Source organism: Brienomyrus brachyistius, unplaced genomic scaffold, assembly GCF_023856365.1.
Source record: "Brienomyrus brachyistius isolate T26 unplaced genomic scaffold, BBRACH_0.4 scaffold32, whole genome shotgun sequence".
NCBI classification, from domain to species: Eukaryota; Metazoa; Chordata; class Actinopteri; order Osteoglossiformes; family Mormyridae; genus Brienomyrus; species Brienomyrus brachyistius.
Window position 1 is genome coordinate 773,409 of NW_026042307.1, and position 72,089 is coordinate 845,497.

General features: G+C 41.3%; 1 protein-coding gene across 3 annotated transcripts; it reads left to right on the forward strand.

Annotated features, from left to right (window-relative positions):
- The first annotated feature begins 620 nt into the window (after positions 1 to 620).
- On the forward strand, positions 621 to 29,054 carry LOC125721108 (rab11 family-interacting protein 5-like). Of its 3 annotated transcripts, XM_048997042.1 has the most exons (6): positions 621 to 881; positions 1,009 to 1,313; positions 9,556 to 10,064; positions 14,269 to 14,845; positions 22,966 to 23,122; positions 27,926 to 29,054. In XM_048997042.1, exons 2-6 carry the CDS (start codon positions 1,183 to 1,185, stop codon positions 28,184 to 28,186), a joined length of 1,635 nt encoding a protein of 544 aa, XP_048852999.1. In that variant the 5' UTR covers positions 621 to 881; positions 1,009 to 1,182; the 3' UTR covers positions 28,187 to 29,054. The 3 variants fall into 3 exon arrangements, with proteins under 3 accessions (XP_048852999.1, XP_048852996.1, XP_048852997.1); XM_048997039.1 differs by having other exon boundaries at positions 621 to 1,313; XM_048997040.1 differs by having other exon boundaries at positions 621 to 1,313; positions 27,929 to 29,054.
- The last annotated feature ends 43,035 nt before the right edge of the window (positions 29,055 to 72,089 follow it).

Sequence of the window (72,089 nt, forward strand, 5' to 3'; positions counted from 1 at the left end):
GCACAGTCCATCTTTTGGGCTTTTCCAACAAACTTCAGGTTAAATGTCACTCCCTTTTCATTTTCACTCTAGATGTTTTCACTGTACAATTAAGACTTTTGTTATTTTGTTATAATAAATGGTGACAGGTATTTCTTTCAATAGTTATATTAAGTTTTATTTACTTTCCTATAATTACGTGACAATGCAGTATAGTAAAGAGGCTTTCTAAATTAGTTTACATACAATGATACATATAGCGATGAAACAACTTAAAAATGACATAAATCAAAGAAAATCTGGTGGGATTCCACCTATTGAGTTAAATATATCGCAGAATTCTATAAATATGTGATGTAATACCAATCGGTCGTACTTATTAAAATTTCCGGCAAGTTCCGCATGAAAAGATGCCTTTGAGTGCCTTATATCGTGAATTACACTATAATGTTTCTGGTCATGATGCAATACTTTTGAAACAGCTATGGAAATAAGCACAATAAAATGACTAAGGTTACTACGATTCGTTTGTGCTGTTATCATATCAGTCCTAATTTGTAATGATGAAACATCAGTAAACATCTTCAATATATATATATATATAGCGCCTAGAAAAAGCATGCGCACAAGTTTGAAGCTAACCGGGGAAATGGGTTCAGACGGCACTTCCTCGTCCCGTCAGGGGGATGAAAGTGACGTCGACGGCCGCTTCGGCTTCCCCAGCCATTCAGATGATCTTGGAGAAAATTCTGCAGAGGGACGGTCACCCAAGTAGTAGCGAAAACGCCCAGAGCAAACAAATTTAGGTGTCCAAGGGCTTCGTGATTAACAGGCAGGGTCTTCAGCATAGCATCGCGTGAAGAATAGCGGAGTGATGAATACACCATAATGCTGTGCTAGTGGTAAGCCGCAGGCAGAGCCACATTGCTGTTTCTCTTGTGCTTTTCCGGCTGATTTTCTGCACTTGCTGCAACGTTTCATGACATGTCGATTAATGAAGAGCTGAGATGGCTGCCAACTCATGTGCAGGTGACAGTCCTCCGAGCCAGGTGCTTGCGGGCCAAAGGCAAACACGGAACCAGCGACTCGTATAGTATCATTCAGCTGGGGAAAGAGAAGTTCTCCACTTGCGTGGTGGAGAAGAGCACCAGCCCAGAGTGGAAGGAAGAATGCACTTTCGAGCTGCTACCAGGGGTGCTAGATATGGATGGACGGAGCGGCGACCTGATCGTCACGGTGATGCACCGTGCACTAATGGGACTCGATGTGTTTCTCGGGCAAGCAGTCATCGCTTTAAATAAAGTCTTCCAAGATGGAATATGCATGCGAAACCAGTAGGTATTATTTTCTTTGTTCAATCTATTGCAGCGTTTGATGCAAGGGTACCATGGGGCTATGCAAATTGCCAGTATAGTGGCAGTCATTTCATACGTGCACACGCAGGCGCGCGCGCACAGTGCTTTCAGAATCGTGTGATCAGCTGCTTTTACCTAGTAAATTAATCGCAGAGAATGCAATTTCTTGTCAGAGGCCTGTCTAAATTATAAGTTAAGATAATATTATACTGCGTTCTCTCAACTCGACCGACCTAGTCGTGCAGCGGGTGAGAGTATGAGGAAACTTAATATCTGACATCTTTAAAGGAGAAAGTCGTCGCGTCATTCAGAGCAGCCCTTATCACGAATGTGTGCATATTATTATTAAACAATTATTATTACTTTTTGCTTGACATACGCATTCTGCGATCAGGTGATGTCCTTTAGAATTTGCTGACGTAGCTTAATAGGCAGGTTGCCATTTTATTTTTAAATGGCGCATCTCTAGTTTCAATTTAAGTTTGAATATTCTAAGTGTGGTTACTGTACTTAAAAGCGAGCTACACTTAAACGCCATATGGAATCAAATACTGTGTTGCGTGTCACTGAAGTCTATGAAACATACTGTACAGCTTATTATTACTTTTATTTGTGAGAAATACTGTATGCCATGCAGATTTGTAATAGAACTTAATGACATAGCATAGCAGCCAGGCATGCTGCCGAATGATTTTCCCACAAATAGAGGAACATTCTGCTGATACCAAAGTAACAGACCTATTGTAGTCTGCCTACTGTGACCAAAGCATATGTAAAGAGCTGAATACCTGTATTCAGTATTGAGGTCCAAGCAGGTTGAGGAACCTGTCTCCATTTTCCATTTTGAAGAAGAACAGGCATAGTTCACGCTGTGTGGTGATTCAATTTACAAACCAGATGTGATGTGACAAGAATCTGCTGTCTATTCATCAGATAATGTTTGATTGATAAGTGAAGTGATTATTTATCATTGGTGGCACACCACAACAAAATGTGTCCTCTGCATTTAACCCATATGTGACATAGCAGTGGACATCTAGTTCAGCACCCAGGGAGCAGCACCTCAGTGGTACCTTGCTGGTCGGGGATTTGAACCCACAACTGTACAATCACAACTGCACCTCCCTGACCATTAGGCCACTACTGCTTGCAATGGGTCCCACAATAAAACATCAAAGGCAGGAAAGTATCACAGATATTTTATTATTATTTTTTTTTGTCCAGCCATGTTTACTGCTGGAATACTAATACGATATGAGTTCTAATATCAATCATTAATCTTGGTCACTGTTTTGGTTTATTTAGTGTTAGAGTTACAGCCCAAGCAGGAACTGGGGGTAGCGAGGGTGTCACTGAAAAATATAGTTTTTTTGGCCTTTTTAGTAATTATTGCTATTCAAGGTCAAGTTTTAACTTGCACTTAGTGACATTTTGTAGCAGTACACTAATTCTGTATGACTTCAACATTATATAAAAGGTGTTAAAGTGATGTGCAATGGTAGGATAATTTTATTGGATTCAGACATGTTTTGCCTTTTCTAACCCAATATATACACTTATTCGCCACTTTATTAGGTACAACTTGCTCGTACTGGGTTGGGCCAACTATCGTCTTCAGAATTGCATGAATCCTTCATGGCATAGATTCAGCAGTGTGCTTGAAGCATTCCTCAGTGACTTTGGTCCATGTTGACATAGGGTCATAAAGGGATAGACATAGTCAGCAGCAGTACTCAAGTAGGCTGTGGCATTGGTATTAAGGGACCCAAAGTGTGTGAAGAAAATACCCCCATATCATTACAGCACCACAACTAGCCTGAAATGTTGATACAAGGCAGGATGGATCCATACAGGTTTACGCCAAATTCTGACCCGACCATCTGAATGCAGAAATCGAGACTCATTGGACCAGGCAATGTTTTTCCAGTCTTGCATCGTTGCATTTTGGTGAGCAAGTGCCCACTGTAGCCTCAGTTTCCTGTTCTTAGCTGACAGGAGTTGCACCTAGTGTGGTCTTCTGCTGTATCCCAAGGTTTGACGTGTTGACAAGAGATGCGCTTGTGCAAATCTTAATTGTAATTGTGGTTATTTGAGTTACTGGCATCAACAGCCACACCAGTCGCTTATATCACCTTTATCCCCAGTTCTGGTGTTTGATGTGAACATTAACTGAAGCGCCTGGCCTGTATTTGCAAAATTGTATACATTGTGCTGCTGCTATATAACTGGCTGCTTAGATATTTGCTTTATCGATCCAGAAAGCAGTTGAAAAGGTGTCCCTAACAGTGACCAGTGAGAGTACAGTATGATCCTGATGGAGTGTTAGTATATTATAGCCAGGGTTGGGGAAGGTCCTTTTAAATGGCAGCTTTTTAAGCTACAAGCTACTTATGATTAAAAGTAGCTAAGCTACAGCCAACCTACTATTTTAATATCGTAATTAGCTACACTGCAAGCTAAAGAGAAAAAGTAGCTAAGTACATCTATTTCATCCGGTAATACTTAATATTTATGCTGTAGGATACTCTCAAAGCGGGGCGGCATGGTGGTGCAGTGGTTAACACTGTTGCCTCACACCTCTAGGACCCGAGTTCGAGTCTCCGCCTGGGTCACACGTGTGCGGAGTTTGCATGTTCTCCCCATGTCGTCGTGGGGTTTCCTCCAGGTACTCCGGTTTCCCCCCACAGTCCAATGACATGCTGAGGCTAATTGGAGTTACAAAATTACACAAAGGAGTGCATGTGTGAGTGTGCCCTGCAACAGGCTGGGTTGTTTCCTGCCTCATGCCCATTGCTTCTGGGTTAGGCTCCAGACCCCCCACGACCCATGAGCAGTTTGGAAAATGGATGGATGGATGGATACTCTCAAAGCAAATTAATAAAAAAATATGAAACATGATGTTAAAAGTTGAAACTAAAATCCATTTTTTAACAATGTAATGTCAAATCATAATTAACCCTCATAAAAGTTTCTGTATTCGGTGTAAACCAAGAATATTTTACAATTTCTGTGTGAAAATTAAAAGGGTTACAACAAAAAAATAGATTGTAATAATCTGTCCAAGAACTGAAGCGCTCCTATGCATTGTAATGAAAGTGTCTAAAGTATTATCTAAAGTATTGTTTGCCATGAAGTATTTTTCAACCCTTAACATCTATCCCCAGAGTATTCAAGCAAAAACACCAATCAGAAACACCTGGTAGCTGAAATTTTTTTTCTGGCTTTATTATTGCTTGACAAATGACAAATAAATATATACATAACATAAGTTTCATAAAGTCTGACTGAGCTTATAAAAAACAGAAAGAAAACTAACTGCTCATCGTGGACATAAAACCGCAATCTGTTCTAACTGACTGGTTCTAAGTCAGCCCTTTATTTTATATGGAAAATTGATCATATGTAGGCATATAGTATATTGTATAATAAAACAATATCACCTTTAAGTCATATCGTTTGGAATTTTTAACCTCTATCACCATTTTCTTAGTTCATTATTGTTATAAACTTTTTATCACCAGTTTTGGACTGGAACAGTCGTAAAGCCAATCGATCATGAATCGCCATGGTCACAAGCTGAGAATGACCTGTATTTTTTCTTTTACTTAGCAGTGTTACCACACTACATCACTATTTATATGTTAAGAAAAAAGTTACCGGAAAAGCTACAGCGTTTTAAAAGTAGCTGCACTACTGGTATGCTACTGAAAAATGTAGTTAAGTTAGTAGCATTGCTAATTGTAGTTAGCTACTCCCCAACACTGACTATAGCATCCTATGAAAGACAGAAGTCCAACCTCATTCTCTTCATAAGTGCCAGATTAGACTTCCTGCATTTTGTTATACTATATTGTTGACAATAATTTCTTAAATACAGACTTCCCTTTTTTCCAGTTTTTGTTCATTTATCTTCAGGAATGACAAAGTATATTATACATTATATCCTATGTTAGTATATATTATATTTATTTAATAGACACCCCACCTTTGGCAAACTGATTAAACAGAAGCAGATAAGCATTGCTGGTCCTAGCCTTTTTCAGCCACTGTCAGCAGCAGTATTTACTAATCATGTGTAAAGTCACATTAGAAATACTACAGAAAACTGTTGACTTAACTAGAAGCTCGCGAAATGTGTAGTACTGAAAACGATAATAATCCACATACTGTACTGTATGGCTCAATACAATATTTATTCAGTGCAAAATTAGATGAGAAGTTAACACAGAATAAGTTGAACAATTTAGCGAATAAACGATGAGTGAACAAACGATTGAGCATTACAAAAAATGAAGTGCGAATAAAACTATTAATATTTCAAGATGAGCAGATAAATCAAAAGAAATCCTTTGTATAAAAGTGTACATTTAATTGGAACTAGCTTACATACACAAAATATTTAGATAATGTTAGAATAGATCAAAGCTTCAACAAGTTTCTCTTGAGACCTGCCTGCTCTGCCCGAGTTTCCCTTCTGACCTGCCCCAGGTCCTTCACAGGTCCTCTTCATTTTTACTCTAAAACTTTGGATGCAAAGTCTTGTGTAACTTCATTGTTAATACTGATGATAGCCAATCCATGTAGTCATTCCTACGCCATTATGGACCATAAATAAGTTTTAATTAGCTTGAGCTTTGGAAAGCTCTGTTCATGTGATGCCGCGATCACAGTGAGAGTACTGGAAATGTGTTGAGCTACCCTCAGATTCAGATAAAGGTCATTTTGATAAATTCAAGAGCTCTAATGAGCTCATCTCTGGGTGTGGGAGTTTTGGATGACTTTGGATTTCAATTACTAAGTCACCCTAGTCCACATGTGACACTCCTCCACAAGTTAAAGTTTTCACCCAAAGCTCACACTGATCTTTCAAATTTCAAAACAACTCCAAATTTCTCTCTTATATCTCTAAAGGGCCAGAATCTGTCCTCTACAGACTGGATGGCACAGTCCACAAGACTGCCAAAAAGTTAAATAATGTGTATAAATGGTTTTCTGCACCAGTGGTCCTAATTAGCATTTTTCTCTGTGAAAGTCTGCATTATCAGTCTTTATCCAAAACATGAAACCTGCATAGGTCATGTTTCTTAGAGGAAAACACCTTTTCATTTTAAATAAAACCAAAACCTGAAATAAAGTACTTGATTACACTTGAAAAATATGTCAGTCAATCAAAACAAACAAATAATTGATATTCATACTCCATATGTGCCAATTAAAAACAAAAGTCAACCTTACTCAGTCCAGATAGAGTCCGTGATGTAATGTGTCTATTTTGACGATCTAACATAAAGCGCATCTAACATTCATGGGTGTGTCTAAATCTATTTCACTATCTTGACGGTGGAAAAACCACATTTTGAATCCCTCTATCTATCACTCTTAGGTATTTCTTCATGTACTGATTGTCTGCATGTATTCCAATGACTCCTGCCTTGTGCTTTATGCTGCCTGGGATAGGCTTTAGGCTCCTGGAATAGGTGGATGAATGGATGGATTAGTGGATGTATGACAGGCAGCATACCAAAGGAAATAGACATATTGCTAAGTCCCTTCTGTTTGTAAATATGCTTCGGCGTATGGCTCAGTGGGCTAAGCCTCTGTGCCTGTGACTGGAAGGTCGCTGCTTCAAGCCTGGCCTTAGCAGGTCTGTGGGTCCTTGAGCGAGGCCCTTAACCCCCAGCTCCCTGAGTGCCTCAACGGGGGGCTGCCCCTTGTAGCCAGCTTGCTTTCACCTACAGAGAGTAAGATGGGGGAGGTGAAGGAGAATTTTACCACAGGGATCAATAAAGTAACAGTTATTATTAATAAATTGCTGCTAAATATGTGCTTCAACCACATAATATTTTGGATGTTTTTATAACAGTTGTTCTTATAAATTGCAATATTTTTGTGAATATTATTTAAAATCCTAATTAATAGGATTCACAATGTTTTTCTTACTAGTATGATTTTTCTTCTTTCATGTATTCTAATGTAATAGGAAATTTATTACGCTGAGCTGAACAACAGCAGGCACGTAAAACAAAAAAAATACATACATACGACTTATCAAACTATACCAGCTTATGCATTTTTCCCAGTGGGGATTTTTTGTGCATCTGTGGAACTGATAAGTATGTTCTCCATTAAGCCATGAAAGACTAGTTTCAACTTTACCCTGAGAGAGTGGCTGCCATCTGTTCTAAGCTACAGTCTTTCAGTAAAGATATTTTACTTATATTATCATCTAAACCTCATTATCATAGTACAGCTGATATCTACTGAAGTAAATTAATTAGAAGAGAAGCTACAATAAAACAGTTGAAAGAACTCTGACATTTTACACTACCAGATTTTTACACCACTAACTTTTGTGGAACATTATGAATTCTTCCATTTTTAAAAATGAGATGAGTAACTTAACATTTTGTAAATTTTGGAGAGGTAGCATAATTTTTTGTTACAAACATTACATCTTTTCAAATTCTATGTGTATCCATTCAGCTTATAAGTCAAAGATGGAAAAAATGCCAGGTCTCATTATAATAAAGGCTGAAACCTCTTTTTACAGGGTCAAAAGGTTTACTGTGTTAGGTGAGCTAAACACCATGTGATTGTTACATTTAGGCTTGGTGGCTCCAGCACCACGGTAACAGCTAACCTCCTCAGAATACCATTCTTCATTTTATTGCACTACAGTAAATGGTAAACAAAAAACATTCAGTCAAGTGGAGTTCTGTAGCTGAAAGTACTTAATGAGTGAGGTCGGGGGGAATGGCTGACTTGTTAACGCTAACAGGAAGACCACAAGTGCAAAAATAGCAGCTCAGCACTACTGTTGCTGCAAAAAATATTGTCTGAATGCACAATTGGTCTGCCTTTGAAACAGCTCTGAAGGCAAATGTGGGTCTATTTCCCATCTACTTTTTAATGTAATCTGGCAGGCTTTCTCTTTGATGTGCTGATAAGGAATTACTTATAATACTTGTACTGAACTCGCGTATGTTGTTGGAAACACGTCATGATGTTTCCTCCAGCATACTTTACTGTAGGGATGATTGTTGTTGATATGCAGTGACCTAAAATCACGCCAAATGAAGTTCTGCTTGTTCCTCCCAAATAGTTCAATTTCAGTTTCATCACTCCACAAAACATTTTCCCAGTATCGCTGTGGAGTGTCCAAGTGCTCCTTCACAAACTTCAGGCATGCAGCAATGTTCCTTTTTGACAGCAGTGGCTTCCTCCTTGGTGTCCTGCCATGGACTCCTTTCTTGTTCAGTGTTTTGCATATTGTTGAATCATGAGTACAGATGTTACACAGTTCTGATGACTTCAAGTCATTCGCTGTCACTCTACTCTTCTTCTTTACCTCAAAGATGACTTTGCGTTGTGCTCATCTTGGCAGGGCGCCCACTTCTAGGCAGAGTAGCCACAGTACCAAATTGTCTCCATTTATAGGCAACTTGCCTAACAGTAGACTGATGAATATGCAGAACCTTTGAGATGACTTTATAACCCTTTCCAGTCTTATGTAACATAACAATTTTTGATCGTAGGTCTTCAACTCTTTTGTGCCAGGCATGATTCCCATCTGGATATGCTTCTTGTCAAAACCCAAACTCAACCTTTTCAGTGGTTTTTATCAACCAAAGTCATTCTAGGCCACACCCCTGAACTCGTTTCATTAAATGAACTCCAGGTGCGCTAAATTCTGACTGCAATGAGCTTTTAAAAAAGTCATTAGCTTGGGGTTCACTTACTTTTTCGAACCTTCAGTTTCACAATTTGAATGATTTATACAATATGGTCAAATATTCTCTGAAAATCTATAGTATAGTAATAATATAGAAAATTCCAAGGGGTTCACATACTTTTTACTTTATATTATTCACAGACGCAAACCCATAAATGAGCGAAACAAAATATCGTGCTGTGGTCTCTTATTTTTCTTCCAGAGCTGTATAACATATTTCAACAAACATGACCAAAATAAAATGTGAACTGTTTTGCTTTTTGAAATGTTTTTCCTCGGCTTATGTACCTGATGTGTACAGCACTACTTCAAAAGCCTTTCAACCATTTTTTTGTAGTGCCGATTATTAGATGGTTATCTATGTACCTTCCGTGCTACTTGTCCAGTACAGGGTCCATGCAAGCACTGCGCATAAGGCACGGGGCACCCAGGAAGTTTGTTTAAACTACGTAACTAATGCTCTGTTATTCTTCTAATCTGTCACTCCAGGTGGTACAAGCTTCATTCTAAATCTGGAAAAAAGGAGAAGGATCGAGGCGAAGTGCAGGTCACTGTACAGTTCACACGCAATAACTTGACTGCTAGCATGTATGACCTCTCTGCGAAAGATAAACCACGCTCTCCTTTTGATAAGCTGAAGGATCGCATGAAAGGCAAAAAAAGAGGGGATATGGACTCATCTTCTGCCATCGTGCCAGGAGGTCTTCAGGTCCTGCCCCATATACGGAAGAGACTGCCAAGTGACGGTGGCGGGGAGGAAGACTATGAAGACGATGAGGGAGGTGAAGGACGACGGAGCAAGATGAGAAACTTTTTCCTCAGTGGAAAACTCCGCAAATCATCTGACACTCGGTCTAGCACATCCCTTGGTTCGGAGACCAGTGAGTCATCTTCACGGGGTGGCAGTTTGAGCCCCACTGCAGGCATAAGCGTTGTGGTGTCAGACATCTCAAACTCCCCCAGCAGTAGCAGCAACTTGACTGCTGACTACAGTCCTGGTAAGATTCACTCAGGAAATAAAAGTAAAAATTATTTAAGGTTGGAGAAATATTAAATTGGTGTGTGTGTGTGTCTGTTTAATGCTAGTTTTGCTGACTCAATTGTCAACTAATTCTGCTAATTTTACAAGATTTTCTGGCAATTATCTTGTAATAATATATAATACAATTTATTATAATATAAATGATATACTTATTCATATATTTAACACTTCTACTGTGGTGAGGTTAATTCAGTGAACACGCTTGAATGGCCATTATGCACAATAATTTATTAATATTGGCTTCGACTGCACAGGAGATTTCATGTTTCCTTCACATGATCTTACTGATATTGTGGGAGTACTGAGGGGGTGTGAGGTTCAGGGCTTACTTGGTTTCTTCACAATATTATTTATCACTTTTTCCCTTTTAAATATGATCATTGTGATTGAGGTTATTTTGACATAAGATGCAGAGAAAGTAATTATTTTATTCTCAGTATAATAAGAGATGAACCAGTCCACATTTTTCAATTTCTATCTGATTCTGATAACTGCCAATACGATACAAATTCCGATAACAGAGAGCTCTTTTTCCTTTTATTTTATTTTATTTTATTCTATTTTACATTTTAGAAAAAAATACAATATTTTATTATATTTTAATATAAGTATATTGTGTATAAATACTTATATTTAATATATATATTCATATTAATATGTTAAACTGGTAAATACAAATTAACAAATATACCTAAAAAAATCTTTAATTAGGCCATTAGAAACATACATAACGTACTGTTCCATCTTGTTTTACGCATTTTTGAGATATTTGTAGTTCAATTTTAATATGTTCCAGTAGAGTATACGCAAGTGGCGAATGCTTAAAATGCCCCACAGTTTTTCTCGTACTAGCAACAGCAACTTTGTTGCGATTGCAGTCCTTTGTGTATCATTAGCTGTATCGAGTGCGCAAAAGAGATCGAGTTAGTGACTCCCAAATCAGCCATTGCTTTTTTTCATATTATTCGCGTTGTCTTGCATAATCCTGTGCAATTTGTTTAGTGGGATTTTCCATTGAACGTTACTTCCACCTCTTAAATTTTTTTTTTTTTTACAAAGATTGCAAATCACTGTGCCACTAATCGTTAAAAGCATAAAGTATTTCCAAGTCATCATCCTCTTAACTGATATTCTTATGCCCCTTGTACTGCAAAGGGTATGTGCATGACATCACAGCAGGCAGAATTGAGTACCAAAAAACTGAGTGGCAGCGTTAATGTTCGGCTTGAACGCCGAAGAAAAAAAGCCATATATAACGAGAAAGAGCTGTCGTGTGGTTGATTGTACAAATCGATTTACCAAGAAATATTAGCTATATTTTTTACAGACTGATGAAAACTAAATAAGTAAGTATCGAGTGTGGATTAGTCACATATGACTGATAGCCGATCCATATAAAAGGTATGGATTGGCGGCGATCACGAATATTGGATTGGCACCTCTAATTATAACAGCTATTACATAAAAATTGTTGGAGTGTAATAGCTTCCAAATATGAAACTGAAAACACTTTAAACCTTAACTAATATGTTGTAAGGATGAAGATCTGGATCTGTTTAAATTTTGAGACAAACTGCACCACTATTGAAGCAACAGCAGTTAGTGACAGCAAAGAGAAGGCTGAGTTTATTAACACGCTTAACATTGTGAAAAGGATAACTCTAACGCTCATAATCTGAAGCACACGGTGCAAGTTATTTCAGGGCATTGCCAACCCACTTCTGCTAGTTTAATGGCAGAATAATAGTTGCAGTGTCAGGTGCATGGTCCAAAAAGGTTGTGTTTAGTCATGAGTGTGTTAAGTGTGTAACATGCTATAAACCAATAAAAATGTTATCTTCCGATCCCTTTAAATGACAGGTTTGCTTCCACCTTGACAGATTGCGATTACAATTGTGGATTTCCCAGGTACTAGAAAAGAATGCACACAAACAAACCATCTTTTTTCATCATTCTATACACACCAGTGTTGTTGGGTCATCCTGCCCAGAAGAACCCTACACATATATTTCTTCAAATATTTTGATGTACAGATTAATTATCTTTCATATTGTAGTCTTCTGCATGTTTTTGCACTGCCATGCCTTCTTGTGCGTGTAAACAGTGTATGTGAGGTGTTCACATGCCATTCTAGGGGCATGGAACTATTTTGATAACGCACCTTAAACCAATGAAGTACTGCAGCATTGACGTTTAACCATGTTTTGGTTGGTCAGAATCACAATCACTGCCTCAAAAAAGCAATGTGCCAACAATGTACCTTATTCCATATCATTTTAAGGCCGACACTCCCATAGGAGCTCAGATGGGACAATGACGTCTGACTAATACTTGCATCACACCTGGTGCCACTATGCACTGGGTATAATATAGGGCCCTAAAAATAACAATGTAATAAATTCCATAAATAAGGAAAGCTACAGTATACTGAAACAAATAGTGATGTGCAATAGATGTGCAATACAGATCAAATAAAGTGTGAGGTTCATAAAGGTGAGAATGTCAACTAAACATATTCTGTGGATCTTTTTGCAAACTTCCCAGGAACATTGGACAGGTCAGTGGCTCTTCTCAAACTGTGGGACACAGCATTGTACGATATTATAAAGTTTTCATAGTTTTTCTTTTTGGGTCGTTAGCCTCCCTGCTAGGCACATTTTATTAGCAGTAGTAAGGTAGTCGGTCAGGGAAACGTATTATGGGGAACCCGGACACTTGTATTGTAGGGAATTTTACTGTGTCGTGTTTTTTTGAATTGTGGGGAGAGTTTGTAAGGTAGGCTTGTAAAAATATTTTCATTGTACTATTGTAGTTTAGTTTGGAGAAATGTATTGTGATGGAATTTAATCATATCACTTAGCAAAATGTTAGGAAACACTGAAGCTAATATAAGAAATCGGGCGGCTCTAAAGCTGCAGAGGGACTGTAGACTTTTGCTGTGAACTTGGAGAGACTCAACAAGATTTTTTGAGTCAGAAGTGTCCGAGTGAAAAATTCGGCCAAATGCAAGGCAAGACCTGCAAGCTGACTTGCCTATATTCTGTTTCATTTAAGTCTAAGCTTAGCTTACTAACAATGTAGGTATTTGCTGACTATTTACAATCATCAGCATAAGAGAAAAATGAATGGATTTTATATGCAGGATGTGCTTTGTGCTTATGAATATATTTTTTCATGAATTATATCTGTTTATCTCACTATAAACAGTAATTCAATGGATTTTTTTGCATATTAACAATTATTTTATTCAAATTTTTTTATCAAAAAAGTTTTCTGTTCATCCAGATACAAAATACACATCGATATAACTTGTTTGACGGCTCAGGAATTGTATCTGATCCGAGATTAGTAAACGGATGTACAGGGCAACAGTGCAGCAGTGTGAAAGGGATTACATGTTGGCTGTCTTGATGAACAGACACAGTCTCGATGAATGCTTGTAGGATTGCAGTAATCCATGAATTAATCTGAAGTCATCTGTGAGTCAATGAGAAATAACTATTTTATGCAATGATTTTACTGAAGGATTTTTGCAGTTTCAGTTAATCCTGGGACTGAAATAACTTGTAATAATAAACACAAACAAAAAGTAAGAATCAGACTTTATCATTCATCAGTTATTACCATTACTCTTTCATTAATGATTATTTCAGAACATGAGTAACATACCAAAAGTATTTTTTGTATATTGGTCTACAAATTTTCTGCTATATGGTGCATGTTATTAACTCTGTTAGTAATGAAATGTTTTGTCTGTGTGATTATATCAGAATTGTTGTTTTTATGTAATATAAATGGATAACACTTAGCAGAGGTCATTTAATGACTTATTTGCTAGTTATTAGGGTTTTTTTTAATCAGTATGATTTATCAGGGGAATAGTGTTTCAACTTTCATGACTTATTTGAGAAGTATTTCACTCAGTATTTGCTGCTTCTTTGACATTTTTATATTTATTTGCTTATTTTAAGGTTGATTTTCTTTTTTTGGACTCCATTGTCTACTGTAAAAGGTTTTTAAGAGACCAAATGGAGAAATAGTCTGTAATTAAGTATAAAGTACACCGTTTTGTAAGTTATTTAAGTCATTCTGAGTTAAGAAAAAGTACATTGTTTCAAATTCCAGGTTCTGCACCTAAGGATTCTTCCTTTTCTCCTCAGAACACGCCGTCAGTCCTTTGCCAGAGCTCATGGGCCACAAGCGGGCCTTCAGTGATGAGGCCAGTCAGATTACTATCATCATGCCTCAGCCTATCACCAAGTGCCAGAGTGGCTTGCGGTCACAGTCCTCACTGTGCATCAATGGCAGCCACGTCTATGCTGCTGACTCCCTACTTTCTGGAGGCTCAGATACCCAGGCCACCTCTTTGGAGTTGCTGCAGAAATGCATGCCACTCTCCCGCTCCTTGCAAAACATCACTCGCCGGAGTGAAGATCCCCAAAATATCTGCACCAGTGAAGTCCGGCACCGGTCCTTTGATAACTCAGCGACAGAGGAAAAAGTACCTATGTTTGGGAAGGCTGACAAGGACCAATCGGAAAGCCGACCTGTGCAGGTGGCCATACCCATGATTTCTGCAGTAGGAGAATCAGCTGGAAATGACACAAAGCATAAGAATAACCTCCCTCGTGGAGGGGAAGACTCAGACCGTACCAAGGCTTGCAAGGGTCAAGGTGCACCACCGGAGCAGAAACACAAAGGCTGGTTTGGCTTCAAGGACCCTCAGAGCAGACCAAGGTGAGTGTGTGCTGTTCGGGAACAGACCAAGGTTGAGTGTGTGCTGTTCAGGAGCAGACCAAGGTGAGTGTGTGCTGTTCGGGAGCAGACCAAGGTTGAGTGTGTGCTGTTCAGGAGCAGACCAAGGTGAGTGTGTGCTGTTCAGGAGCAGACCAAGGTTGAGTGTGTGCTGTTCGGGAGCAGACCAAGGTGAGTGTGTGCTGTTCAGGAGCAGACCAAGGTTGAGTGTGTGCTGTTCAGGAGCAGACGAAGGTTGAGTGTGTGCTGTTCAGGAGCAGACGAAGGTTGAGTGTGTGCTGTTCAGGAGCAGACCAAGGTGAGTGTGTGCTGTTCAGGAGCAGACCAAGGTTGAGTGTGTGCTGTTCAGGAGCAGACCAAGGTTGAGTGTGTGCTGTTCAGGAGCAGACCAAGGTTGAGTGTGTGCTGTTCGGGAGCAGACCAAGGTGAGTGTGTGCTGTTCAGGAGCAGACCAAGGTTGAGTGTGTGCTGTTCAGGAGCAGACCAAGGTTGAGTGTGTGCTGTTCAGGAGCAGACGAAGGTTGAGTGTGTGCTGTTCAGGAGCAGACCAAGGTTGAGTGTGTGCTGTTCAGGAGCAGACCAAGGTGAGTGTGTGCTGTTCAGGAGCAGACCAAGGTTGAGTGTGTGCTGTTCAGGAGCAGACCAAGGTTGAGTGTGTGCTGTTCAGGAGCAGACGAAGGTTGAGTGTGTGCTGTTCAGGAGCAGACCAAGGTGAGTGTGTGCTGTTCAGGAGCAGACCAAGGTGAGTGTGTGCTGTTCAGGAGCAGACCAAGGTTGAGTGTGTGCTGTTCAGAAGCAGACCAAGGTTGAGTGTGTGCTGTTCAGGAGCAGACCAAGGTTGAGTGTGTGCTGTTCGGGAGCAGACCAAGGTGAGTGTGTGCTGTTCAGGAGCAGACCAAGGTTGAGTGTGTGCTATTCAGGAGCAGACCAAGGTTGAGTGTGTGCTGTTCAGAAGCAGACCAAGTTTGAGTGTGTGCTGTTCAGGAGCAGACCAAGGTTGAGTGTGTGCTGTTCGGGAGCAGACCAAGGTTGAGTGTGTGCTGTTCAGGAGCAGACCAAGGTTGAGTGTGTACTGTTCGGGAGCAGACCAAGGTGAGTGTGTGCTGTTCAGGAGCACTTGTGGCACACACCCACCTTTCAGGAGCAGGATTTGGTCTCCATTTTGTAGTGCTATCATGATTACAAACAGGAAGAAGTCCTTAGAACTGCATTTAAATCTATTTAATCTAGCAAAAACAGGTTTTTATCCTAGTATTTCTGTAATACATATTCTGCACATAATACAACACAGGGGTTTTTGAAGATTCTGTGGCAAATTGGACCGAGGGATCACTTACCATCTTAGTTTCAGATCCTCTTATTTGCAGACTCACTTTGTTCTTATTGTTCGTCTGGTTTGAAAATAGTGTTATATATAATATTACATCCATCCATCCATCCATCCATCCATCCATCCATCCATCCATCCATCCATCCATCCATTTATCTCTGAACCTCAATACAGGGTAGTAGGCACAGTACAAGGCTTCACAAGGCAGCATAGGAAACAATAAAGGGAACACCCTGGATAGGACCTCAGTGGAGGCAGGGCTGTAATGTGGTGAGGTTACAGCCGAGGTTTCTGTGCACAAGTGGAAGGCGTTTTTCTTACAGATGTTTCCCATAAAGACGTATTGTATTGACGTTCATTTAGGGACTATAAATCTGGAAAATCTGGTTTCAGTGTCACAAGTCCTACATATTATAAGTGACTTTGTGCTCATTCTTTCTGTAAAGTTACTAAGAAGTTCTGTCACTCACATTGTCTTGGCTTGTTTCCACAAACACACAGTACAGTAAAACCTCAGATTGCAAGCATAATTCGTTCAGGAAACGTGCTTGTAATTCAAAACACTCATATATCAAAGCGAATTTTCCCTTTAGAAATAATGAAAACTCAGATGATTCGTCCCACAACCCAAAAAAATGAATATAAAAGTGATTAATACAAAATATAAAGTAAAAATACATACAGTAAAACAAATTAACCTGCACTTTACCTTTGAAAAGAATCGTGGATGGTGTGAGGGAGATGAGAGAGAGAAGAGGAGGGTTATTTTGTAGGACTACTTTCACTATAACTAACAGAATCACTGCTATCTTTTGGCTCACTGGAATCTTTTTCTTTTTGTGTGACTTTAACAAGGAACCTATCCAATGACAGCCTCTTTTTGATTTCGCGTAAATGTGACGTTTCATTGCCGTTAAACAGATTCATCGTTCGCACTGCTACGCCCTTATTCGGGTGGTGCAGTATAAATAGCACGCGTCCTTGCGGAAGTCGTAAGCATGCGCATTTGTAGTAGCGGAAGTTACATTTCCGATAGGTGTATCATTTTTGCATGGTAAACAATTACCCACAATCCTACAGCAGGAGAGAGAGAGAGAACCACCGGCTCGGTTGTGATTACGTGACGTTGGACAGACAAAGCATATACGTAATACTCTCATTGCAAGTCCTCGTTCTTTTATGAAGTTACAATTTATTTTTAAAAATTTGCTTATCTTTCAAAACACGCAAACCAACTTACTCGCAATCCGAGGTTTTACTGTGCTTACTTATTTGGGTAATCAGAAGTAAAACTGTCAGGATTACGTGACAAAACTTGTCAAAAAAAATTTTTATTTTGTATGATTTCTGTACATTCTCTAATCCCTGAAAATGAAGGTTATCCCATTTTCTTTAATTATAAATATTAATATTATTGATATTATTTGTTTTGTGCAAATGTATTCCGGGCTGAACAATACTGGAAAAAGTTCATACTGCAATATTTTAAGTCATTGTAATATGTAGGAATTGAAAATTAATTATATAGCCAAATAGAACTTATTATATGCCTAACGAGTCTGCCAAAAATGTCGGTGGTGCCTTGAGCTGTGCCAGCAGATGTGAAGCAGTGCTGACACATCACTTGCTTCTGCTCAGTATCATCTCCATGGAATGTCAGCTGCAATAACACTGGGCTGACGAACCAATATGCAGTAGTGGGGGCTGGTCCTTGCACAAGAGTCTTAGGGATTTAGACACCTCCTCCTCCTCTGTTCGGCCATCCCATTAGACTGTGGGTAGAGGACAGGCTTAGGGTAATATTCAGCTCACACAGAAGGCTCTGCACACCCGTGATAGGATACTGAGGTCTGCAACCCACATTATGTCCTCTGTAATGCCATAATAATGGAAGACCCAAGTTATCAATAAATCGGCTAGTTCACTAGCAGTAGGAAGCTTTGGAAGAGGGACTGGACTATACATCTTAGAGAATCAATTGATGATAGCAAGAACTATTGTTTTACCTTGGAAATATGGGAGATCAGTAATATGGTGGACTTCCCGGACATGGATGACATGTAGATGACATGTAGTTCGGGGGTGGGGGGGAATGAGTGAATGACGATGTCATTGATGTAAACTACCACACATTTATTCACCAAGTCAGAAAAAACCTCGTACATAAACACCCGAAAGATCGACAGACTATTAGCTAATCTGTGTGGCATAAGAAGATATTTGTATTGTCCTAAATGTATGATAAATTAGGTTTTCCATTCATACCCTTCATGTATCCTGATCATATTGTAGGCACTTTGGAGATAGTTTAGTAAAGATTACTGCTTCTCACAACAGAGGGAGCAGAGGGGATTAACAACAGGGGTTCTCTCCATTTAATCATAATGGCATTCATGGCACGGTAATCCACACATGGGTGCAACCCTCCATCCTTTTTAACAAAGACTCCAGAGGTTACTGGTATGGTAGACAGAAACATAATACAGTACCTTGTTTTAAGCCCTCTTCCAGATAGACATTCATAGCTTCCTCTTCAAGTCGGGACAAGGGGAATAAATGTTCCTTAGGCAGAGTAGCCTCATCCAGGAGATCAATGGCACAGAAGCTCAAGTGCTAAATACGTCTAGGATGTTGTGGTATTTAGCTGGAATGATGGAGAATTCCTCCAGCTCAGGGCTCTCTACAGAAAAGGCTTTGTAAGGCATTTGCATGCATTGCTGCCTACAGGTACGTGACTAGACCAAGATCTCTCCTGCTTTCCGGTTGATGGTGGGGTTATGGTCCCTCAGCCAGGGTTGTCCCAGGAGATCCTGGTCGGAAGTCAGTACTGTACAAACAACTGGACAACTGGATGCGCTCAGAGTGTAGCAGCTCCACTTGTTATTGGAGTGGTACGATGCGTGATTCTACCACTGTCTACTGCATGTACTGGTGGATAATTCCTAGAGTAGGAATTTCAGTCATTTGGCAAATGGGCAATCAATGAAATTACCGGTGGCTCTGGAGTCTAAAAATGAATGAACAAACATTGTGTCCTCCCATTAGAGATCATGACTGGTAGTGTCAGCTTGGTTTCCATAATACCCAGAAGTATGGATAGCCCTACCTTCACGATGTCTCTGTGGTGTGAGGGGCGCCCTGGAGCATGGTGTGAGGGCAGTCCTGGAGCATATATCAAGCCACTGCATTACAGGTAGAGACAGATTTGGTATCGTTGTTGTTTCTCCATCACTGTCAGTGGGGCACGGTCAAGCTGCATAGGTTCTGTTTTGTCAACTGGAGATATGGAGCAGGATGTCTGTGCCTTTGTTTGGGTGCGTTGGTGGCAGCAGTCCTAGATGTCCTAGGGTTATGGACAGGCGACTCTACTCCCTGAACAAGTGCACCTTACCTTGGGATGCGAACTCATCACACAGTTCAGGGCAACCGGAGAACGACCACGATCTACAAACAACATTTTCACGTATGTGTCCCTCTTCTCCAGCTGGGCAAAGGCAGTATGGAGAGTCAGGGCTATGGTGTCATAAGTGGACCCATTGTGGTCGCCAGTCATTCAGTGATGTGATAGTTGAAGACTTGGGTACAGTGACGATGGTGGCAGATTTGAAATAGGCAGGAACCACAGACAGAGAGGGAGAGGTTGAAGATGTTCATGAACACTCCAGCCAACTGAGATGTGCATGACCTGAGGACATGGCCGGGGATTCCGTCAGGGCCAGCAGCTTTACAAGCGTTCAGTCACCTGAAGCTTTCTCTTCCTCACACGCGCTGTATGCGATGATGTCATCTGCAGTGTGCACGCTGACCAGTCTCGCAGTGTTGAATTGAGCAAAAAACACATTTAGCTCTTCGGACAGAGAGGCTGTAGTCTGTAACATGCTGTTTTTCCCTTTGAAGTCTGCGATGGTGTTTAGCGATGGTCCATGCTTTGCTGTTTTTATGGTCTTCCAGAGTTGGTATCTGGTGTGCCCGTAGAAGCAATGGTGAGCTCCACGCTGCTAATGACGCACAAACATCACTGTTGATCCATGGTTTCTGGTTTAGGTAAACTTTATTTATTATAGACGGAACAGCGTGGTCCACGCACTTCTTGATAAATCTGCAGACTGATTCCGCATATTCGTCGATTCTGTCAGCAGCCGTCCGAAACATGTCCCAGTCCGCGTGATAGAAACAGTCATGTCGTGTGGATTCTGATTGGTCCATCCAGAGATGCACTGCCCTGAGGGTTGGTGCTTCCTGTTTCAGCTTCTGCCTGTAGGCAGACGAGAACAGAATGGAGATGTGATTTGATTTGCGAAATGGAGCATGGATAAGGGCTTTGTATGCATCCTGGAAGGGGGTGTAACAAGGTCCAGGACCTGATCTCCTCTGGTGTCGTGCTGAATATGTTGAGGAAGTTTCAGTAGAACTTTCCTCAGGCTGGCATTGTTGAAATCCCCAGCTGTGGTATAGTATAGGTTATATAAATATATAAGTTATGGTAATGCTCAGTACAGTGCATAAGGGCAATGATACTTTACACTGATTCTGCTGAAAAAGCGAGCTCCTGTAGAGAGGAGAGTGGGATTAGAGCTGGTTTCAACCAGTGAGTGCCGCCCTTCGGGACGTGACATAAGGTGCATTCATCAATTAGCATACTGTATCTAATTACTTAAATAAAAACAAAGTTCTACTCACATTCCAGGCTTTTTGCTGTGCAGTTTCAGTTAAATCATCAATTTAATGTTAAACTAGTGGTGGTGGTAGCTGTCTGCACAGCATTTTTTTATGAAGCTGTCTATTTTGGGCAGCTTTGCATTTTTTTTTTCTCTAAATCTTCATTTTTCACTTCTGGCAGATGCTGTTATATTTGTATTCCATCTTACTGTCTGAGCATAGTGGAAATTTAGTTTTTTAAGTATTTTTTTTTCAAGCACCTTTCCCCAGGTGTTGTAATGTTTCAAATTTTTATTAAACATGTTTAGTTAATTCAGTATTTGACTAGAAGTTGTATTCCTTTTTAACAACTTACATTATTATAGAATATTTACAGAACATTGGCCGTGGTTAGGGGCGGCATGGTATTGCAGTGGTTAGCACTGTTGCCTCACACCTCTGGTACCCGGGTTCGAGTCTCCGCCAGGGTCACATGTGTGTGGAGTTTGCATGTTCTCCCCATGTCGTCGTGGGGTTTCCTCTGGGTACTCCGGTTTCCCCCCACAGTCCAAAAAACATGCTGAGGCTAATTGGAGTTGCTAAATTGCCCGTAGGTATGCATGTGTTAGTGAATGGAGTCTGAGTGTGCCCTGTGATGGAGTGGCCCCCCATCCTGGGTTGCTCCCTGCCTCATGCCCATTGCTTCCAGGATAGGCTCCGGACCCCCCGAGACCCAGTAGGATAAGCGGTTTGGAAAATGGATGGATGGATGGCTGTGGTTATGGGTAATCGGGCACCAATAATCAGTATCAGTATTAAAAAGAGGACGTTGGTTGATTCATACTGAGTAGCAAAGGAGAAATCCTGATTAGTTATTTGATTTTGAGACCACATTTGAGTGTACCAACAGTATGAGTTGTGAATCTGTACCAGGGAACTGAAAACTGTGGGCAGATTGGTTTTTCATCACTTATTCATCGTCAACAGCAAATTAATTTATATTGCATTGCATACCTATATCCACAGTGATTAAATTTCTATTATTCATTGCTATAACATTGCTGACACAAGTAATATAAAGGTATGAGATATTAAAACTTACATAAAATATTAAATTAATACAGAATTTGGTACATTTGGGTTTTGATTTCCTGCAATGGGTTGGTGCCCTGTCCTGGGTAATTGCCTGCCTTGTGTGGCTTCCAGGATAGGTTCCGGACTTGCAAGAGAGAAGCAAGTACGGAAAATGGAATGTGGAATGATGGATGGATGAACGGGTCAATGGAGGGATGCATGGATGGATGGATGGGTTTTGATTGTACACTTACATTTTGTTGCACTATTTGTCAGCATCTATATCACCTGCAGTTTGGACTAGGTGACTCATCTGAAGCTAACCAGGCTTAGGCTGCCCAGTACTTGGATGGGACACCAACTAGGAAAGGGAGGTTGCCGCTGAAAGAAGAATTAATGTGGCCAACAGGTTAGCCCACCCTGTGGTGTGTCTAAATCCCAGTGCAGTGAAGGGAACATTGTTTTGTTAAAATAGTGCTGTCCTTTGGATGAGATGTAAAACCGAGGTCCTGACTCTCTGACATCATAAAAGATCCCTCGGCATCTTATGAAAGGGTAGGGGTGCTACCCCAGTGTCCTGGCTAAACTTCCCACTGTGGCCCTTTCAAATCTGCCCTTCTATTCATCCCCTGTATTTAATTGGTGAATTATCTCTTGCCCCTTCACCACCTTAGCTACTGTGTGGTGAGTGTACTGGTGCATAATGGCTCCTGTCGCATCATTTAGGTGGGGGCTACACAGTGGTGGTGGTTGAAGTGCCTCCCCATTGGTTCTGTAAAGTGCTTTGGATGTCTTGAAAAATGCTGTATAATATTCAATCGTTCATTTGACTTATTTCAGTATATAGTCTAATCATCCCAGGCATCTATTGTGAAATTTATCTACACATTGTTCATACCGAAGTGATCCGGTTTAGGATATTCCATCTATTCTTCCATCTTCTAACTGTTTATCACAGTCAGGTGAATACTGAAACTCAATTACTTTTACCCTAGATTAATCTTGCTTGTCCCTTCATGAGCATTTTGTCAATACTTCAAATTCTTTTTTCCCTTTTCAGTCCTCATCCAGTTAAACCACTGACTACTACAGCTGCTCAGGAGGAGAGAAGATCAGACAGCCGCTCAGTACTCACCAGTGGGTTAGAGAAGCTAAAGTCCACCATCCAGGCAGGAAGGAGCACTCAGCATGGCCAGCCCGAGGCTGAAAGAAGCAAGGTAGGCTAGTGGTTTAAGTTTACATGTTCTTTAAATTCATCCTTTAATTAATATCCTTGGAAGACTGGGAGAGACTACATATAAAACCATGTGTCACTGGGTGTTGGAACTGGGACTTCACTTAAGGATGGGTAATGTTAACAACAGAAATGAAAGAGAGCTGTTTAATCGGGGTAAAGAACACAGAAATAACAGGTAAGACATATCCATGTTATTAAGTCAAAAGGGCATGTAGCTCCATTTTAATGTCTGAAATGGCTGAAGGTTAGGGTGGCCACTATTTGGCCTACAATTTTATGTTGTGTTAATTTATTTGTCTCACCCCAGAAAATTGTTTGATTTGGTGTAAAAACCATATGTGAAATTTTAACAAATAATGAAAAAATTTACAGGTAGCTCAGTGAAGTCAGAATTTGCAGTAATGCATGGAACGCAATGTTGGTGTGAAGTCGGGAGCTATGTAACATGCAGTACTGAAATTTCTGGTTGTCAAGCAGTAATACATATATTTTAAGTAATCCCCTTTAGGCCTATCGCGGTTGTATGCAGATTTTGTTTTAATGAATTTATACAAGGCACTTTCACAGTTTGACGATAAGTCAGTAACACCGTTAGTCGGCCAGAAAATGGATAACACACTACACTCACTGTAGTGACTACAGCAATGAAAAAACAATATCACTTTCGATGTGGACTGTCATTTTTACTAGCTGAACAGTGAACAGTCTACAATGCTTTCTCATTCACCTAGTCTTCTTTAGTGCATCCGGATAACGGCGACGATGTTCCTCTACAACTTGAAGAAGAAACTGCACCTGCTGCTCATCTTTTGTTAATTGTCTGCTGTAATCCTGAACCAGTACAACTCCACACTCTGCATGATCGTTGACCACTGTAAGAGCATGTACTGTTCTCCTGGCCAACTGGTACCTCTCAAGCGTGCTCCACAAGGCAGGATCTTCTGTAAGAAACGCTGTTGGAATTTTCAACAGGTCGAACAACACCAGTGACCTTTTTGATACAAAGCTAGACAACTTTGACAACAGTCTTTTATTGTCTTCAGGTCAACAGTTGCCCTTTTTTCATCACTTGGGGAGCTGTCCTGAATGGCATGGACCATGACCGCCTTCTCTTGGTTAGATGTATGATCATCAAACAGCGACAGGCAAACTAGTTCTTCTGAATGGTACCACACATATGAAGCGAACTTGCCCACCGAAACTGTTGCAATTTGTGGGTGGACTGCTTCATATGCAATGAGATCCTTAAGGAACTGTAAGTCACATGTAGGGGCAGCTGCTGCATGTGGTGCCATGAACCCTTGACGTAGAGACGGACGACGAAGATACAAATGTCACTAACACCTCGTCGTTCCCTTGGAGTGAGATTAAACTGAGAGCGGAGCAGCCAGATCTTCAAGACGTATATAACTTTTGCCATCCATGTTGCCTGGTGTGTGTTTGAACTAGTTGTGTCGAAGCTCATTCCAGTAACACTTTCGTCCACGCTCCATTGTCTTAGTGAATCGCAAACAGCCTTAGCCTCTGCTTCACCAGTCCCAGATGGTAGTTTAGCAACAGTAAGCAACTTGGCAATTCCAGCTCCTGTTACTATCACTGGGAGGCGGTCAACGTGGTGATTACTGGTTAAGTCCTTCGACAGCTTTCCGTCCCAGTGCACCACCAGTGGAACATCTGCTGTGAACGTCTCTTCCAGCTCTTCAGCCATCACATGTCGATGCCGCATTTGACTGCGGCGGGTGGTCTCCGGATCCAGTGCCAGCTCATGGACGTCACGACCGAGGCTTTTTGTTGTTTCAGTGACAATCATTATGCCATTTCGATTGGAAACCTTTGACCGGTCAAAGGCAGCAGTCATCTACTGAGGAATAACAGTCTCTCAGCCACGTTTTCGCTGAGACTCCGTGGTCTGTCTACTTGAGTCTTGTTCCATAGACTGCGCTTCTATTTCACTGTCTGATCCTGACGAGGTGAGGACCACAGATACACTGGCTATTTCACTTGCAGACTGACTGCGAAGGCGTGTGTTGTGTTCTTCTGCTGCCCGTTCGGCCTGCCTCTCTTCTACTCTGTGCAGTTTTAAATCTACACCACCCATGCATCCCCGCCTGCCCTTCTCACGCTGCGCAATCAGGAAATCTCGATCCTCAGTAATTTTGATTAATGACAGTGCATCTGAGTGTGCAATATCAAAGAGATCCTTGAGAACATCATAGAATTGTGCTTCGTTGTTCCTTTGTGTTGCTGTTTCCTTCCTTTATTCTTCTTCAGTGACCTCTAGTCATCAAAAATGTTCTCAAGTTTTTGCTGGCAGTGTTGGGTCCCTCTTGGAGGTATTCTGGCTCGGTTCCAGAACTCCAAAACACTGTTAATCACAAATTTTGAGGCCTCACGTTTTGTCTTACTAAGGTCATGATGATGGTAAAGGAACAAGCCAAGACACTGCCAGATAGACAGGCGCTTGGAGCCTGTGATTTCGTATGTCTTGCTGTCAAGAAGATAGACGTGGTCTTTACCCCGAGTACCTTGTGCCATCATTTCCCTGCAACATCATCATCAATTCACGATATTAGCTGTGTCATCATCAACATGCATCGTGCGACATGCATCATATCCGAGCGTCATTAATCCGGTGGATGGTGGCCAGCCTCTTCTACCACTCATAGTTACTTTCGCAATGTAATACACATTAAATAGATTAAATTGTTTGTACCTGAGCAATATGCAGCAAGAACATATATGAATCACGTCATATGCTAATTAAATGAAGAAATTATAGCTTTTGCATTTATCAATATGCCACTGTTCAATTGTTCATTAATGACATAGATACTACAATACCAGATAGTACTTACAGTATGTTGTCATGACAACATACATAGTTTAGATACAGTAACAAATTATTTCAACCATAAATATTCAGTTGGAAACATTAACAAGTTAATGATGTTTTGAATTATTGCAGTTATTTTAGAGATCGACTCATTACAGGCCTACTCCGGAATAGAATTAATACTCGCAGTGCTTTATTGTAGGAGGAACTTTGAGGTGTTTAAACTACCTCTAAATATTTAACAATTTATCTGAAATTTGGCAGGAAGCATTTTCTCAATTAATCTAACAAATGAGGAGGGTGAGAGACGATGATTTCAAAAGGTCAAAAATAAGTGGCACCCTACTGAAGGCTTCTACTTACGAATGAGATACCTTCCGAATGGCCATTTGGTATATGCAAGTACAAAGAACTAGGATGCTGGGAGTATGCACACTACGCTGCTGCACAGCAGGAGTAGCGCCCAGAAGTCATCCATCCATCCATCCATTTTCCAAACCGCTTATCCTACTGGGTTGCGAGGGGTCCGGAGCCTATCCCGGAAGCAATGGGCACGAGGCAAGGAACAACCCAGGATGGGGGTCCAGCCCATCACAGGGCACACTGACATACCATTCACTCACACATGCACACCTATGGGCAATTTAGCAACTCCAATTAGCCTCAGCATGTTTTTAGACTGTGGGGGGAAACCGGAAAACTTGGAGGAAACCCCACAACGACATGGGGAGAACATGCAAACTCCACACACATGTGACCCAGGCGGAGACTCGAACCCGGATCCCAGAGGTGTGAGGCAACAGTGCTAACCACTGCACCACCATGCTGCCCCCCTAGAAGTCATACTAGGCGGAATTGGTGTGCAGAAAAAAAATGTTACGAACAAGAAACGGCAGCCTAATGAACCTAATTTGGACTTACTGTCCTCTTAGTTCATATGTCTGAAAGTTAGTAAGTTGAAAGTTCGTAAGTAGAGGAGTGTCTGCATATATGTTGCAGATGAGGTCATTGCAGTATATTAACTTTCAGTACTGATGCTAATTTGTAGAAGTTTTATGGATATGGAAGATCAAGGTCAGGTTGAGGTCAGTTTTTTAAGGCTGAAAGCAGAGGTTTAATTCTTCGTTGAATTTCTATCCATTTGTCTTCTAACCACTGATCCTGGTCAGAGTGGCAGTGCAGATTGTAGCATATGCTACCTGGGATGGGATGCTAGTACATCACATGTCACATATGTGCTCACGCTGGTCAGCCTATCTGCACGTCTTAACATTATGGAACCCAGAGTGTTTGAGGAGAACATGCAAACTCTGCTCCTGAATTGACATTTACCAATCGAACTTGAATTATGTATTAACCACGAACTAAGTCTGAGTTACATAGTGATCTCATGTTAATGCATTATTAATGAATCTAGACTTATGTTTTATCTCAAGCAATCACTATATCTGTTACTACAGTATACCTGTTAATTCTGTAAATCCTTCCGAAATACTGAAGGAACAAATCATCAATAACAGAAGTTAGATACTGTTCTCATATTTGTTAATCATGATTGAATCATGATGTATTTTTTTTCCCAAGCAGTTATTATATTTGTTTCTATATCTGTTAATTTTGTAAACCTTTGTGAACTGCTGAAGGAACAAGTCATGAATTACACAAGTTAAATGCTGATCTCATATTTGTTCATCATTAGTGAACCGTGATGTATTTTTTATCTTTAGTAGCAACTATATTTGTTCATGACCTACTAAGTATTTGTACTAAGTATTTGTGCCCCATCAGGTAAAGTGCTACCAACTCTTATTGCTATATAATGAATGAATAAATGTAGTTAATCACCTTTTGTCAATATGTAACTTTTTTGAGTAAAGATCATTGTTAGAAGTGTGCAGTTTTCCTTCCTAACAGTATCTTTCCCCGTTTCCTTCCTCTTTGTTTATTCAGCAGTCTCTCCCTGAGGAGGACACCTCACTTTGTCATCTGTCCAACAGCGACCTCATTGCTCTACTTCTGCAGCAGGACGCAGAGCTGAAGAAGCAAGCAGCTCAGCTTGAAAGGCAAGGGGCCTTGCTTAAGAGTCGAGAGCTGGAGCTGAAGAAGATGAAGCTTACGGTGCGGGACCTGGAGGACTACATCGACAAGCTGCTGGTGCGCATCATGGACCAGACACCGACATTGTTGCAAGTGCGGTCAAAGTTCAAATGATTCAGTTAGTTCATTGGGTCTAGGTTTTATAACTATACTTCACCTTCAAATTGCATCACCCTTCTAATATAGATATAGTACTAAATAAATCAATATCCAAAATGTTTTCAATGTACCTGGCTTTCTGCTTTGAAATGCATATTTACCAAAGGAAACGATGGAAAACTGTGCAGTTTCAAATCTAACTCCCTTAGTGAGCTTAGACTAGTTCACGTAAAAGCTATGAACTATTTGTATTTGAAAATGCTGCTCAAAGCACACCTACTCCTGTCATGCTATAAGCCAAAATGAGCATGTAATAGTAAACAGAGGCTTCAAAGTGTTGTTAGACATCTGGGGCCTCATTTACCAAACTTTGCATAAATTTCAGTGTGAAAAAAATGTGCACCCATGAAAAGGAATAAAATGCGTAACACAAAAAAATCAGATTTATGGAACCTGATGTGCACGCATTTTCCCTCAGAAATGTCAGGACTGTCTTGTATGTGGACAAGCCTCGTACATTTGCCACCCACAGATATCCATAAATGGTCAATGCAAACGAACTGCACACTCATATAATATGCAAATCAAGCCTTTGTGGTTGCAAAGTCCAATGATTGCGTTTGTAAATAACAAACCAAAAAAAAGGAATTTTGAGCAGTGTGAAGTCGAGGCACAACAGAATGTTATATTTGGTGCCCTAAGCATGTTAATAAAAAGATCAAGTATAGATATACATTTTTTTATTATTTAATTATCACACAGGTATATATTGTTCTGCACTTTTGCACTTTTTTGCACTTTTGGATTAGATGCCAAACGGCATTTCTTTCTTTGATTACTTGTACTTTATGCAATGATAATAAACTTCCGCTGTATGGCAACACATTGCTGCAGCAGTAAATTCCGTCAGCTCTACAAAACGCACTATACCCAAAAGAAAGATATATAAATAAGTGGTGAGATCTGAAGATAGAGAGAAGGAAATAACTTGCTGTGCAGAGGGCCAGTGAGACTGTATTTGTCAAGGGCAAACCCACATCTTCACCTTCAAACTTTGACATGCATTCGGCAGAGCAGTTGCGAGGTACTGATGTGGTATGTGAATGGCCGCATCATAATGATGACGTCATGATGGCATTACACATGGCTTTCGCGATAATAGAAGGAAATGGAAGTGATTGACAAAAGTCTGTTATGTCTATACTGCTGTGCCTTTGATAAACTTTGGTTTAATCTGAGGTCAGCTTATTACAATGTCAGTGCAATCGATTGCCCAGATTCCATTAGGAAAACTGGGCATTGCTGCAAATGTAGGTTTTACACTTTCCTGTCCACCTACAGCACAGAGTAACATACATTTTATGCAAAACAGCAAAGTTCAAAGACATTTTATGTAGTGCAAATAAGTAAAAATTATGTGGAAAACTTGTTCCCTTCCAATCTTTCTGTTAACATAATATCAAGAATGTTTTTGCTTTGTATCACATTCTCCTGACTAAAGACTTTTTGGAATACGTTACTCCATACATGCGAATGTCTATGCCTAATTCACATTTAGTGTATAGTCTTTAGCCTACACAAATAAACGGTATTCCAGCAGAATAAAATAAATGGAATTAATAATGAATAATAATAATAATTAAAATACATCCAAGTTCACATTTTTAGATTCCATGGTGTTTGAAGTGAAAGCGCAAATTGGTGGTGTGAATTATTGGCATGAGCCCTGTCATTTTGCTGGTTTACCTTAAATTCCCAGCTTTACAATGGCTGTTGCCTTTTCTCGATATGTCCAAAATGTTTCTTATACCACCTAGTGAGTTTCCATAAACATCCACATTTTTTCCAGTCAAGTTTTGCTGGATAGGTTTTGCATAAAAAGTTGTGTACTCAAGTTTCGAGCATCTTATTGTGTGTATATAGTTTTGATAAATGAGGCCCCTGGTGTTTATAAACATGCATAGTATTAAAGACAGATTGAATGTCGATATGCTCAGCATTTTCTTCCTTCTTCCTTGCACATTGCTTCCTCATAGAGACCCTGAACGTGTTTGACTAGGTATGACAGCCAGTTTTGCCTTATACAGGATTGTGTAATATCTACACAGGTTACACTGATTGTAGCGACACGGCTTAGAATGTCATAAATTATTCACAGTATATCCATTCTGCTGCATTACCTAACAGATATGCTTTTACTAAAGGTCACATACTCATTATAGTGCATTCATATGTCCAGTCAAAGAACTCATGTCTACATTATAAATGCCATGCTAGAACGCCCATTTAATGTAGTCCAGTATCACTGTTATAACCTTGTACATCCAATACACCATTTGTTTTGTGTAAAGATGTTCTTAATGGTAGTATTGATTATTAACAGTGGGCATTTCAGAGACTCCAGTTAAACTAACTGCTAACTGGTCTTAGTCTTTGGACTGCCAGAGGAATCCCACATCATACAGAGAGAACATCTCCATGCACACGAAGGAAAGGTGCGATTCATTCCCCGAACCATGAAGTCTGAGGTACGAGTACTATCCACTGAACCACTGTGCAAACCCCATGCTATTGATGAACGAAAGCCATATTATGATGAATTAAGAAAAAAGAAAATTTTGGTTCTTATAGAATTCCATGTGATGCAATTCTTGAATAATAATTCTACAAGTCTTTCAGCTCCTTATTAAATTCCCCTAGTTGTTTTTTTTCATTCTATAGTGTATTAAGGAATTTGATCCTTGAATTGTTCTTAATTAAAGAATATGTAACAGTACAGCAAATGGTGTCGTTAGTGCACTTAATTTCTATTCATCATGTGCGTTACATACACTAATTATCATGTCCTGTCCATCTTGTCTGTCTGACCCTTCTGTCTCCTCCCTGATGTGACCCTAATGAGCCATGCCTGTTGCTCATTGATTGTTGTATGAGTGCCTCTGTGTCTTGTCAGTCCCAGTCAGGGGCGCTGCTAAGGATTTTGGGCCCCATGAAAAGAATCTTGACAGGGCCCCCAACACATTTATTGGGGGCTTCTCTGGGCCCCCTCTCAGTGATGGGCTCCGAGAATCGTCATCGTTTACCCCCCCTTTACAACGCCCCTGGTCCCAGTCTAGTCATTGATGTTGTCCCTCCTGTTGTCTATGTCTGCCCCTGTGCAAGTCTTCCCTCTTCTCCCGTTTGGATCCCTCGTCGTCCCGTTTTGTTTTCCCCATAATAGTTTGTGATTTAGTTTAAGAAAGTACATTTACCGTACCCCAGCCCTTGAGTTGTTCTTTTCCATCTCATGACACTAGTAGTCGTCACACAGTGATGCTCCTTGAAGAAGTGCTGTATGTTAAGATCAAAGCAGATGTGGCATGTAATTTCAATAACAACAGTTTTTTTTTTATCAACTTTCGGTGAAATACTTCCAACCACTTATCCTGGTCAGGGTTGTGGGGGGAAGGCTGGAGTCTATCCCAGGCAGTGCAAGACAGAAGCCTCCGAGGACGCAGTCCCAGTTCATTTCAGAACACATACAATCATATACAAGAATATGGAGGACATGCGAACTCCACATACACAGAACAGGGGTGGGATTTAAAGTTGCAGCCCTGAGGTGTGAGGCAATGGTGAGAGAAAGAGTCACCATACCATCCAGTGAAATACTTCTTCAGAATTTGTAAGATAAATTTTCATATTACTAAGTAATAACTTTAGCTCTTACTATTGAAATTTTCAATGCATATCGGCTCATAATTTATTTTATTGAAAGCGGTGTTCTCTGGCTAGGTACCACAAATCATTTAGCCACCCAGTATATCAGGCAGAAAAATGTCCCACAATTAGACCTAGATTTCAGTGTTCAGTTACGGTGGGAGTATCACTGTTTGGGAATGCTTTGCTCCATCAGGACCTAGACAACATTACCTCAGGAATACAAAGGAAGGTGAATTTACCCAGAATTCTTGCCAGGTGTTATATTGTAGAAAGAATAATTCAAAAGAAACTTCTGCATCTACATCAACATTTTTGAAAAAGCAAAATAGAAGTACTGAATGGAACTTTTCTTCATCCAAAAGAGCAGCAGTTGTATTTCAAATCTTGGAGCCCCTCATCCTGTCATATAGAGTGAACATTATCTATCTTCATATCTTCAACTGTTATAAGAACATAAGAAATTTACAAACCAGAGGAGGCCATTCGGCCCATCAAGCTCATTTGGGGAGAACTTAACTAATAGCTCAGAGTTGTTAAAATCTTATCTAGCTCTGATTTAAAGGAACCCAGGGTTTTAGCTTGCACTACACTAACAGGAAGACTATTCCATACTCTAACTACACGCTGTGTTCTCCGACTAATTTCCACTTAACGCCATGAGTTCTAGTATTTAAACTCATATTGAAATAGCCATTTCACTGAATAGCTTCCAGACCTGTTAGAATATTATATACCTGGATCGTGTCCCACCTTAGTCTCCTTTGCTCGAGGCTAAACAGAATCAGCTCAGTTAGCCTCTCCCCAGCTAACCTCTCCCCAGCTAGCCTCTCCCCAGCTAACCTCTCCCCAGCTAACCTCTCCCCAGCTAGCCTCTCCCCAGCTAACCTCTCCCCAGCTAACCTCTCCCCAGCTAGCCTCTCCCCAGCTAGCCTCTCCCCAGCTAGCCTCTCCCCAGCTTACCTCTCCCCAGCTAACTTCTCCCCAGCTAGCCTCTCTCCAGCTAACCTCTCCCCAGGCCCCAGTGATGCCACAGACTGAGTTTGACATCAGCAAAAACATTCGCTTAGTGCCAGATTTGCAAAACACATGGTTGACTCTTATTTCGAAGTATATTAGCATTGTATCTTTCCTATAATAGCCTAAGTTTGTGGAGAAGACACAAGAAGTAAGTATGAGAACTAGCAGTACTCTTCGCTTATGAGTTGGTGCCTGAAGCTCAAAGGCAGCCCTTTGAAAACTTTTGAGTTGCTCTTTAACCCCTTTTCAGGTATGCATAGCCACCCTCAACTTTTCCAAACATTGCCTGGAGGGGCTATATGTGTGAACACAAATATCCAAATCAAATGTACCGGACATTAAACTTTACCCTGCTACGTCTCTAGAACAGAGTCCTGGTAACTTTGTGTGAATGGAGCAGGAAATTGACTGGCAAATTCACCACAAGCCAGTGGGTACGTTTCTAGCGTGTGACTGGCATAAAAGCGGAAGAAAACTAATATCTGATGGCAAAGAAGAAGGGTCATTTTCTCGAAGAAGATGCCAATGGCACGCTGCCCGTAACTTGTCATAACTTGTGAGCTTGTACTTGTATTTAAGTACCGCTTGCTTGACCATATTCGGTTGTATCTCAACTAGAGAATGTGAGCATGTTAGCACAGGCTGCATTACTCTAATCCTGGGAAATTATCTGGATGGTCGTAAAGGGGTACTTTTACCAGAGGAAGGCCCCTACAATAACTGGGCTGGCCTAGAATAAGGAGTTGGTTCAGGAATTTCTCAGTGTTTTCCTGAGTGGTGTGAAGACTTTTGCTCAACCTCACAAACGTGAGGATATACTGTAGATTTGTCGGACAGGTTTCTATACGACACAAGTACAGTCAACAAGCCAGTCGTGGATTCTGCTATAGAAGGTACCTAATGAACTGGTGGAAAGAGAAAAGGTACTGAAGTTGCCCATCGCTAATAGGCAGTTGATAGAGGCTCTGTGAGATGATGCGCTAGGACTCTGTTGATCTGTGCAAGGGAGGTTTATTTTTTATATAGTGAATGGCTTGCTTATGGGCAAATGGAATCCAGCTGCTCAGATTAAGGCAGGAATGCTGTTTTTCAAAAACTGATGCCAAAAAAGTACAGATGGTGTATCCTACAGTCACCACATCACCATCAGGATACTTAAGCGTTATAAAGACATATAATTGTATTTTGCATATTTTTTTAGTCACTATTGATCTCATCCCATGGTAACTATTATAAGTCCTGCCTTATGCATCAGCACATGATGAAGCCTAACCAGGATATTCCTCCCTGCTTCTTTACCCCATACAGTATACCATTAGTAGGGGAACCCTTTCAAGAGGTATTTATTGATTATGTGTACCCCTATAGTTTTTGTTTTTACTAGAATGTGTGCTACAACCTGTCACTTTAAAGCACTGCTTCCCAACCCAGTCCTGAGGAACCCTTACACGGTCCATATTTTTGTTTTCTCCTAGCTCCCAACACATCTGTATTAGGTATTCTGAGTTCTTGATTGGCTGGGAGGGAGCAAAAATGTGGAATGTCTAGGAGTCCCAGAAAACTCGGTTGAAAAACACTGCTCTAAAGCTTTCCATCTGTGCAGTTTTCTCCACATACAGTAAGCCTAGGACCATGCAGGCTGATCAGGGCACAAATTTTATGTCTTAAGTGATCAAAGAGAATATGCAAACATAAGTACAGTATTCATGTACTCATTCTCCTCTTGAATGTGGTGATTCCTATAAGTGATACCATGTTATGACGTAACGGCAATATTGTTAATGAGCAAGATAAATGGAAACGCAAAATGTCTTCAGTGTGGAATTAGTTTAAAAATAAAGCCATAAACAAAACCATAGTGAACTGCTGTCATGGCACAAGACACGAAGAACTCAAGGGTGGTATCAGGAGAACAAAATGGGGCTTTATTAAAGCAAAACAAGAGCAAAAAAAGAAACAAACAGGACCGCAAGGGGTCAAAATGGAAAACTAGTAATGGAAAGGGCAACCGGAGGACTGGCATTAGTGACCGAACTGGCTGGACTCTATTCCACTCTGGAGTTGCCCATTGTGAGAGGCACCAAGCAGGTATGGGTCTACTTATAGACCCCTGGTTTGGCACCAATACATTGAAGTTTACCCTGGTGAAGAGAAGGTCATCTGTTATGTCGGGGGACAGGCTCTGAATGTTGTCTGACCTTCTTGAAGGCCTTGGATGGGATGCTAGAAGGTGCCTCCTGTGGGGACTTTGTAGTTCTGCTGGGGAATATCAATGCTCACATGAGCAGCATCAAAGAAACCTGGAAGGGTGTGATTGTGAGGAATGGCCTGCCTGATTTGAACCTAAGTGATGCTTTGTCATTGGAATTCTGTGCTAATTGCAGTTTCTCCATAGCAAATACCATGTTCAAACATACGAGTGTTCATCAGTGCATCTGGCACCAGAGCGCCCTAGGTCGCTGTTTTATGATTAATTTTGTAATCATATTGTTGGATCTACATTTGCATGTTTTGGACAATCTGGTGAAGAGAGTAGATGAGCTGTCAATTGATCACCATCTGGTGGTGAGTTGAATCTGATGGCGAGGGTAAGATGCTGGATAGACCTGGTAGACCCAAACACATAGTGAGGGTGTGCTGGGAGCCTCTGGTGGAGGCCCCTGTTAGGGAGATCTTGCACTCTCACCTCCGGTAGAACTTCTCCTACATCCTGAGGGAATCAGGGGACATTGAGATTGGATAGGTGATGTTCTGGGACATTCCAGAAGTGACTGTGTGGGGCTGTGGCGGTTAGGTTTTTGGCAGCTGGGATTTAGATCAGCACCTTCAAGTCTGAGGCCATGGTTCTCGACCAGAAAAGGGGGAATTGTCCTGTCTTGGTGGGAGAAAAGTTACTTCCTCCAGCAGAGGAAGTATCTCAGGGTCTTGTTCTGGAGCGAAGATTATCAGGCAGATTGGTGCAGTGTCGCGAGTAATGTGAATGCTTTACCGGTTTATTGTTCAAAAGAGAGAACTCAGCCAGAAAGCAAAACTTTCCATTTGCCAGTTAACCCTATGTTCCTACCCTCACCTATAGTCATGAGTTCTGGGTAGTGACCGAAAGAATGAGATCGCAGATACAAGTGGCAGAAATGAAAATCGTCCACAAGGTGGCTGGGCTCTGGCTTAGAGATTGTGTCTAACTAGGTAAGCACTATCTACAGATCTGAGTCACCCTTTTTGGAAAACTCTGAACACATTCCCATTCATCAAAACACATTTTGCACCGTGATGCAAAATAGAAAACACAGGCTGCAAAAGATAAGCACAAGCAGAACACAGTAGTCATCATTTAAACACAATGACTCAAAACGGGGGTGGTGGCATGGTGGTGTACTGTGGTTAGAACTGTTGCCTTACACCTCTGTGACCCGGGTTTGAGTCTCCGCCTGGGTTACATGTGTGCGGAGTTTGCATGTTCTCCCCATGTCGTCGTGGGGTTTCCTCCGGGTACTCCGGTTTCCCCCCACAGTCCAAAAACATGCTGAGGCTAATTGGACTTGCTAAATTGCCCGTAGGTGTGCATGTGTGAGTGAATGGTGTGTGAGTGTGTCCTGTGATGGGCTGGCCCCCCATCCTAGGTTGTTCCCTGCCTCATGCCAATTGCTTCCGGGGTAGGCTCCGGACCCCCCGCGACCCAGTAGGATAAGCGGTTTGGAAAATGGATGGATGGACTCAAAACTGTTGACACATTTCTAAACATGAGAATAAGCCAAAGAATGATTGGAACATAGAAAAATGCAAGTGCCGAAGGTGAGTGTGCCAGGTACAAATGGGTCACACAGAGGATTCTTCCTGCATTACCTGGCAAGGGAGAGCATTTCCTGTGTAGACAAAGTGCTCTGCATAATCCAGCCCTGAGACATGGTGATGAAGCAGAGTGAATATTCTTCCTTGATTCTGGCTTGCACAACATTTTACTTTAATAAAATGGCTCTCATTTGGGTTTTTTACTTTGTCCTTTACAGTAACGTTTTTGGAGTATTGAATACTGCAAACTTTACCAATTGGTTTAGTACAGTTGTATGCAAACATTTTTGGTAGACATTGTTTTTTTACTATAGTCTTTCGGTTTCCAATTTCACAGCTCAATATGTAAAAGACCACATCCACAGTAAACTTTTCTCTACATGCCAGCAACAATTTTTACTTGTAGTGTCTTAAATTTTTTTTGTGTGTAATATCTGCTCAGTAATGTAGCTTGGTGCCTGATCTGAAAGCAGTGTTTGCTTTTGAACGAAGATAATATAGCTTTGAGAAGATTGATTTTGCACGATGAGTCAAATGTTTTGTGAGTGTAGCTTAGGGTTTCGAGAAAAGGAGAGGAGATTTTAAGAAATGCGTTATAGCAACTCAGAAAAACTGTAGTAAAATGCATGAAACAAAATGGAACATAAAATAGTACAGAGGGGCAGAGGCAGAGTAAGAAGAGGCAGAGGCAAGAGTATCTAAGTAGGTAAGAGCAATATTGGTTGACAGTGTAATTAATCATGTCTTGAGTATGTGAGAAGCTGGCCAGCGAATCCCGCCCAATCTGAGCTGCAATTCCGTTGCTGTAATCATTAGGACATTTGCAATAAAAACAGCTAAGACTTCTGATAATTTTCAGAATTATGGCTTGTCTATGTAGAAACACAGTAAACAATTTTCACTTCACTCTGCAAAATTCACAGAAGACCACCAAATGGTGTTAAAACGAGGCTCTATACTCAAGTACAAGAGGAAGAAATCATGAAAATTGTTCTGGCAAATAATGCCACCAGACTCTGGGAAAAACAAATACACTTCAAAGAGGTCAATGGCATTCGGCAACATGCAGAATGCTTCCATGTCCACTACTGACCATATTCTAAAAGAAGTGGGGTGAGAATGAAATATATAGAGTACCATTTGAGAGGAATACTGATCGTGTGAAAAAAAATGCAGCATGCGTATGTACAAGCAAGTACTGCATTCAATTTGCAGTTGTATTACGTTCTGTTCCAGAGTGATGTGTTTGTCTCCTTCCAGAAAATCCTGGTTCCTGAGGTTTGTCCAGGATGGATCTGCCAGCATCACAACCCCCACTGTTTGTTCAGGAAAAATATCCAGTATGATGTAGATGAAAACATGCTGCCAAACTCCAATGACTGCCAGCAAAACACCTACTTATATTTCAGGCTGCAGTGTTTCTGCAGGTTTTTATTTCAAAAGATCACCTATGTATGCTACTTCATTGTACTTAGTGAGAGCAATTTTTTTTTTCATTTACTATGGTCATTTATGTATTTATTCAGGTTTATTAAAACTGAGTCACCAATTACCAAAGCACCTTTAACAGGTGTCTCAGTGGGCGTTTTGCTGAGTGGGGATTTCTGCTTTATCTTCAGGTCATTACGACATTGCACGTGGACAGTAGTAGAAATGCTGATTTGATTTATACCCTGGAACGTTTGCTGATCATCTGTGACTCTGCTCTGAATTTCCCACAAGCAAATAATGTTGTTGACCACAACCATATTCACCATTTCTTGCTGTTGTGCATCTGACAGGAGCGTTGTCTGCCTCCACTATGAGGTCGCCTTTCAGTTTTACACCCACACACACACACAAATCTTTGGGAGCTGCAATCAATGTCCAGTGTACAAAACAGTGTAAGGTCTAAGTACTGTGTCATTTTTCTGTAGGATGTCTCCAGTACTTGCAATATGAAAATTTTTCTACAGCTCCAGGGAGACAGTACCTGTAATTATGTAATGTACAGTACTTTGCAAAAGTCTTAGGCAGCCAAAAAAATATATATTTAAGTAACTGTCATGTTGGTGCAAAACTATGCTGTTATGCCTAGCAAAGTGTGTCAGCTTAGCCCTTTCAAAACCTCTGCTGAAATAACCCTATTATTTCCAGCAACCATGCTGTCACGATCGCCGTAGCTGACACAGGCGATCGAGCGTGCAAGGCGGGCAAGGAGCAGGCAGACAGGCGGAATACGGGGTATACGGGGATTTAATGGTGAACGGGGGATCAGGAAACATCTGACGCATACGAACATCAATGACAGACAAGGGAAACAGGTAAGACCTGGACTTAAATAGGACAGGACTAATCAAAGTAAGTGGACAAAGCTGGAGACGATCAGGGAAGCACACGTGGGTAATCAGGGGGCGTGGCACACACGAGGAGCGGACGAGCCGGGCATGACACATGCAATACACCCGTGTATTTTTTGACCTGACCACTAGCCCACCTCATATATCTATTCAATATCTCGTTGACTTTTTTTAACTAATTAGGTTAATTAATTAAGCGAGCTGGTGGTGAAATTTAATAAATCCATAGAATGATTCGGGTGCCACTGAGGAGAGGTTTGGGAACTGAAGTGGTGTTCATCTACCTATCCAAGTATATATCAGTAACTTTTTGGAGAACAGAAGATATTTTTACTAGTTTTTATTGTGTTACTCGTAATTTTCATGTTCTTATGTTAAATTATAGTTTTTGTTCCAAGAAAATGTGCACTTACTACCCAGATAAATAGCGTTAAACATTTCTTTTCAGTGCCGAAAACTTTTGCACAGTACTGTAAGTCTACTAAATGCCATAAAAGTAAAGTGCTTTACCTCTTCTCAATTATGAAGGTACAAACTATGAAAGCAACTGCATAGTGACTGAGATTTGGATGCACTCATTGCTCAGCTTCTTTTATTGTCAAACCATGGACAAGCACATGGTCAACCACAGTAGCACGAATATCATCTGATATTACAGTTCTTTGCCTTCCTTTTTGCCTCCCTCTTCCTCTTCATCTTGCAACTCACTCTTATGTAATTGACTGTTCAAGATAGAGTGTTTACAGTTTTTTAATGATTGCTTAGGCGATCAGGCTATTTTTGCAAAACTCTACACACTCTACACACATTTCTTGAAAAATCAAACAGCTTTTGCAAAACTCTTCAAACTCTTTAAAAAAAATGTGCTTTACGTCAATACAATGCATACAAACAACCACTGAAATTCACACATGAGGCACCAACTACACACTGACAGTATAAATAAAAAACACTTGTGGCTTTAGCAGTTTGCAAAAAAGTGCTGTCGTGCATGTCATGCTTTTCTGTCTGGCAATCCAATGGGTGAGTCTGGGGTTGGCGGTTGCCAGGAGAACTGTACTTGGCTGACTGCATTGTGCCAAGTGTAAAATTTAGTGGAGGGGAGTTATTGTGAGTGCTTGTTTTTCAGGGGTTGGGCTTGGCCCAGTGAAAGGAACTCTTAATGCTGCAGCATTCGAAGCCCTTTTGGACAATTTCATGCTCCCAACTTTGTGGGAACAGTTTGGGGATGGCCCCTTCCTGTTCCAACATGACTGTGAACAAGTGCACAAATCAAGGTCCATAAGGACATGGATGAGTAAGTCTGGTGTGGAGGAACTTGACTGGCCTGCACAGAGCTCTGACCTCAACCCAACAGAACACCATTGGAATGAATTAGGGCGGAGACTGTGAGCCAGGCCTTCCCGTCCAGCATCAGTGCCTGACCTCACAAATGCTCTCCTGGAAGAATGGTAAAAATTTTCCATAAACACACCTTGGACAGCCTTCCCAGAAGATTTGAAGCTGTTATAGCAGCAAAGGGTGGGTCAACTCCATATTCACAAAAGTAGATGACAACAAAAATGTTTGTGATAGAAAAGAAATAACCTTCTAATCTTGCCTTCTCTGGGGGTCTAGCCATAAGACTTCATCCACATCACATGCAATGGTATCTGGAGCTAAGCATTGTAGAAAGTATTGCCTGGAGTGCCATATCCAGGGCTGGCATGGCCCCTGATCAATGTCTCCACAAGCCTCCTCCATTGCCTGTAGAAGGGGTATGCATTGGTGGGACTGGTGATCATATACCTTCCAACACCATGCAGAGTAGAATTCCTCAATTGGATACAAGAACAGAGAGTATGGTGTGGAAAGTAAATTTGATATTGTTAGGCCTGGGAGAGGAGGCATAGTGGGTCTGTTATGTCTTAGGCCTCAGGCAAGAAGAGATTGTTTTGAATACTGTGTGTCTCATGATAGCTGCCTGCGGTTAGTTCCGGTTAGATCAGACCTTGGAGAGACGGAGAGCAAAGTGAGGGTGGAGAAACCGCCTACAGGAAGGGATTTGAAGCCGCCCCAATGGTGCACAAAGAGCTGTAGTTATAAAGTAGTCGCATTAGGCTATACGCAATATGCTATGCGATAGGGGAGTGTCATGAAAAGCGGGGGACCTGTGAACCAATTGGAGACCACGGCAGTCCCCACCCATACTGCATCTACTTCTAGCTCCATGCCTCTCTGAATGGGACAAGACAAAACAACGTAGCACAGTATGTGCAGACAGGGATCAGTCAATATGATGCAGCACTATACACTTCCAGATCCAGTACCAACGATAGGACAGTATAGCTTACCTGCACATATTCATATCTCAGCTGCTGTACATGGTCTGAGTTTCTTTAAAAAGGGACTCAGTACAGCTGCTTTATCCTAATTCTAATGCATTTCAGAACATGAGACAGAGAAGAGTGACTCGCTCTGTTGGCGTTTTGGAATACGGAGTTATCTGCTATTACTGTATGTGGTCCTGCAGTTCTCTGAGTCTGACGCAGATACTTGCAATGACCACATTTACAATGCGGGTCTCCTGCTCTGGGGTGAACAGTAGACCTCTTCCAACCAGATGCTGGTTTTCTTGCAGTTCTGTAAAAACATTTGAATGGATTTAGTAATGATCCTTCTCATTATGACAGTATAGTATGTATTACTGTTCCAGTAAGACTACAATGCTTACAGAAAGTTATCGGTTCCCATTTTGAAATATCCTGATGATCCCTGCAACAGATTGTTTGAACCCGTTACCCAGCCTCCCTCATGCTCATCACATGGTTAACACCATGATCAACCACAATAGCTCTGATTTCTTTAGTTATCTTCCTAACTCCCCTTCCTCTTCGTCACCCTCTCCTTCATCCCCATCCTACTTCACCTCTTCCCCCTTCTCCTCCTTCTCTTACTTCTTCACCTCCTCCTCCTCCTTGTCCTCCTCTAGATCTCACCCCTCTTCTTGGCCTCCATTGTTGTCCAAACCGAACGTTTAGCTGTAGCCTATTTATAGCGCTCAAGGTCTGATTCTTTGGTCCAAAAGTTTTACAGGACAAAGTGCAGCCTTTGTTTGCAAACACTGTTCCCTCATGATATTCTCACGTTACAGGAAGACCATTCCTTGATAGCAAAGTGGGGTAATTTCTATAATAAATCTTAATAAGATTAAATTGAATCCAGGCTTCACTATCCTTTCACTATAAGTGATATGAGTAAACTGATGACAATAATAATTAAAAGGTGGATATAAAATTAATTTCAACGTTTTCAAAATCCTTTGTAATATTTAATATTTAACTAAGTATCTCTCACATATGTCATAGTCTTATCTTTAATACTTAACAGGCTTATTAAAGTCAATAGCAAAACAGGTGTGCACTTGGGGGAGAAAATTAGAATTTAAATTTTAATTGCCTTATTGTGAGTTTCTTGACTGATAAATCATTTAAAACAGTTGGCAAAGAAGCTTATTAAGGCTTTGCCACATGACTTTCCATACACCTGGCACTCACCATAACATAATTTGCAGTGCAACATCTGGCATCGTTGTCTATGGAGAGTGTTATCTGAAACCATCTGCTGATACAGCTGAGTTGAAAATAACCATATTACAACAAATCAGCCTTGTACCTGTATATAAGAGTATAATCGTAATGTTCATGCATGGAGATACTGTTAGCTGTGAAACTTTTACAGTTTCTACAATGGTTTGTCTGAACAGTTTTTTTGGGTTCTGTGACAGTTTTGGTTTTCTGCATTTCAGGTTCTATGACAGTTTTGGCTTTCTGCATTTCAGGTTCTATGACAGTTTTGGTTTTTCTGCATTTCAGGATCCCAGAGGATATACACAGCACTTTTTAGTGGGATCAATGATAAATCTTTGTAAATTCCTAGGATGTCTATCCATCTATCAAACATTTACCCTGGTCAGGATCACTTAAGCCAAACAACAACCAGTTAACCTAACTGCATATCTTTGGACTGTAGGAGGAAACCACAGAATCCATAGGGAGACAAAAATGCTACCCACCGAGAGATACCACCACCCTGAACTACAAGCCTATTGCTAATTAAGCCTGCTGCTGATATGTGACACTGAGCATAAGTGCATCAGGTCACATGAGGGTCCATTCTCCAATCAGGTGTTTAAGTAAAAAAAAAAGCACTTTAAAAGTCACATTTGAATTCTTTTGAGCGTATTCTTCCCTCATCAGTATCAACATGCCCACTGCACTTAACCCAAAAAAGCAAGATGTATAATTAATTCATCAAGCTTGATAAGGGGGTTGCACCCTCAGTGATTTTGACAACAAGCAAAACAAGGAACATGGACTATTTAATTTATATTATGAATTCAATTTCAATTCAGTTTTATTTGTATAATGCATTTTCTCAACATTACATTGTCTTAAAACACTTTACATTATCCCTGCCCAAAGCCCCCAGTGAGCAAGTCCGAGGTGACAGTGGCAAGGAAAAACTCCCTAGAAGGAAGAAACCTTGACAGGAACCAGAATCAAATGAGGAGCCCAACCTCCAGGGGCCGACAGAGGAAGTCAAATGAGCAAGATGGCGAAGTCCCAATTGACACTGTCCAAATTTTAAGATTTGAGTTTCAAAGCAGAAGGCAGGCAGGTGCTGATGCTGCTTCTGATGGCAGGACGAACAGTGGTACAGCACCAGGGCATGAAGGACAGACGTCACAGACAGAAGGGTGAGCAGACCGGAGAAATACCACAGGTAGTGGAGATGTTTCAGGCAGCAGGGCAGGCAGGATATCTTGATAATTTGGGGTCTCCAGGCAGCACACCCCAGGAGGGGTAGGGGATGTAAAATGTGCAGTTAGCCAAAGTAGGTGAGACTAGAGGCAGTGCAAACAGTTAGGCAATATGTAAGCTCCGGCAAATATGGCTATAGCAGCATAAGTAGGAGGGAGAGGCAAGTGGGAATGCAGACATGAGGAGTCCCTGGACGTCAGTACTTCAATTCTACGAGGGATTGTGAAGCTAGAGTGACAGCACTGACAGTTCAGTTCATTCAAAGCCAATGACACCGATCCCCACCCAGCTCTACACCTCACACTACAGGTCTAACTGGGAGTGAGGAGTTAGCTAGAGCTAGAACTAGAGTCCCTATAATTGAAATTGCCATCATTATTCAACTTTATTAAAATTGTGAAATTTCTAGGTCTGATTTAATGATCTCTGAACCATTTCCTCCAAATAGGCACTTCTGTTGCAATTTTTAAGATCAAATAACACAAAACTAGAAAGAATGTTACTTAGATCATTCAACTTCACTGCAAGAAACCCCCAGTAGACCATCAGTTAGTATATGATGTACATTAATTTCTTCAGTTCTCTTGTATTGCCAGTTGTTTTATGTCACGGCAGCACGGCATGGTGCAGACATAAAGAAGCTGACGATCCACTTCCAACTCTGCGACAGAGGGGTTTATTAAAGAGCAGAACTGAACACGAAAGGTGAAACCGCAAAATAAAGGGACCACAGGGTGTCAGGGGGAGAAACAGGAAAAACATTGAGAACTAAATAGAAGCATCGACAAAGTAACACTACAAGGGAGCAGGACTAGCAGAGAAAAGTAACAAACACTCAATAACATGAACACAATGACTAATTAAAGAACAGAGCTGGGCAAGCACATAAATACATACACCAAACTGGGCTAACGATGGAACAGGTAAAAAACATAGATGAGGCTGGTCCCTGGTCAGTTTTGAACCCATGACCAGAGAGTTAGGAGTCTGAGCCGTACGTTCAACTCACTGAACTATGCAGTGGTTCATGGAACAGGTAAAACACACTAGGGACTTAGTACAAAGACAGAGGAGGGAATAAGATGGCCAGCGACACCTGCTGGCCAAACAGAGACAAAGCATCTAGGACAGGCACCGACCCTGCAGTTTTACTTCTCAACCGAGTAACTACCCCAGAGGCAAAATTGCTATATTGCAAAATAATGTAATATGAGTCTGTCATCAAACTCATTTAAAAAATTGATATGTTACAGTAAAGAGTTTGTGAGAATCTCTTATGAGATTATGTAAATCCATATACTTCAGCATTTTTTTTTTATCTTCATTCAGAACAATTCAGTAAACACAAAAATATATGTAACCAATGGATATGGTGTAAATATTAGTATTATAAGCAACAAAGTTTAGAAAGCACTGCTGATGAAATAATAATACAATCAACTGCACAGTCCAAACAAGCGTATACAGTACAGTGTAAGCTGCGATGCATTATTCCAAATCAATTGTTAGTCACTGCCAGTAATAGCCCACAAATTCAGCCCCACTAAGTATAGAATGGTTACGAATTATTCGAGTATCTTGGTCAGGTAGTTTCATTGGGGAGTCCTGACCTAGGGTATATAGTGCATTATGAAATGTTTATACTGTATGTTTACAAAAATACGGAACTGATGGTGTCCTGTATCCGTTGAAAATTTGGCATTTCACATTCCACCCAGAAACATGCAATGCATTCGACAAGTTATCATACAGTAGGCTTGTATATGACATAACCTGCTATAGAGAGGACAATGACGTCATTCTCAACATAGAGAAAACTAAAGAGCTAATCATAGATTTTAGAAGGCGTGCCCCCCTCTGCAGCCTCTCACCATCAAGGGAACTGTGGTGGAGTGGGTGGACAGTTTTAAGTTTCTCAGCCTTCAGGTTACTGAGAACCTGAGCTGAACCAAAAACACTGTGAAAAAGGCACAGCAATGGCTCTGCTTTATCAGGCTGCTGAGAAAGGCTGGTCTTAAACACCAGCCCCTTATCCAAGCCTATAGAGTGTCCTGGTTTGCAATGAGTAATTAAAATGGCAGAGCAAGTCACTGGCTCTGATCTCCCCACTGAAAGTACACTTTACACACAGCACTGCAGGAACAAGGCACAAAGATTCCTCAGAAGTAACCACCACCCAACTCATTCCCTGTTCAGATGCAGGGAATCTGGATACAATTTCAGTATCACTACACACAAGGCACAGTCCCACAACCATGGTCAGACTGCTTGCCCAGGACATTAAAGGAGGAAAGAAACAGAGGGTACGATACCCTCAAACATCATACTTATACACGTCAGGGTCTGGGCTCATCAAACCTTACTACCTCCACCAACCCCCAGCCGCCCCCCCCCCCCCCCCCCCCCCGGCAATCCTGTAGGCCTCTTTTACATGGAGACACATGGTGCTAAAATATGCACGTAAATATGTGCCATAATCCAGAGTGTTATCTGCAATAATCCAGAACATCATGTGTAATAATTCAGAGTGATATGGCCTATAATCCAAGGTGTCATGTGAAATAATCCAGAGTGTTATGAGAGGACATGCTACTTCCATTAAACTAATTTTTACTCATGTTAATTGAAAGAATAATTTTTTAATCAGCCAGTCATTTAGCCTAATTGCTTTGTCCACTAGGCGTGTTGACAAGGCATACAGTATGTCACTTGAATGTTACCTAAAGGAAATATACTTCTATATACTATTGTGATATAATTATTATATAATTATTTGTGTTTTGGATTGTGACATTTACATCATAATATATAATAAAGGCAAAAAAAAATTGTTTTGTTGCATGTATGGCTTTCTGAACACTGCGATACTGCATTTGGCCATGCAGAGCAGTATGACGTAATACAGCCCTCCAGAGCATGTAATGAGAATAACACTTAAGCTCTTTTAAGTGGTAGAATATGCATAAGCATCATTTACATGAGACACACCCTTATTTTGGCGTTTCTATGCTCATATCTAGCCTAAGTGCCCGTGATCCCCAGACCTAAGTGAATATGCTTAAGAGAAAAAAAGCATATGTAGGTAGAAGCTTTTTTTTTACTTAAGCACATGGGGGAATTGACCCTTTGATGATTAGAATAGAGAACATCTGTCAGAGAATACGAAGTCGTTCCTACCGAAGGTGTAAAAATGTTTGAGTTATCTGATCTGTATTAATGATTCAATATGATTTTTGATAATGACGGTTTTACATGGGAGCCAACAGGGCCTGTTTGAGCCCAGTGGAGCGAAGAATGAGAAAAAACATGGCCTGGGGGGGGTATGTCATGGACCTCAGTAATGAGGAGGTTAGCGTCTTCTGCAGCCACGGTAATTAAAGTGTGAGCCTCTGAAATGACATGAGGTGTGGATGTGCTGGGCAGCTCTGGGGAAGGAGCCCCCTACCAGCCCTGCTGATATGCCCTCAAGCAAAAGGCCTGCTAATTAGAGCCAGCTGGGCCCACTGCGCAAGCAGCCACATTCACAGCTGTCCCAGCCTGAGCCCAGCTCACTGCATAGGGCAATTAAAGCTGGACCGGCCTTACATTTAACGCCGTCACTTGGAATCATCACCGCCAGGTAGCTGACGCCTCACATTGAGAAAGAGGTGCTGAAGGACAGAGCAGCCTGGCAAATCACTACTCAGGACGCAGCATCTGGGAACTAGTGAGTATACAAAAAACCTTGTGCAAACTATGGTTTTAGTATTTTTGTATGTGTTTCACTGCTTTGCTATAACAGCCCCTGGTTTGAATAGAAGCTAAAATAATAACGTTAAATTACATTCATAATGGTGCTGCAGTGATCAGCACAATAGCCTCACGCCTCTGGGAGCTGGGTTCTAGACTCTGCCTATGGCTGCATGTGAGTGGAGTTAATAATAATTGATACTTTATTGATCCCTCTGTGGGGAAATTGTCTTTACGCCTCCCTCAGCTTGCTCCATGTAGAATAAGCTGTCCGCGAAGGGCTGCCACCCGCAATGGCGCCCGGGGAGCTTGGATGTCATTGTGTCATTGTGGGGCTTTCTCTGTGTTCCCCTCGCCCACAGTCCAAAAACATGCTGAGGTTAATTGGACTTAAATTGCCTGTAGGTGTGTCTGTGTGAGTGAATGGGGTGTTTGTGTGCCATGCGAGGAGTTGGCACCCCACCCTGGATTGTTCCCTGCCTTGCACCTGTAGCCCTCTATAGGGCAAGTGGTTCCAGAATATGGATGGCTGTAGTCTGTGCATAACTGGCGACTACATACCTCTGGCTTAAACTGCCGCACAGGCTCTTTATCACACTAACTGTAATGCACTGAAGTACTGCCTTTCCTAGCATAATCCTTCTGTGCAAGAACCTTTCCCAGTGCCATCAGTACACCATTGTACTTGTCACTCTGATACATTGCACGTCCTTCATATTTGCAGTTTGCTTGTGTATAATGTATTTTTATTTTTATTAATCTCTTGTATATTTTTGTCTTGTGTATCTCTTTGTTTTGACACCTGCACCAATAAAAATTCCTTGTACACTTGGTGAACAATAAAGTTTTTGATTCTGTTTTCTGAATAATAATTATGTGGTTTCACTTCACTGCTATGGAATGAGGCAGAGAAAACTGTTTTGATGACAGTGTTATGAGTCGGTTGAGACTTACAGTGTTGTATCATTCACTGAGGCAAACGCTCACACATAGAAGAAGCTTAGAGATACCATGGAGGGGGAGGTGGAACCATGTGTAGGCTGTGAGTGGGAAAGAGTGGGAGGAGCACCGACCAACCCAGGGGATATGATCAAGCACTATGAGAAACACTGCAAGGATCCCAGTGGATCGCAGCGCTCAAAATTTCCGACGGATCAGAATCATTGCCGCAGAAGTTACTATAGTTGTTAAAGATTTCCAGGGTGGAAAGGATGGAAGCTATCTAGAGATGTTGAAAGCACTAGATCACATATGTTACACTCAAAGCCTGCAGGCTACATCCGATGCACAATTCTTTACAAGCTCAAGAAATGAGTTGAGTTGGAAAACAGTGTCAAATAAAGTCCAGGACAGTAGGACGGGCAGGTACAATGTAGAGGTCGTAGTGGAGCACCACTTACTCTCTTGAAGCATAACTTAGTAAGCAGTTCAAGTGGATGATAATAGTTCCACTGCTTTTATCTTTTATATTTAAAGAAAACAAAACCATGAAGCTTGCTATCTGTTTGAATTAGACAACAGATGAAGGTTGCTGCGGTGCTTATCCTGGATTTCAGGATTCAGGATAGGCCAAAAACACAATTTTGTGGCAGAACACAATTACTGATTTTAAAAGTAACTTTGTAATAGAATGTATAGGGGCTACAGAGGCACTAACCATGTTGATGGATGAGCTCTATTTACTTTTCACACAATTCCAAACCAAATTCACAAATAATTCACATAAAATATGTTACAAAGGTTGGGAACAGTTCATTGGGCATTTTGAATACCTTCATATATTTTACAGATTAATGGTAGGCAGGAATGCATGTAGCTCAGAAAACTGCATTTAAGAATTGAAATGTATCTCAATGGCAATAAATAATTTCATTTACCCAATAAAGTTGAAGAAAATAACACAAATATGATACAGGCTAACTTCTCTGGGGCCTAAGTGGACCATTTGAGTTATATTTTAGAGACAAAACATAAATGAGAGGAAATTAAAAATAATGGAACATCATTAATATGCTAATCAAAGCCCGAGGTGATAGCCATAATACTTACCAAGCAGGGTGACGACCGGAGTCTGCTTTGCCATTTGTGGGGAGGTGGGTCTGGGGCCGGTGGATCAATCGGCCAAATTTAAGAAGTTTAACTGTTTCATCCTTTGCCGTGGGACCAAGCTGTAGTCTTGGATACCCTACTCTGCCCTAAGATTGTGTTTGTATTGAATTTTTGCATACATTCCTTTAATTGTGTTCTCTGCATGTCTGTTCATAGTTTTTCTACCATTCTAGCAGAATAATATCCATGACACGGGAGATGTAATACTAGTCTGATATATTTGCACCGTTTTCTTCTTCAGTGTGAAAAGAAAACTGGAAATGTGAAGCCTCAAATTAGAATTACAGCTGGGACTGAGGGTAACTTTCTTTATCCTCAAATGTCAATAATCCATAAATAAATGTAAATTCTGGACATTCTGTCTTCACAGGGCCCCTAGTTTTCTACTGCCTACCTTTGCCTCATAGTAAGCCCATCTCTGGATTCAGGTTTTATGATTGAATCCTTTCAACTGGCTGGATATCTCCCATTCCTTTAAAATTGATGTTTTTAACTTTAACTTTAACTATGTTACTTCTGACTAGAGAGTGACAGGACCCTGTAAGGAATTTCAGTAGCTAATGTATATTCTTGTAAACTTTTCAGCACTTCTTCTTCCATGTGTCAATGCTGACTTGGACTAAGGCTGATTAGTTAAGTGATAGCAAAGAGAAGGGCAAGTCAGACACTTGATATTCTTAGCACGATAACTCAAAATGCACATTTTAAGGATGAAGATCTGAAGACACCAAAATTGAAGCAACGGCACTTAGTGACACCAAAGAGAAGTATGAATTGATAAGACCATTTACGTTTTGAACAAGATAACTATATTTGTCATTTCTGCACTTTTGTCTATTTCATCTTTGGTAGATCCTATTACTGTACCGCTTCACAAAAACACTGTATGAAAATGTACACCTGAAAATCTTCCTCTGTGATAGACCTGAAATCAGCTTGGACTGGAACTGCATGAAAGAGAGCAGCGGAGAATGATGTTGGAGTCTGCAATCGTCATCTAGTAAACACAGCCATTTGTCATCTAAGTGTATCCCTTAAATTTTTGCAAACGTCTTGGGAGCACTGTAAAGGTCTGTTATTCTCAAACTGATTTCTCAGAAAAATTTATAGGTATGATGTACGATGGAGAACTCAGGTAAATTTATTGTGGGGGGAATGTAATAATGCCACTTTCTTGGAGAGGTGGGAAATTGAGTAAGGTACACTTGCAATAATAAACCATCCATCCATCCATCCATCCATTTTCTGCCACTTATCCAGGGTCAGGTCCTGGAGGTAGCAGTCTAAGCAGGGATGCCCAGACCTCCCTCTCCCCCGCCACCTCCTTCAGCTCCTCTGGTGGAATACCAAGGCGTTCCCATGCCAACCGAGAGATATAATCTCTCCAGCATGTCCTGGGTCTGCCCCAGGGTCTTCTCCCGGTTGGACATGCCTGAAACACCTCCCCAGGGAGGCATGCAGAAGGCATCCTAGATAGAAGCCTGAGCTACTTTAACTGCCTCTTTTCGTTGCAGAGGGGCAGCGGCTCTACTTTGAGCCCCTCCCAGTTGTCTGAATTCCTCACGCTAAGTGAAGGGTGGCCTCCCTTATATCATAAAATTAAAAGTGGCAAACTTAGTGATTACCAATCCACAGTTAACCAAGTACTACAACACAATGAGGAAAAACCATGAGATTCTGAAAAGGCTGATTAATGTGATTTAATTATTGGGTTGTCAAGAGCTGGTATTTGCGAGACACAATGAGGGTGAAAACTCGGACAGCAAAGGAAACTAACTATAGATGTGCTTTTCCCTGGCTTGTTGTGTGTTAGTGTTGCAATGTAATATACAGCAGAACAGTCATGTAAAGGTGAATAATATACTCATTAAAATAAAATACATTTTAATTGATTTTAAAAATTACCTGATATGTAAACATATAAATAAAGCCTAGTTTTTATCTATTAAACAAAATTTAAGGAGGATTCATTTTTAATGAGAGACATATTAGGCATTATTATAAAGATATGGGCTTAATGATGTATGCATATATTGGTTTTATATTATAAAATATTAAGAATTAGATTGGGACGATCGTGGATTGCGGGTAAGGCACACGGACAGGCAGGCAGGATACAGGGCAGAGCTAGGGGTTTATTCGGGGAACGAAGCACAAACATCGACTAACATCAGTGACGGACAAGGGATACATGCAAGGTTTTGGACTTAAATAGACAGGACTGATCAAAATAACTAGACACAGCTGGGTACGATCAGTGAAGCACACGTAGATAATCAGGGGGCGTGGCACACACGAGGATCGTACGAGCCGGGCATGACATAGATGACCATAACAGCTATTTTCTGCTGTAGACTTATGCAGATGAAGCTTGGTTTAGACACGTCTCAGGTCTAGCAGAATGAGACCAAGTTGGACTGGGACATGTATTATGTATTATTAGAAAGAGTTTAGCAAATAAACTAACTAGCATAAACCACATAGTGTTTGCATACTTCACTTCAGTGTGCGGCATTGCGGTCACGTTATCGTCTGGCAAGAACCCAAATGACCGAAGCATTAAATGTACCGAAACTGAATTGAATTGGTTATTTAAAGAGCTTGAAACAGCAAATCTATAGCACAAAAAAAGTAAATCATGTGCACGTTGTAGGGATTGCATGAGCTCGATTTAGTCTTTCATGTGAACATTTTGCACACAATTTAATACATCCTACCCACACAAAAAACCTGTCTGTTGACCCTCCATTGGCACATCTGTTACAGTTCTTACTGTTCTTATTGTCAAAAAAATGTTGGTCATACTGCAAATGAGAAATAAATAGAATATGAATATTTAGCCATATGAAACATGAATAATATGTAGCTATTTGAGATACGGATATTTTGACCTAGACACACAAATTCCGGTTACCACCTAATTTATGGGGAAAGATTCTGTAATTTGGCAGGTTATTGGAACGTACAATAAATACATTGGTGTAATTTCAGGGTTACGTGTCACAACTAGGACTCACAGCATAGAGGTAAAAACACATTTATTGTTTTTCATATTTCCAGATGATCCATCCAGTTCTTGAACTTGTAGAGCTTGATGAACGTGTTAGGAGTGCAAGTTAAATAGACGAAGCAGGTGACAGGGCTGTCTGGGGATACAGTAATGTCTATCCAACCACCCCCCTTTCTAGCTGAAATAAAATCTAGTACCGGTAAACATCAATGGCACCAAGATTCTATTAAAGGTGAAAATCATCTGATTTATCTGGATTTAAATAAAAAACCTGATATCTGAATATGTTGCGAACTTTTAATCTCCATTGTAGAAGAGTTATTGAGTTATTTGTCAAAACCCTACCATTCAAACTTTTTATATAGTATATGGCATTTTGGAAAATCAAAAATAAAATCAGGAACTCTGCATTACACCCATTTAAAGTAATAAACAAATTTCTACTAACAAATAATTAAATGTCTAAATAAGCAATAGAGGCTGCCTGCTTTGCTATCATCTGAATCACTTCTTGTGTGCCTAAGCTGTGCAGTGAGTGTGTGCATTGGGTGATCATGACAAGCCCATTTTGGGGCATCTCCCAGCTGTATGTTTTCAGGTTGTCTAGTAAGGTGTGGATGGAAGTAGCAAAATTTAGCACTAGTGTGAGGCTAATTAGCCTGGGCATATGGGTCCCCAGCAGTGGGCAGAAGTGTATGGGCTCTATGCATTGAATAAAAACAGCTATTGAAAAGATGGCAAAGGCTAAACTTTTCACTGGTTTAGGTCAGTAAGAACTCCATTAGGTGACTTTGCTTCTCGGTCTGTCAAACAATATCAATATAAACAATAGAGACAAGCAACATAAATTCATTTTACTTCTCTTCTGATTTATTATTTTACTGTTTTGCATTTATTTATTGGCACCACATTTTTGGAGTTTTTTATGGGTAAAATAATCAGGGAATTCAGGCAAAGGAGAATATTTCTCAAGTCTGAAGCTTCTACTGTCACATCTGTTCCTCAGAAGGCAGCGAAATCCATGTCCCACAGTTGCAGAGTAGGTGACAGGTACATGGGGTGGGGTGGGGGGGGGCAGAACAAGACAAACTACATGTAACAATCTGATAGGGGACAGTTACCAAAAACCTCAGACACCGATACAGAGTGCAAAACCGAGGGGTTAAATAAGTAACAATAGGGAAGCCTTCTACCACACCAACCCATACAAATCCATAAGCACCAAAACCAGCAATATACTGGGTCCAGTACTTCCACTGATTTCCCAAAAAAAGAATAATTAATAAATGTCTGAAAATGGGCGCCCAAAAACTAATAAGATTGGCCTTATTCAAGTGGTTATTCCTTTCTCCGGTGATGCCTCAAATGAAAGAAAGCAGCATGGCGTTGAGCCTTTGCTCCAACCCGGAGCAGGGAAACAGCACATAAGCCGAGAAGTCAGGTGAACGAGGACTTTAATCGGGAAAACAACGCAGACAAGCAAACATCAGAAGATGAACGTTAATGACCAGACTGGGGAAAACATACTTAATGGAGACTTAAATACGAAGGACTAATGACAGCAACAAGAAACAGCTGGTAAACACTGAGAATCCACACGGGGTGGATGAGGGGCTGGGGCACACGGGAGGAGTAGAAGATCGGGGCCTATAAATTTATATAAGAATTATATAAGAATATATAAATTATATAATATTTATAGAAATATTATATAAGAATTTTTCGTATTTCAATTATATATGACAACGCATGATGTTTTCTATACTGTAAGTTCGCTACAATATGTTTTTTCTTGTATGATTATGGCCACAAAACATAAATGTAATGTAACCTCTCTGGTGGGAAAGAGGACTGAGCTGGTGCGGAAGGTAGAGAGATACCGACTAGATAGAGTCAGGCTCATCTCAACTCCTGGAGAGGGGCTGGACTCTGTTCCAATCTGGAGTTGCCGATGGAGAGAGGCACTGGGCAGGGGTGGGCAGGCGCTGACCAGTTTGGTGTCAGTATGCTGGAGTTCAGGTCGCCTCCTTTCGATTTAGGATTGAGGGACGGGCTCTGACTGTTGCCTGTGCATACACACCAAACACCAATCCAGAGAATCCAGCCTTCTTGGAGACCTTGGGGGGTGGAAGGTGCCCCTTCTGGGGACTCCATTGGTCTGCTGGGTGACTTTAACACTCACATGGGCAATGTGATTTACCACTCAAGGGAAAAGCATATAGGAAAAATATAAAACCTTCACATAAACTTTACATTTTACAGTGTGTAATAACATAGGACTTTAGTAGAAAATACATGTTTAGTACTTGTTGTTTTGTAATAAAAAAAATATTGCTTTTATATTGTTCTGATGAAAGACATATAATCTCTCCGCAATCTGTTGATTTAATTAGACATGAGAAAATTCATGTTTTGTTCTCAGAAAACAAAAATGAATGCGTCAACTTAAAAAGAATGTTTCCTTTACAAAAATACTAATTCTAGTTGTGTAGAACAATGATTCAGTTCATGATTGAATTCATTCAAAGAATTATGCATAAAAATACTGAAAAACCATTCATTCAATATGCATTATACATCAATGTAGAACTTTTATGTTTGAAAAAAAAAAAAATTTAATGTTACATGAATAAATAGCACATATACCTAATAACATAAATGTAACATAAATTGTACATGAATGTAGGACTTACATGTTTGATAGTACATTCATTTCTTAGGTATTTTACATGAAGAATGGGGATACAAGTCTAATGAAACATTAAATTAATAAGGACTATGTATTTATTTTGAGTGCCATATAAAGTGCTTATATGATTTGGGTAAAACACCTAAGAGCCATATGTTATTTTAAAAAAACTTTTCCATATGGGTTCCATATACCTCCCTGTTGAAAACTGTAATCCTGATACATCTGTTATCATGCCAGGCGATCTGTAAAAATCTGCCTTTTGTACTTTCCAACTATAAACAAGTCACTCATCACATCAGAGAAAACGAATCATAGGATTATTGTTACACTTCAATTCTGGATGCTTACTGTGCATTTCTGAGGGCTTCACTGGGGAAGTCAGATCACGCTGCATTATTTCTCATACCAAAATACAGACAAAAGCTAAAATCCAATAAGAAAATGTACAAAACTGTCCCGTCCTGGTCCATAGATACCATTGAAACACTTCAAGGGTGTTTTTAATGCACTGATGGGAATATATTCATCACAGCTTGAACTCACGCAGTGACCTTGTACGTCAAATTCTGTGAGGACTAGTGATTCCCCCCTAAAAAAAGTGGCATTCTAATGTAACAAAATACCTTGGTTTTCCATGACGAAAATGGAGACAGGGATCCACACTGGGCAGCTGTATAAGTTGGGCGCTGTGATTTGCTACAGAGCACAGAAAGACGAGCAGGAGTCCAGGGAGTCAGGAAAGGCAGGATTTATTTTGGGGAAGGTACACTGAGGAAACCAGAAGAACAGGCATAAGTGATGTTACGACGTTAAGATGCTACTGACGTTAATGACTGGACTGAGGAGACGTACACTGACACGCACTTAGATACGCCAAACTAATTAGACACAACTAAGAACAGCTGATAACATGAGGATTCCACATGAGGTAAAGGAGAGAGTGTGACACACAGGAGGATCAGAACAGTCAGGGCATGACAGTGATAAAACAAGCAAAGTCCAGTTATACAATGAATAACAATTTTCATTCAATAACTCCAACACTGACTACAAAAAAATACCATAGCTAGCTTCTGAAAAATGAACCTAACCTCCCAGATAAATTAAATGTGTTCTATGCAAGGTTTGAAAAACCTATCCACCATCCATCCACCAGCTGACTCCCGCTCCAGTGCTGCCCTTCTGTATCTGGGAAGAAGACGCTATATTCAAGAAGCCGAACATCAGGAAAGTAGCTAGGCCAGGTGAGACCAGCCCCACTTTGCTGAGCTACTGTGCAGTTGAGCTGGCCCCAGTATTTTCCACCATCTCTAAGTATTATCTGTCCAGTTAATGTTGCATAAGCAAAAACTATATATGAAACTGTCTTAGGGCACTTTTCCACTCAAAGAAATGCCAAAATTATGGTCCTTATATTGGTTTTCCACTGGCACAAAAACTGGTAGCAGTGCTGAATGCCATCACAATGTGACATTTTAGGAACTGCACTGCAGTGTATTACAGGGCTGGGCAATGTTATTTTAATTAAATATTTTAATTGCATGTTACGCAATTGGTTCGAGTCTCCGCCTGGGTGAGATGTGTGTGGAGTTTGCATGTTCTCCCCATGTCGTCGTGGGGTTTCCTCCGGGTACTCCGGTTTCCCCCCACAGTCCAAAAACATGCTGAGACTAATTGGAGTTGCTAAATTGCCCGTAGGAGTGCATGTGTGAGTGGATGGTGTGTGAGTGTGCCCTGCGATGGGCTGGCCCCCCATCCTGGGTTGTTCCCTGCCTCGTGCCCATTGCTTCCGGTATAGGCTCCGGACCCTCCGCGACCCAGTAGGATAAGCGGTTTGGAAAATGGATGGATGGGATGGGTTATGCAATTGCCGTTCTCAGCTCACAAAGACCATGACTGTCAGCTGGGTTGAGATCAAGCTTTTTCATACCTTCATACTGTCTTGGCATTATTGTGCAGGAGGATTTAAGTTTCACAAAAAATATTTTTACTTTGTCAGGGAAGAAGTTTTGTAATTTTAGTGACTGTTAAAGGTTATCAGAATATATTTACAAAAAAAAGCAGTTTAAATTCTGGTCTGGATGATGATCATTTTCATCCTTGCTATTTAAATCACTCCTAGATAGGTTTGTTATAATATTTATTTTGAATTCCTTTTTTGCTTTATAAATATCCATCCATCCATCCATCCATTTTCTGTAACCAGTTATCCTACACAAGTTTCTGGATACAAGCCAGGGAACACGGGATGGGGTGCCAACCCATTACAGGGCACACTCAGACCTATGGGCAATTCCGTAGTTCAAATCGGCCTCAGCGTTTCTGAACTGTGGGAAGGGGAACACTGGAGTACCCTGGGGAAACCCCATGATGATACAAGGAGACATGCGAACTCTACACACACATGGAGCCATGGTGGAAACTTTAACTGTGAGGCAACAGTGCAAACTACTGCACCACTGTGGCAACCTGCTTCATAAATACCTCAATATTTATTGGAAAAAAATCACATCACGATATTTGAAATTTATCTAAAATCATGCTCGCTCAAGTATATTGTAGCAAAATACTTTTTTATTTCTTGTCATGCCATCTACAACTTGTTGAATCTCTTCTTCTAACCAGATTGCAGTTAAAGCTTAGCTCTTTTCATTTGTCCATGCATCCATTATTATTACTTTGTTTTTTTTGGGTCTGTGTTATATTTATAAATATGTGTTATAAAGAATCACAAGAATCACTGCAGGTTGTAGCTTAATGTGGAGCTCTCTTTTCTCTTTTTCTGAAGGTCAGAGGCATACCCACACTGGGTGAATGAAATGGGGGACGATCAGCTCCTCCTAGTGTTGGGGAGGCTGTTTACAACTGCATACATCACAGTCATTGTTTTCTGCGTTTCTAACTTTTTTTGAGACAGCAGTTGTTTTTTGTGTTTTGGAGGCAGGTTATTTTCATAAACAGTTGAGAATAAACATGTTTGCAAGTCCCACCCCGAAGTACCAAAGTATCGAAAAAGTACCCCAGCTGGTTTGGTACTTTTGGTACTGGTACTAGTACTGGATTGCAAGTCAGTGGAAAAGGGAAAGTACAGAATTTTTAGCACCAACAGTATAGTACCTAGTGCATTGAAAAAGCTAAATTCCCATAAAATCACAGCATCTGGGCAAGAAGCTTCTGTCTATTCTCAATTTAGAGAAAGCGTACAAGAATTTTCCTTAGACTATGGCTTATTTTCCTAGTTTCAAATAGGAAATCAACATATACGTTGCCAAAAGCAGTACTGTGGTGCAATTAGTAGGAGACATAAAACTTTTAATCGCAAAATAAAATGAATTTACATTGATACATTTGCAAATTTAATTCTTTTGGCAATTTTGTGGAGAAACCATGTTTCCCTTCTAGTCTCACTGCACATGGGGAAGAAAATGTTCATACCTTTTGCATGTCAGGTTAAGAAGCTTGTTATATATTACATGATAAGGCCTTTGTCCTAACTAAAGAGCAAAAACCAGCAGGCTACTAGGCTCTATAGAGCTAAAAAGGTTACACACAGCTGGGGGCTGATTAACGACAATTTTTTCAAAGGCTGATGGGAAGCTGAAAAGCATTTTTTCATCACCACTATTAATGAATGCTTTTGTTTTACCGTCTGATATATACATGCATACATACATAATTTGTTTCTTTATTATTTATTTATAAATGTTATAGAAAAGTTAATTATCACCAGACAAAAGGGTTTCTGTGTAATGTATATATATATATAAATATATATATTTAGTTCACTATTTCAGCTCATAATACATCGCTCTCCAAAAGCTACCGGAGGAATATATATGCATAATGAATTACAAATCTGCAGACAATAAATGCACTGACTACTTGAGTACTTGTTTGTAGCCTGCAATGGACTAGTCCCTATACCTTGTGCTTCCTGGGATTAATTCCCAGCCCACTGTGACCCGTACCAAACTTGACCCACCCTAAAGTTGACATAGGAGATCTTCTAGGCCACCATTTCATTAGAGGACCCTGGTTGCATTCTGTGACATTACAAGTTTCGATACGCATTTTAATATTTCACTACTTTTCTTGTGAAATACACGCAAGATAGTTAGTTAGCAGCCAGGAATAACTGTGCTACTGAAATGGCATTGTGGGACTTTATGAAATACATAATTTATTAATATTCATATTCTATTTTTTTCACTGAACATTTATAATAAAAGCATAATGTTTGATACTAGCCTGTAGCTACCCTAAGAATATGCCGCATATGAGTCTTGAAAACACACTACCCAATGAAACATGAGGAATGAAGATGAAACTGTTAATGACATTCTGGTTTCCGAAAGAAGCTCTTTGGTTGGCTTTTATAATAAGGAATGCAAATTAAGTACATTTATAGAATGTGAGGAGTGAAGGTGGCTTTTTATACAGAAACACTGATAGTTGATTTATGATACACATGTACATTCAGCCAAATATATCAAATGTAGAATCTTATAAATTCTGCCATTATATTATGACATAGATGTGGTTAATTGGTTGATGCCTGGAACCCAAACTTTACTGAATAAAAATCTGAAAAACGAGACTGCGACATTCTCCTTGTCTTCGAGAACATTTCAGGCAGCTTGCTAATATCACACGTTCAAGGGCAAGTGTTGCGAACGTACACACTCAAAATGTCACAACAAATTTGGCTGCTGTTGAAAAATGTCACCAGTGAAATTATTCTTAATCAAAATCCGAAAAATTCAATTATCCCAAAGTCTCATTACTGTCCAGCTCCTCCCCTAGCATCTTCCCAGCCGCAGTGTCATTAGTGTGCAGCTCCTCCCCTAGCACCTACCCAGCCGCAGTGTCATTAGTGTCCAGCTCCTCCCCTAGCACCTACCCAGCCGCAGTATGATTAGTGTCCAGCTCCTCCCCTAGCCCCTACCCAGCCGCAGTATGATTAGTGTCCAGCTCCTCCCCTAGCACCTACCCAGCCGCAGTGTCATTAGTGTGCAGCTCCTCCCCTAGCACCTACCCAGCCGCAGTGTCATTAGTGTGCAGCTCCTCCCTTAGCACCTACCCAGTCGCAGTGTCATTAGTGTCCAGCTCCTCCCCTAGCACCTACCCAGTCGCAGTGTCATTAGTGTCCAGCTCCTCCCCTAGCACCTACCCAACCGCAGTGTCATTAGTGTCCAGTTCCTCCCATAGCACCTACCCAGCCACAGTGTCATTAGTGTCCAGTTCCTCCCCTAGCACCAACCCAGCCGCAGTGTCATTAGTGTCCAGCTCCTCCCCTAGCACCTACCCAACCGCAGTGTCATTAGTGTCCAGCTCCTCCCCTAGCACCTACCCAACCGCAGTGTCATTAGTGTCCAGTTCCTCCCATAGCACCTACCCAGCCACAGTGTCATTAGTGTCCAGTTCCTCCCCTAGCACCTACCCAACCGCAGTGTCATTAGTGTCCAGTTCCTCCCATAGCACCTACCCAGCCACAGTGTCATTAGTGTCCAGCTCATCCCCTAGCACCTACCCAGCCGCAGTATGATTAGTGTCCAGCTCCTCCCCTAGCACCTAACCAGCCGCAGTGTCATTAGTGTCCAGCTCCTCCCCGAGCACCTACTCAGCTGCAGTGTCATTAGTGTCCAGCTCCTCCCCTAGCACCTTCCCAGTCGCAGTGTCATTAGTGTCCAGCTCCTCCCCTAGCATCTCTTCAGCCGCAGTGTCATTAGTTTCCAGCTCCTCCCCTAGCACGACCCGCTCGCAGTGACATTACTCTCCAGCTCCTTGCCTAGCATCTCTTCAGTCGCAGTGTCATTAGTGTCCAGCTCCTCCCCTAGCATCTCTTCAGCCGCAGTGTCATTAGTGTGCAGCTCCGCCCCTAGCACCTACCCAGTCGCAGTGTCATTAGTGTCCAGCTCTTCCCCTAGCACCTACCCAGCCGCAGTGTCATTAGTGTCCAGCTCCTCCACTAGCACCTACCCAGCCGCAGTATGATTAGTGTCCAGCTCCTCCCCTAGCACCTACTCGTCCGCAGTGTCATTAGTGTCCAGCTCCTCCCCTAGCACCTACTCGTCCGCAGTGTCATTAGTGTCCAGCTCCTCCCCTAGCACCTACCCAACCGCAGTGTCATTAGTGTCCAGCTCCTCCCCTAGCACCTTCCCAGTCGCAGTGTCATTAGTGTCCAGCTCCTCCCCTAGCATCTCTTCAGCCGCAGTGTCATTAGTTTCCAGCTCCTCCCCTAGCACGACCCGCTCGCAGTGACATTACTCTCCAGCTCCTTGCCTAGCATCTCTTCAGTCGCAGTGTCATTAGTGTCCAGCTCCTCCCCTAGCATCTCTTCAGCCGCAGTGTCATTAGTGTGCAGCTCCTCCCCTAGCACCTACCCAGTCGCAGTGTCATTAGTGTCCAGCTCCTCCCCTAGCACCTACCCAGCCGCAGTGTCATTAGTGTCCAGCTCCTCCACTAGCACCTACCCAGCCGCAGTATGATTAGTGTCCAGCTCCTCCCCTAGCACCTACTCGTCCGCAGTGTCATTAGTGTCCAGCTCCTCCCCTAGCACCTACTCGTCCGCAGTGTCATTAGTGTCCAGCTCCTCCCCTAGCACCTACCCAACCGCAGTGTCATTAGTGTCCAGCTCCTCCCCTAGCACCTACCCAGCCGCAGTATGATTAGTGTCCAGCTCCTCCCCTAGCACCTAACCAGCCGCAGTGTCATTAGTGTCCAGCTCCTCCCCGAGCACCTACTCAGCTGCAGTGTCATTAGTGTCCAGCTCCTCCCCTAGCACCTTCCCAGTCGCAGTGTCATTAGTGTCCAGCTCCTCCCCTAGCATCTCTTCAGCCGCAGTGTCATTAGTTTCCAGCTCCTCCCCTAGCACGACCCGCTCGCAGTGACATTACTCTCCAGCTCCTTGCCTAGCATCTCTTCAGTCGCAGTGTCATTAGTGTCCAGCTCCTCCCCTAGCATCTCTTCAGCCGCAGTGTCATTAGTGTGCAGCTCCTCCCCTAGCACCTACCCAGTCGCAGTGTCATTAGTGTCCAGCTCCTCCCCTAGCACCTACCCAGCCGCAGTGTCATTAGTGTCCAGCTCCTCCACTAGCACCTACCCAGCCGCAGTATGATTAGTGTCCAGCTCCTCCCCTAGCACCTACTCGTCCGCAGTGTCATTAGTGTCCAGCTCCTCCCCTAGCACCTACTCGTCCGCAGTGTCATTAGTGTCCAGCTCCTCCCCAAGCACCTACTCAGCCGCAGTGTCATTAGTGTCCAGCTCCTCCCCTAGCACCTACCCAGCCGCAGTGTCATTAGTGTCCAGCTCCTCCCCTAGCACCTAACCAGCCGCAGTGTCATTAGTGTCCAGCTCCTCCCCAAGCACCTACCCAACCACAGTGTCATTAGTGTCCAGCTCCTCCCCAAGCACCTACCCAACCACAGTGTCATTAGTGTCCAGCTCCTCCCCAAGCACCTACTCAGCCGCAGTGTCATTAGTGTCCAGCTCCTCCCCAAGCACCTAACCAGCCGCAGTGTCATTAGTGTCCAGCTCCTCCCCAAGCACCTACCCAACCGCAGTGTCATTAGTGTCCAGCTCCTTGCCTAGCATCTCTTCAGTCGCAGTGTCATTAGTGTCCAGCTCCTCCCCAAGCACCTAACCAGCCGCAGTGTCATTAGTGTCCAGCTCCTCCCCTAGCACCTACCCAGCCGCAGTGTCATTAGTGTCCAGCTCCTCCCCTAGCACCTACTCAGCCGCAGTGTCATTAGTGTCCAGCTCCTCCCCTAGCACCTACTCAGCCGCAGTGTCATTAGTGTCCAGCTCCTCCCCTAGCACCTACTCAGCCGCAGTGTCATTAGTGTCCAGCTCCTCCCCTAGCATCTCTTCAGTCGCAGTGTCATTAGTGTCCAGCTCCTCCCCTAGCACCTACCCAGCCACAGTGTCATTAGTGTCCAGCTCCTCCCCTAGCACCTACCCAGCCGCAGTGTCATTAGTGTCCAGCTCCTCCCCTAGCACCTAACCAGCCGCAGTGTCATTAGTGTCCAGCTCCTCCCCTAGCATCTCTTCAGCCGCAGTGTCATTAGTGTGCAGCTCCTCCCCTAGCACCTACCCAGTCGCAGTGTCATTAGTGTCCAGCTCCTCCCCTAGCACCTACCCAGCCGCAGTGTCATTAGTGTCCAGCTCCTCCACTAGCACCTACCCAGCCGCAGTATGATTAGTGTCCAGCTCCTCCCCTAGCACCTACTCGTCCGCAGTGTCATTAGTGTCCAGCTCCTCCCCTAGCACCTACTCGTCCGCAGTGTCATTGGTGTCCAGCTCCTCCCCAAGCACCTACTCAGCCGCAGTGTCATTAGTGTCCAGCTCCTCCCCAAGCACCTACTCAGCCGCAGTGTCATTAGTGTCCAGCTCCTCCCCTAGCACCTACCCAGCCGCAGTGTCATTAGTGTCCAGCTCCTCCCCTAGCACCTAACCAGCCGCAGTGTCATTAGTGTCCAGCTCCTCCCCAAGCACCTACCCAACCACAGTGTCATTAGTGTCCAGCTCCTCCCCAAGCACCTACCCAACCACAGTGTCATTAGTGTCCAGCTCCTCCCCAAGCACCTACTCAGCCGCAGTGTCATTAGTGTCCAGCTCCTCCCCTAGCACCTAACCAGCCGCAGTGTCATTAGTGTCCAGCTCCTCCCCAAGCACCTACCCAACCACAGTGTCATTAGTGTCCAGCTCCTCCCCAAGCACCTACCCAACCACAGTGTCATTAGTGTCCAGCTCCTCCCCAAGCACCTACTCAGCCGCAGTGTCATTAGTGTCCAGCTCCTCCCCAAGCACCTACCCAACCGCAGTGTCATTAGTGTCCAGCTCCTTGCCTAGAATCTCTTCAGTCGCAGTGTCATTAGTGTCCAGCTCCTCCCCAAGCACCTAACCAGCCGCAGTGTCATTAGTGTCCAGCTCCTCCCCTAGCACCTACCCAGCCGCAGTGTCATTAGTGTCCAGCTCCTCCCCTAGCACCTACTCAGCCGCAGTGTCATTAGTGTCCAGCTCCTCCCCTAGCACCTACTCAGCCGCAGTGTCATTAGTGTCCAGCTCCTCCCCTAGCACCTACTCAGCCGCAGTGTCATTAGTGTCCAGCTCCTCCCCTAGCATCTCTTCAGTCGCAGTGTCATTAGTGTCCAGCTCCTCCCCTAGCACCTACCCAGTCACAGTGTCATTAGTGTCCAGCTCCTCCCCTAGCACCTACCCAGCCACAGTGTCATTAGTGTCCAGCTCCTCCCCTAGCACTGACTCAGTCGCAGTGTCATTAGTTTCCAGCTCCTCCCCTAGCACCTACCAAGCCACAGTGTCATTAGTATCCAGTTCCTCCCCTAGCTCCTACTCAGTCATAATGTCATTATTGTCCAGCTCCTACCCTCGCAGCTACCCAGCCACAGTATCATTGGTGTCCAACTCCTCCCCTAGTAGCTACCCAGCCTTTGATCAGCGTGTTGTGTCTTGGCATCTGTCACCTTCACACTGCTGCACCAGCACACAGCAGCACAGAAGAAGGTGCTGGCTACCACAGATAATCCTCAGCATTGGAGGACCTGAGCCTTCGTAGGAAATTCAACCCACTCTGGCCCTTCTTACTGCAGTACAGTTTGCTGTCAAGGCCTAATTAAACAGGAGCCCCATCACCAAGGTCCTTGTAGTCCTGTAAAGCCATCCCCAAACAGACAGGGGGGTAATCACAATTTGTGAATATGAAGTAGTTCATAAATATGATTTAAATGGCAATATGTTACATACTTTTAAAACATATGCGCATGCATGCGATTACAGAAGATATTGATTTATACAAATATAAATATTTGTATATGACGTTAACTTTTAGATAATAGATAGTAAATAGATTGGTGTTTTGTGCTACGAGTATTCTGAAGAGCCAAGTATGAAATGTTTACATAGGTGTGACTACAAAGTCATCTCCTGTGTACATGTTCGACTGAGTTTAAGGCCCATCCCAACATGAAAAATTCTGGATTTTGTGTATAAGCAGCTCTGAGATTTTCAGACAGTAGTGTTATATTAAGCTAGACGAACAAATGATACCAGCTTTATTCCGGTCCTATTGCAATTAATTACTGACGTATCCTTGTTTCATAGTTTCATACTTTAATTTGACATTAAACATACATATTTGAATGAGGGGACTTTCAGACGTGTTATGAAAATGTGATCTAACAAGAGGACATGTGATGAACTTAAATAATAGCGACTTGCTGGTTTAGCTATTTGGCTGCACTCCTGCATCTCTTGACAGATATTCTAGAAGTATAGCTTATTAACCGACATCAAATAAGATATAGAATCTCTACATGTAAGTGTTGTAAATGTTTCTAAATGTGAGGTAATCTTATAAACATACTCCCTGTGAAAAAAAGGATTATTTAACAAAAACACACTCCCTTTCAATATGTTTAGGGTACATATACACCGCAGCGCTTAATAGTGATCCAGTGTTCTACAGTTCAAGATTATTTTCATTTATGTTCTTGAACTGAATCCCTGATTCTCATGAAGTTAAGGTATAAACACATAAATAGCCAAACCAAAATGTATCACTTGGAAAATTCAAAACTGATAGCCAGGTAAAGTCAAATTGGAAACTGGTGGTCAGCAAGTATAAATAGTACATAAATTATACATGGTTTAATGTCAGTCAACATGTAAAATTAAAAACAAACATGGCAAATTGTGAAATGACCTTCATTGCTGTTTTTCTCTAAAACGTCCCTGTTGAAAATGACAGACCTGGACTCTCTTGCCTCCCTGGACGCCACCCGCACTGCTATCCGACTGCAGCACCATCTCGAGGGAAGGTCCTGGAAAGGCCTTAGCGTGATCTCAAGGCCAATTAGCCACCCGCCATGTGGCTGCTGAAAGCCAGGGGCCCTGACAGCAGCAGATTGTCCAGGAGGAGCGAGAGGCCTAATTAAACAGGAGCCCCATCGCCTACCTCAGCGTCCCTCTCTACAGATCACAGAGAAATTTAGAGTCATGACAACATACTTGTAGCAGCTCCCACAGCTGTTGCTGAGGCAGCTACTGAGCACCGCTGTGTAAATTTAACCTAGAAATGAAAGGTACTAATGCGTGACACGTCAGGGCGCCCACTGGATTACTTGAGATGGTTACTTTTCTTACACTGAGCTTACTAACAGCTTAATATGCGGTTATTTCCCACACAATTCTCGCTAGAGTTTGCTAAATGGGATTGCTAACTGCTAACTTCCTTTAAGCCTGTAATGAGTCAATACAAGCAAAGGACATATATGGAAAGGGGATTTTCTATTTTTGTAAAATGTTAATTGTGTGATACTCTATATTAAGATAAACTTCATCTTTACATTTACAGAATGGTTCAGAATGTCCAAAAAATTATATAAAAAATTCAGATTAAATTAAATGGTTCATAATAACAAACACTCGCACTACTCATGAAAACATTGCCTTGAAGTACAGTACAGTACAATCCTGTATGTACTTTCATTAATGCAGTAAAATGACAACCACAACAATAATAATGACAACGACAACAACAACAATAATAATAATTATAATATTTACTGTATTATTATTGATCCAACCTACCTACAAATTCGACTTCGGGAACTGATCTCGTTCATAACCTGGGGGCTTTGTTTTACCTCCCAAAGCTTTTTATCATGAAGTAGCAAGGATTTATTTCCATAATGAGTAAAAACTCTGTCTGGAAAATCAGCCCCTCACAATCTAGACTGGCTTATAGAATGATTTGTTTGCAGAAGTTGTAGATTACAGATGTCAGTACAACACATACCTATTTAACCCTGTGCTACCTGTCTTTTACCCAGAGGACTCGTAATTGATTTCCCAAAGCAGGCCACTAGCTGCTGGGCCGTAATTAAATTGTTTACCAACTTCCCTAATTAAATCAACAGGTTCTTGTACTGTCCCTGGGCTTTTCCCAGTAATTGGTACATGCTTAGCTCTGGGCTGCTTTAAACCAACTGTATAATCATTCCAAAGTGTTGCTGCATTCCCTGTTTGTTGTTATTATTTGTTTTGTAAACCATTGACTTTAACATTAAAGGCAATTAAATTTTATTAACTGCAAACAGCTAAATAAAATGCTCCCTGAATAAATTCCAGCCATTAGAGTACAAAGTGACTGCAATAAAAACAGTAAACAGATCACATCATATGTACTTGAAGAAACACTTATTTTCTTAATAAACCCTTATTTCTTAGCCCTGGGTGACAACCAATAACTCTCCTTTATAGTTTTTACATTAGGACAGGAGGTTAGCAACCAAACAAAAGAATAAATCTTTTGCCATTATTATTGCATGGGTGTCACTGTGGCCCCTAAGCTTTAAAGTTTATTGCAGCAAAGTGAAATTATACAGATATTTACAGTTTTATAACTATACATACCTTGGTCATACACTTGAACAAGCAAACATATGCTCAAATATGGTAATATCTTAAAAAAACATTCTTAATAACAAACAGACCTGAACGGGGCCAACTTCACATGTGTAAGTCTCGAAATAATGACCCATGAAACAACCGAAACAGATTTCAGCCCTTTGTCATGTCATTTACCCCATCACCAGCTTAGTAGGGTTTTTCCCCATACCATTCACTTTAGCATCATATTTTCTTTCCCACTGCTTTTCAGGACACTGAATAAACATGTATATAGTCTTTTTCAGGTTAAAATCTTATGTCAGATTGATAATTGGTTAGGCGAGCAGTCAGATGCAGAGTCCTTCTCCATATTAGATGTCCTCAAAACGAGAGTTATTGTGAAAAAAGCTGTGAAATTGAATGTTATAAAATACCCAAATGATTATATTACTGCTTATTTTAATGCCCAAATAATGCAACTTCAAAAATTTAACAATATACCTCAATTAACATGCTTCTGTGCAAGTTCAGTAAACCAGTGGTAGGTTAGTTTGCTCTTTTAAGTGCCTACATGCGGAATTAGTGGAGAAAACATTAATCTTCCATATATTGACGTCACCATAAACATTACCTCATATAAAACATTGCATGCCATCTGTGTTAATCCATAGGTTTGCTATATTAGACTTAATATTTCTTGTCCTTTTGTCATAACTTGAAAGGATGATTTCACATCATTTTCAGTCTTAATCCACATGCCACATTTAAATTTTGGAAGAAAGACATATATAATATTAAGGATCGCAGTACAGAAGAAGCAAGATAAAAAGAGAAGAAAGTGAGAGACAACTGAGGTCCCTTACAATCTGCATTGATTTGTATGTTTCTTGGCAGCGTAATTCATGACATCAGTCTGCTTGTGTAATCAGCACTCAGCCTTTATGACATTCTACAGGTATTTCTAAAATTTATAGCAATATAAACACATTTTTCTTTTTCACTTATCTAACCTAGCACTCTGATTACTTATGACTTGAAGGTAGTCTTTATTTTTTAATTAGTTTTGAAATCACTGTTAACTTGTTTTAAATAAAATAACATTTTTGTGTTCTGTCTTTTAGGTAAGCACTATATTAATTTGAAAATAAATTAAATCACAGTTGCAAAGCTGTTCCTTGTGCTAAATGGTGTCTGTTGATCTAGTGTCTAGCTCAGGTTTCAGATATGTTGATTAACTGTGCAGTGTTATAGATTATTTGGGAAATTGGGTCAACTACCATTCTTATAATATTTTAATACATCTTCCAACAAGCTTTTTCTATATTTCATTGAATTGTTACAGTTGCAGGTTATTCATTTCCATGGCAATTTTAGACCACTGAGTGCAAGTCATACAATTTGCAACTCCTGCTTTCTATATAAGAAATTTTATGGGTAAAGTTTTTCATTTATTTCTCACAGTTTAGCTATTGTAATGTCTATTTTTTCATTTGTGGATTTCTTCACAGCCACAGTGAGGGCCAACCTCAAGTATAAGCAACATAAGGTTATGGTCCCCAAACCAGCAGGGAATCCCACTGCAATTTTTCCCACTTTGTAGCTGGAACGGATGTAGGTTGAAAATTAGGCAATTCCATGTATACACTCCCATTTGTGAGATTAAAACACAGTATAGGTTCACCGTGCTTGTGAAACAATGTCAAAACGAGTTTATGCTCCTGGGGCAGAGAGGAAGAAAAAGAAGAAAATGGATGAAGAGTAGAAAGAACTGGTGAACAGGAGTTTTATTTTTTTGTGTTATATTTCATGATGGGAATTTTTCTGCTACGGAGCTGCACCATGGTTAGACAGCTATTTAGCTTTGTATTGTGTTAGTCAAGCTGACTTGTGTTTCATCAAGCTGAAAATGAACAAATGAAATCCATTGTGAAATAGCAGTAGCTAAAAAAGATTAGAGAATCAATACAGTTGTAAGGATGAAACAGTTTCACATAGAAAAATGCTAAGTTGGACAATTGGTGCAGAGACACTGTCATTTACACACATTATTTACCAAACTTTTTCAAAACTCAGACAAGGAAAAACTTTACCTTGACAGGTACTTAAATTACAAAGTCTCCCAGAAACCCAGAGATGAGCTTATGATTTTAAAGGAACTTCTCTGTCATAACAGCCTGAATTCTTCATTGCATGCATGGACTCAGTGAGGTTCTGGAAACATTCCATAGACATTATGGGGTGGCTTCCCGAAAGCTTCGTAACGCTAAGTAGTTTGTTATCTCGTATTTTAAATCGATCTTTAGCACTCGTTTCCCAAAACCATTTGTAACTAAAGTTGTTCGTTAACTTGTTTGTAGATTTACGCTCCGACCCACTCGTTATTTTCTACATCACAGAGACACAGATCGGCCAAAACAAACGACAAAACACACTGATGCTCTTTTTTCGAGAACGTAATAATGTTGATGATAAAATATGAGGCCAATATTGTAAAATAAAACTATAATGTCAACTATAAATGCGCCCAAATGGTGCTCATTGTTGTAACAACTGTATGCAATTTGAATACATAACAGGGTTGTACACCACTCAGAACTGCACCACTCAGATTGAAAATCAAATTCAATTAAGAAATTGCAGTACGACTTTGAATATAAGGAAGTAGAATTAAAATTTAATTGATTTCACATAAATGCATATACATAATGTAAGTGCAGCTTTAACTATACAGCTTAATATTTCAATATGAATTACCCAGCATGTTAACATAAACAGCATATGCTTAATTCCCCCACCACGTGATCACAAATATTTACAGCAGCAAATAGTATCCCCCTGTTCTGGCACCTACCTGAAAAGTTTGCGCATGTCACTGTTATTCATAATAAATGCCACATTTGTAATATTCCCTATGGAATAATTAATTTAACTGTGAATTTTCTGTGCCATGGTGAAAGAGCACTTAATACAGTCATAAACGTAACCCTATCGCAGTCCTACCCATCTGACAACCTACAGGAAAAGCTACAGCATGCAGACTCCTCTCAAATGGTAACACAGATAGACTGTTAAATATGCAAAAACAATAAATATATGCACATGGAAAAGGGCTTAGAAAAGAATAAAACAATCAGAAAAGGCTAAAACAATTGCACAATTCTTATCTTACAATCATACGAAGTTCACTCACCAATACATATATAAGGTCAATATAAACATCTACCATGTTGGAAGTAAATCTGTTATGTAATTATTTATGTTTCGGTAGATTAAGTAACATTAATGTACTGTATGATTCCATTGAACTGAAATGAATTAAATTCTATTGTCATTAAAATTCAACATCCTACAGGATGTGGCCAAGTCAATTCAAAATCCAGTTCATAAATTCTGAGCGACCCCGGTGATCTACATAATAAACTAACCAATCAATCTTGCTATGTGTTCAGTCACATCCTTTACATTAGGAAGGTGAATCACCCCTCATGACCAGCAATGGCAGAGAACTGTGTAAGTCTACAGGAAGACAGTGTTTGAGATAGCACCATCCAGGAAGCCAAGGTGCTTTCATGGGTGGTCCTGAACCCCTTGGACCATCACAGTAATGAACAATTCATAGAGAAATACAGGCTGGCCTTAGGTGAAATAAATGAGCCTCCTTAGTCTGGTGCGAGATAAATTGAGAAGAGGAACAGCCTGGAATTTTGCACCGTGCAGCTTCTTACAGCTCTCTGCTCCTACGCCGCTGGTGGATTCCTGCAGACCTACAGATGCACATGGCCTGAGCAAGGCTGCTGTGTCTTGCAACTGTGCATGCATGGATCACATATTTCCTGCACCATACACGCAACTGCATACAATGTGCAGAAGGAGGGGATGCCTTACATGACAGTAAAAGGTTTTCATGCCATTGCAGACATACCTGTATTGCAGGTGCAATGGATGAAACACTCAGCCCTGTTCATACTCCTGCCCTCTTTAATTCCATCTCCACATGTCAAAAAGGCTTCTTGGTACTAGGCCTGAATGTCCAGGTGATATGAAACCACCAAGGACATTTTACAGACATTGTCGCCAAGCGGCCTGGGAGTTCACATGATGCTTATGTCTGGTCCAGCTTTGGAGTGTGTCAGATGGCAAAGGATGGTGTGTTTGTTGGTGGCTGGTTACTGGTGAGAGACGGCAGGTATCCTCTTAACCAATAGCTACTGATTCCAGTGTTGAATCCCCAAACGATGGCTGAGGAGAGGTATAACACCACACACCAAAGAACACACCCTCCTGTAGAGGGGGCTTTAGGTATATGAAAGATGTGATTCTG

Coding starts and splice junctions, on each gene's coding strand:
- LOC125721108 (XM_048997039.1), top strand. CDS start 964: ATGTCGATTAATGAAGAGCTGAGATGGCTGCCAACTCATGTGCAGGTG. Junction 1,314..9,555: donor GGAATATGCATGCGAAACCA/GTAGGTATTATT, acceptor CTGTCACTCCAG/GTGGTACAAGCTTCATTCTA. Junction 23,123..27,925: donor CCGAGGCTGAAAGAAGCAAG/GTAGGCTAGTGG, acceptor TTGTTTATTCAG/CAGTCTCTCCCTGAGGAGGA.